The following is a 72,089-nucleotide window of genomic DNA, read 5'->3' as shown; positions in this document are numbered from 1 at the left end:
TGCCAAGGCTAGGTCTTAAAAGGCAATGCAGCTTTTCATCTCACTCACTAAAATACTCTCTCTGGAAGCGTTCAGCCACCATGTAGGCAATCTGGTTGCCTTAAGGTTGACACATTGAGAGTTTTCCAACCTAGTGCATGTAGAGGGACCACATGAAAAGGCCCTGAGATACAGAAAAGGGAGAAAGCCCAGCCATCCTCAGTTGTGCCAGCCCTCCACTGATCCAGCTCCAGCCTCCATCTGAGACCCTAAGCCGAGAGCACCAGGTAAGTCCTTCCTGAATTCCTGACCCACAGAAACTGAGAGAAAGTACATTTTTTTAAAGCTCGAGTGATTTTTTTTTTAATATACAGCAATGGGATAGCTAGAAGAGATAATAATAATAAAACGTATTGGTCTAAGTTGGAGAATACTAGAAAATCAACTCATTATTTTGAAAACTAGCTAATAAAAAAAGCAGAATCAAGCATTTATTTTGTTTTTCTTGTATGAACTATATATCCAGATACCCAAATAGTTTATGATGGGCAGTTTCCCTCTATAGACATATTTCTGCTAAGAGCTGAAAAACAGTGGTCGAATGAGTTAATAGAGTGAATGACCCCCAAATGAATTAATAGATGTAAACATTAAGCTTCCATGGCTGTCAACATCACAAAAGGAGTGAACACAAGACATACATGCCTCCTGATGGAAGAACATACCACCTATGACGTAGTCTTGCCAAGAGACTAAATAAAACATTTAAGGATCAAGCCTCTAGATTTAAAGGAGCTACCAACTGACAGGAAATACAGAGTCTAGAGGAAGACGGGAACCTACATCACAGGGATGCATTCAGCAAAAGCCAGACCTATGGTGTCCAGTACTGTTGCTATGAGTCACATGTGACACTTCGAGCAATTGAGTCCAAATTAAGAAGTGACATAAATGTAAAATACAACACTGGATTTGTGTCCCAAAAAAATAATGTAAAATATCTCAATAATTTTTATATTGATTACATGTTGAAATGATAATATTTTGGACATACTAGATTAAATAAAATATATTATTTAAATATATTTTACCTGTCCCTTTTTACATTTCTTATTGTGGATACTGGAAAATTTAAAGTTACACATGTGGCTCTCATTTTATTTCTATTGGATAAAACTAATTCAGACCACAGGAAACTATATGGCAACCGAATTTCCTCAACAAGTAAGTTGATAGAATAAAAACTATAAAAGAAAAGCAAGATTAAAACAGACTTTAAAAATATATCGGACAGCGTTTCCGTGGTAGTGCAGTGGTTAAGAATCCACCTGCCAATGCAGGGGACACAGGTTTGAGCCCTGGTCTGGGAAGATCCCACATGCCGCGGAGCAACTAAACCCCCGTGCCACAACTACTGAGCCTGCGTGCCTAGAGCCCACGCTCCACAACAAGAGAAGCCACCACAGAGAGAAGCCCGCACGCCTCAGCAAACAGTAGCCCCTGCTCACCGCAACTAGAGAAAGCCCGCGTGCAACACTGAAGACACAACACAGCCACAAATAAAAATAAATTAAATAAATTAAAAAATATATATCTCGACAATTCCAATACATGGACCTTATATGTTTTTTTAATGTTTGTTTTTTTAAATTTTATATTGGAGTATAGTTAATTAACATTGTTGTGTTAGTTTCAGGTATATAGCAAAGTGATTCAGTTATACATATACATGTATTCTTTTTCAAATTATTTTCACATTTAGGTTATTACAGAATATTGAGCAGAGTTCCTTGTGCTATAGAGTAGGTCCTTGTTGGTTATCTATTTTAAATATAGCAGTGTGTATATGTCAATCCCAAACTCCCAATTTATCCCTCCCCACCTCCTTTCCCCTTTGGTAACCATAAATTTGTTTTCTAAGTCTGTGAGTCTGCTTCTGTTTTGTAGATATGTTCACTTGTACCATTTTTTTAGGTTCCTCACGTATGTGATATCATATGATATGTATCTTTCTCTGACTGACTGACTTCACTTAGTATGATAATCTCCAGGTCCATCAATGTTGCTGCAAATTATTTCATTCCTTTTAATGGCTGAGTAATATTCCACTTTATATATATACCACATCTTCTTTACTCATTCATCTGTCAGTGGACATTTAGGTTGCTTCCATGTCTTGACTATTGTGAACAGCGCTGCAGTGAACATAGGGGTACATGTATCCTTTCGAACAATGGTTTTCTCTGGATATGTGCCCAGGAGTGGGATTGCTGGATCATAAGGTAGCTCTATTTTTAGTTTTTTAAGGAACATTCATACTGTTCGCCATAGTGGCTGTACCAATTTACATTCCCACTAACAGTGTAGGAGGGTTCCCTTTTCCCCACACCCTCTCCCACATTTATTGTTTGTAGACTTTTTCTTGATGGCCATTCTGACTGGTGTGAGGTGATATCTCATTGTAGTTTTGATTTGCACTTCTCTAATAATTAGCAATGTTGAGCATCTTTTCATGTGCCTTTTGGCCATCTTATGTCTTTTTTTGAGAAATGTCTATTTAGGTCTTCTGCCCACTTTTTGATTGGGTTGTTTGTTTTTTTGATATTGAGCTGCATGAGCTGTTTGTAATTTTGGAGATTAATCCCTTGGCAGTCACCTCATTTGCATATATTTTCTCCCATTCTGTGGGTTGTCTTCTCATTTTGTTTTGACTTTCCTTTGCTGTGCAAAAGCTTTTGAGTTTAATTAGGTCCCATTTGCTTTTTTTTGTTATTTCCATTACTTTAGGAGACAGATCGAAAAAGATATTGCTGTGATTTATGTCAAAGAGTGTTCTTCCTATGTTTTCCTCTAAGAGTTTTATAGTATCAGGTCTTACAGTTAGGTCTTTAATCCATTTTGGGTTTATTTTTTTGTATGGTGTTAGAGAATATTCTAATTTCGTTCTTTTACATGTCACTGTCCAGTTTTCCCAGCACCATTTATTGAAGAGACTGTCTTTCCTCCATTGTATAGTCTTGCCTCCTTTGTCGTAGATTAATTGACCATAGGTGCATGGGTTTATTTCTGGGCTTTCTATCCTGCTCCACTGATCTATATTTCTGTTTTTGTGCCAGTACTATGCTGTTTTGATGACTGTAGTTTTTTAGTATAGATGTGGACCTTATTTGTGATTCATACAGACAAATTGTAAAATGTCATTTAGGAGACAACTGGAAATTTGAATACTGATTTGATTATATTAAGGAATATATTCAAATAGCCAAGGAATTATTGTTATTCAAAGAATAATATTCCTTGGAATATTCAGGCAATATATTCAAGGAATTGATACATTTTGTTTGATAAATGTACTGTGGTATGTTTTCATAAAGAGTTTTTAATCTCTTAGTGATCCATATTGGAATATTTACACATGAAATCATGTAGCATCTAGAATTTGCTTTGAAATAACATTTAAAATTCAAGCATACCTCATTGTTTTGCCCTGTGCTTTATTGCACTTCACAAAACCTTTTACAAATCAAATGTTCATGACAACCCTGTGTTGTCAAGTGATAATTAGCATTTTTTAGCAATTACGTTTTTTTTAATTAAAGTACATACATTGTTTTTTTAGATATAATGCGTACTTGAGAAACTTCTGTGTAGTGTAAACATAACTTTTATATGTATTAGAAAACCGAAATATTCATGTGACTTGCTTTATTGCAGTTTTTGCTTTATTGCAGTGGTCTGGAATGGAACCTACAGTATCCCTGAGGTATGCCTGTACTAGATTTAACAACTGACTGTCAGTTGACAATTGTTGAAGCTGGGTGATGGGAGCATCAAGTTGCATTATGTCATCCTCTCTATTTTTGTATATGTTTGAATTTCTCAATAATAGAAAAGTTATTAAAAAAGAATGAAAATGCACCAGGCCAAGTCCTTTCACAGAAGAATTCTAACAAGAAATTATTATGTTGTATGAATTTTCTAGAACACTGGAAAATATGCAAAGCTTCTGAACTCATTCTTGGAGATTAGTATAACTCTAATATTAAAAGCAGACAAGGGGGGCTTCCCTCGTGGCACAGTGGTTGAGAGTCCGCCTGCTGAGGCAGGGGACACAGGTTCATGCCCCGGACCGGGAAGATCCCACATGCTGCGGAGCGGCTGGGCCCTTAAGCCATGGCTGGGGAGCCTGCGCATCTGGCGCCTGTTCCCCACAACGGGAGATGCCACAACAGTGAGAGGCCCGCATACCACAAAAAAAAAAAAAAAGAAAAGAAAAAAAAGCAGACAAGGATATAGTATTAAAAAAGAAAAGAAAACTCTAGGCTAATATCATTCCTGAACATACCTGTGAAAGTCCCACGTATAAGAGTAACAAATTGAATATGGAAATATATTAAAGAATAATACAACATGAGCAAGGTAAGGTTTATTCTAGGTAAACAAGGTCAGTCCACTATTGGGTAATCACTCTGTGTAATTTATGGCACTGAAAAATTAAAGGAGAAAATAGTATTTTAGAAAAGTCAATGCTCATTCATGTTTAAAAAACAGATTTATATCAATAGCAATCTAGAACATAAAAATCAGCTTATACTTTTTACCCTAGTTACTTCTGAATTCTATAAATATTCTAGATAACTTATGTGTTCAATACTTGTTTAATTTTAAAAAGTTTAAGTCAGGTACAAACTTTATATGATCAAATGTATGGCATAATTTTCCAGCTCTCCACTTTTATACTTCCAGCAGCACAGCCTTTGTTGCAAGATCAAAAATAATATAAACTTCTTCTAAGTGGGTAAAAACAAATAGGATAAATAAGTGTGAAATGTATACATTTATATCTTCATTGATTTTGAACACATATCCATTTACTAATTGGAATTCAAGGCACCCATGGGGTATTTATTCCCTCCCAATTTATGTAAGTCATCACATTTCAGCAGATTCACACACATCATTAATTAGTTTGAATAATTTCATTGAGAAGAGCCTTGTGAATTCCTAGTAAACGTAATGATTGTGGCACACAGCTTTAAAGTCATTCTTTTTTTTTTTTTTTAATTAATTTTTGGCTACGTTGCATCTTCATTGCTTGCCCGCGGGCTTCTTCTAGTTGCAGCGAGAGGGGGTTACTCTTTGTTGCGGTGCACAGGCTCTAGACACGTGGGCTTCACTAGTTGTGGCATGTGGGCTCCATAGTTGTGGCTCATGGACTCTAGATCGCAGGCTCAGTAGTTGTGGCTCATGGGCTTAGTTGATCCGTGCATGTGGGATCTTCCCCGACCAGGGCTCGAACTCGTGTCCCCTGCATTGGCAGGCGGATTCTTAACCACTGTGCCACCAGGGAAGTCCCTAAAGTCATTCTTAAAAGTTGAATGTTGTTGGCACATGAAGGACTACACTAGAATATCCAGAATGTGGGTGTAGAATAAGGAAAAAGTCATCACCTGAAAGTGAAAACAGAATGTAATCATAATACCAATAGCTGAAGAGACAACTTACAGATGTGTTGTTGGTAGAGTTGGAAATGACCAATCCCTGTGTCAAGAAGACATGGCTCAAATGCCACTAATGTAAAATGAAACTGTTCCTTCTCTCCAACTGCACTGTAGCTTGCCTGTCACGTTGAAATGGTACCTGTGGAATTTGTCACTGTTTTCCAATACTCTCCAAGAGGAGGCTGCTTTGATTCTAGAAGACCAAGAGCTCTAATCTGGATAAAAGTATCCCCAGAATAAAGAAAGCTAATTTCCCAGACTTAGATGACTTAGTGGAGATATCTTTTGAGAGCATCTAACACTCTGTGTCCTATTCTGTATCTGTCAAGCAAATTATTAACACGTAAACTGGTTTTAGAGGGAAACTGCTGTACAGATAACAGGATCCCATTGTTAAGTCAGGTTTATTTCACATGGCAATGTATTAAATTTTCCCTCGAGGAGACCAGTCTATTGTTTGTCGGTTTAGTTAGTGTTTCACAGTCCCCTATAGGTTGATCAGCTTTCAGCAACCTAATGGAACTACTTTTGGACCAGCTCTAGTACCATGGAGATATCCTTAAGCTATTTTTTTTACATAAAGAACATAGTAGCTTCTCTTTTGCCTCTCTCTTCATCTGCAATAGATATTTATTCTCAAAATAAGAAAATATCAGTAGTAAATATCCAACTTACTAATATTTATTTAGTGTTTGGACATTTTCTAAAAATGCATTTTATTTCTTTGCATATGCCAATAAATGAACAACACCAAAAGAAGAAAATTATAGACGATGAAATTTTGCAAGAATTGGAAAGAAATTGTTTCTTTTCAGAAAACGATTTGTCTATTCCCAACAGCTTGATTTGTGTAGACTTGGTCTCAAGTTACCCTGTGACTATAGAAACACAGGATCAGAACTCACTCTGGGGACAGGAAACCAGCACCAGGCAGAATGAAGCTGGGGAAACTGAGATCTACAAAGGCTGGTCTGAAACAAATGGCCAGGAAACCCCAGAAACAAAACTGAAGAACGGAGAGCAACATAACTCTTTCTAATTATGGAAGCATTTGGGGACCAGGTATCCATGTAGGCATCAGGGCACAGGAAGGAGAAATCCGGATAGTAGTCAAAAGTCAGTAGGCGGGCCTTCCCTGGTGGCGCAGTGGTTGGGAGTCCGCCTGCCGATGCAGGGGACACGGGTTTGTGCCCCGGTCTGGGAAGATCCCACATGCCACGGAGCGGCTGGGCCCGTGAGCCATGGCCGCTGAGCCTGCGCGTCCGGAGCCTGTGCTCCGCAGCGGGAGAGGCCACAGCAGTGAGAGGCCCGCGTACCGCAAAAAAACAAACAAAAAAATTCCGTAGGCAAACAGGTCATCTCATAATTGTCTAATAGAAATCTCAAGCTTTAACTGCCTAAATTTAACTCTTATTAATTTGATTCCCCTAAAATTTTTTCTGAAGTTGCCCACAACTCATTTAATGGAACCACCCAGCAGTTAAAGCCAAAGCCTAAGAATCATCATCAATTCCACTCTTCACACAGCCCTCAACAATCTCCTCCTCTCTTGCACACACATCTTACGTCTCAACAAGGCCTGTTAACTCTACTTGCAGATATCTCAGATCTGTCCATTTCTTTCTCTTTCCATTCCTGCGATCTCAGTCCAAGCCACTTCCATTTCTCATGTGGACTACAGTGGTCATTTAGTTGGGTTCCTCACTTACTCTCTTACCCCTTACAGTCTGTTCTGCATACAGCAGCCATCCAATGCAAAGTTGATGAGCAGAGTTGAAATAGCCAATTCAGACCATGGGATCAAAGCCTCACGTTGAGGATGACAAAACAAGACAGAGCGTGGATTCCTGAACCATTCTATCATCTCTGCACTGCTTATTCTCAGAGAAAGAAGTAAACTTAAATATTATTTAGGCCATTGTGTTTGTTTGTTTGTTTCTCTTACAGCCAACTAAGTGTAACTGCATCCTAATACAGATTTTATGTGGAATGATGTGCTCGACAAGGGACATGGATTTAAAGAGGTAACGTCTGTCCAGTGTTTCTCTGCCTTCCATGGAGGACCCTGTAGACAGGGTACTATCAGCCCACAGGGGGCTGCAGCCTGTGTATCCTGGGCCCTAAGAACAGCAGGTAAGCAGTGGTTCAGGGTGGGATGTCAGCAGAGCAAGGCTAAAGTACGGTTTCTGAAGCGATGTGAAAGGACCTTCAGAAGGAGGGAAAACTAGTTCTTGGGTTTCCCCATAAGATTGTTTGCCCCTAGAAGGCAGAGTTTCTATCATATCATTCTCTGTAAGCCCACAAAGATCTTGAGTATAGTAAGTACTCAGGAAATGGAATAAAGGCCTTTCTAAGATGCAGCCATCCCTTTGAGCCCAGGCTGAGCTTGGTCTCCCTCTTTATCAGTGAAAATTATGAATATTTATATTAACTAAATCAATTACAATTCCTATGTTTACTATTCAACCTCTAGGCAAAAGGTATTGCCTTCTTTTGTTTATATACCAGCTAGAATAGTACCACATGGAATGAAATGCTTAATAAATGCTTTGAAATGATAGTGATAACAATTTATTGAACAGAAACTCTTCTTAATTTTTTAAAGTCTAGGCATTAATACATTTAAAGCATCCAGATGGTAACTGAAAACTATTATTGACAATATAAGAGCCAATGCTGTATTAGATTCAGTATAATGAAACAGTGAGCATGTAATGTAAGATTATAAAGTAATGAGAGTAGTTGAATAAATATATATGAGAGTAGGTCATTGTTTAGTGATTACTCCTTAGAAATACTCATGATCACTCTGGAAAAAAGTATAAACATTTTTTGCTAGCCAACACACATTTTTCTGAGCCTGCATAGGGAATAAATGTGGCTTTGCTGGCTTTAAAGTAGCAAAACTGGGGAGGGTGGGGGAAGGATGGGAGGATGGGTGGCAGAAACAGGACTTTAACCTACATATCCTGCTTGGGTTCCTTCTGAGTACTAGGCAGGCCACTAGCGTTCCACTGACGTTAAGACTGCCTTGGGCTGTTGGAAGAAATTATGACGAGAACTTTAGGAATGATGGAACTACCTGGAATGGTGAGATTATTACCCTCTAATAAGGAAGGAGACAGAAGAGGCAAAGTCTAGGTACAGATTCCTCCAGGTAGAGAGAGAATGAATTCACTCTGTGACAGGAGATCCCTGAGGCACCTGGGCTTCTAGCAGGTAGTGATAAGGAGATGATTGTCCTTACCCACACAACAGTCATTTCTTTTTTTTAATTTTATAGGAGTATAGTTGATTTACAATGTGTGTTAGTTTCAGTTGTACAGCAGAGTGATTCAGTTATACATATAATACATATATCCACTCTTTTTGAGGTTCTTTTCCCATATACAGAGTATTGAGTAGAGTTCCCTGCACTATACAGCAGGTCCTTATTAGTTTTCTGTCTTATATATAGTAGTATGTGTATGTTAATCCCAAGCTCCTGATTTATCCCTCCCCCACTCTATGTTTCCCCTTTGGTAACCGTAAGTTTGTTTTCAATATCTATAAGTCTGTTTCTGTTTTGTAAATAAGTTCATTTGTATCATTTTTAAAATTAGATTCCACATATGAAAGATGTCATATTTGTCTTTCTCTGTCTGACTTACTTCACTTAGTATGATAATCTGTAAGTCCATCCGTGTTGCTGGAAATGGCATTATTTTGTTCTTTTTTATAGCTGAGTAATATTACATTGTCTATATGTAACGCATCTTCTTTATCTGCTCCTCTGTTGATGGACATTTAGGTTGTTTCCATGTCTTGGCTATTGTAAATAGTGCTGCTATGAACATTGGGGTGCGTGTGTCTTTTCAAATTATGGTTTTCTCTGGATATATGCCCAGGAGTGTGATTGCTGGATCATATGGTATTGATAGTTCCATTTCTAACCCCCTTCTTCCTTGATGGTGGAGCTTCCCTCCTATTCCAGAAACTGAATATGCCAACATTCTCACCTTTGCATTCTCCCTTGCATCTAGGGCGTGGGCATACATCCAACTCTGGGCAGTAGGGCCCAAGGGAAGTCTGTTGGGGGCTTCTGGGAAAGATTTTTCCATCTAATAAAACGAGAGACGTGCACATGAAACAAAACCGCACTTTCTTTTCTCACTTCTGCATGTTTTTGTGTGAAGTCATACCTGGAGCTGTGGCAATCATCTTGTGACTTGTGTGACAAAGACACTTCTTTAATAACATTGAGGATAACAGAGGAGGAAAAAGAAAGAGCCAGGAATCTCGATATTTTTGAGTTACTGAACCCACCCTTGAAAAACCTACCCCAAGACTTCCTGTTGTAGATGAAATTAAGCCCCTATTCCTTAAGCCACCTTTAATAGCAATAGTGTCACTCCTGGCACCGAAAGTATCCTATCTGAGAAAAGTGAGGGGAGGTCTGTTTACTGAAACAGGGTGGTACCATCCCAACACCCTCTATGTAAGCCCTTGGAAAGTTGTCCCAAGTATCTGAGATGAGAGGACAATGAAAGCCAGAATTCTTTTTAAAGGTGTATTACGAGCTGTAATTACTAGTGGGCCAAGAGCCTTACCCAGCACTACCATTTACAGAAGTCCAAAGCCACTGCATGAGCACAACTGCAGGGCATGTGGCTGCAGAAGGATGACAAGCAGGCTAGAAGAGGCTACCATGCGTCAGAACAAAGAGCGGAGAGAATGACCCCCAATCCAAGAGTGGTCAATGCATTGAAATGAGTGTCTGTGAAACCTTGGGAAGGGAGGAGCTGTAATAATTTGGAAGGGGAAGAGAAGACTGTAAATACTAAACCATTTTGTTTGTTTCCCAAGTTCTTGATTGTCCCACAAGGTTGGTGTGACTTGGAGAAACAAAAGGAAGTCTAGAACAGTGACTTCTTATACGAGCGTCTAATGTATCATAGGTGTGGCTCAGCAGAACAGAACACTTAAAAAGCCTTGTACCTAAGGAGGTGGCGGGGGGAGGGGCAGGAGGTGGATCCAGAGCATAGGTGAGGGAGATTAGCCTGGGCCAGGCCAGAGAGAAGGGCATCTCTTTCCCTGAGCCTGGAGAAAGAAGAAAACGTGTGTAGAGGTTTATATCTGTCAGGATAATCCTAGTTATGCTGTGGTGACAACCTCCAAAATCATCACGGTTGACAACGAGAAAGGTTGATTTCTCACTCACATTACACGTCCAGCGCCCGTTGGCTCTGATTTGGTTCGGTGTCACCCACATTTCAGAATTTAGGCTCATGGCTCAGCCCCCATCTGGAACCCTGCAGTCTTGGTGGCAGAAAGAAAAGAGAGAATGGCAACCATGCCTGAGTTAAAGCTCCTGCAGGGAAGTGTTGCATATCAGCTCAGTCCACATTTCATGGCTAAAGCAATTCCTGTGGTCATGCCTGAGTTTGATAGCATGACGATGTGGAAGAGGGACTTTGAATACGGGTGAACAATGCAAAAGAGAGGGACTTTGAACATGGGCAGATGATATAATCTACCACAAGGTCCATCCTGCTTTTGCTGGTGATAGAAATAGCTCCATTCAGCCAGTAAATATTTACTAAGCCCCTGCTGTGTGCCGTGCACTACACGTGGCTCCGAGAATAGACTTCTAAAAAAGACAGACCACTGCTCTCATAGCTATGGTAGTTTAGGGAGTTCCTATTGATGACCTTGGTTTTTCTTACATAGGGGACTCTATCGTCTGCTAAGAGGGAGACAGTTGTTTGAGGGTAAAGAGTTTGAGGAGGGAGGTAAACATTTCAAAACACCGCTGAGCAACATGGGAAAGACTGCTGAATGGGGGGAATAAAAGGACTGCCAGGCAGCACCACATTGTCCTGCTGTGGATGACAGATTCATGGCTGTGTGATGTTTCCTACTGGTGCTCAGCAGCCGGGATGCTCCAAGGGCAAAAAAGGTAAGGATCTGAGGGCGAGGGCCAGCTAGGAAATAAGGGGGCCACAGATGATGCTGACACTAGAAGGAACAGGGCTAGGTCTAGATAAGGAGGAGAGTGAAGTCGTATGGCCAAATGCTGAGCAACAAAGTTCCAGGAGGAGAGTGAATGAGAAAAGCAGGATATACTGACCAGAGAAAGCAAGGCTGCAATTTAAAGTTTCACAGGTGGAGCAGTTCTTGGTAGAGAAAAAGTCCAGGGTGTGGACGTTGGGTGGAAGGTGGTTGATCTTTATCCAGGCCTTGATTGTTCCTTACAAGTTGTTCCTGTATTTAAGGGTCATATCTATATGCAGTTTTACCTTGATTTTACAGTCCAATGCTGAATATACTGGGAATTATGAATCAGCTACCTGTATTGTTTTATTTCCCCCAACTCCAGATCCCAGTCACTTCATAGCTGCTTTGGAAAGGAACAGAGGACAAGTGTGACATTTCTTTTTGAAGTCTTCATGCTTCTTTGTACGTTACTATGTATATACTAGGTGTTTTTGTATTCCTATTGAACTTAATTGTATTCCTTTTCCTGCTTCCTACTCAATAGCAAGAAACTCCTTTTGACATTGGGCTTCTATAAATGTTCAGCAACTGCAACACAACTATCCTTTCTTGTTTTTTTAAAATTTTTCTTTGAGTATAGTTGATTTACAATGTTCTGTTAGTTTCAGATGTACAGCAAGGTGAATCAGTTATACATATACATATATCTACTCTTTTTTAGATTCTTTTCCCATATAGGTCATTACAGAGTATTGAGTAGAGTTCCCTGTGCTATACAGCAGGTCCTTATTAGTTATCTATTTTATATATAGTAGTGTGTATACGTCAATCCCAATGTCCCAATTTATCCCTCCTTTGCCCCCTGGTCATCATAAGTTTGTTTTCTACATCTGTGACTCTATTTCTGTTTTCTAAATAAGTTCATTTGTACCATTTTTTTTGGTTCCACATATAAGCAATATCATATGCTGTTTGTCTTTCTCTGTCTGACTTCACTCAATATGACAATCTCTAGGTCCATCCATGCTGCTGCAAATGGCATTATTTCATTATTTTTTACAGCTGAGTAGTGTTCCATTGTATACATGAAACACATCTTCTTTATCCACTCCCCTGTCCATGGACATTTAGGTTGCTTCCATGTCTTGGGTATTGTAAGTAGTGCTGCAATGAACATTGGGGTGTCTGTATCTTTTCAAATTATGATATATGCCCAGGAGTGGGACTGCTGGATCATATGGTAGTTCTACACTTAGTTTTTTGAGGAACCTCCTTACTGTTCTCCATAGTGATTGTACCAATTTACGTTCCCACCAACAGTGTAGGAGGGTTCCCTTTTCTCCACACCCTCTCCAGCATTTACTGTTGATTTTTTTTTTTTGATGATGGCCATTCTGACAGGTGTAACATGATACCTCATTGTAGTTTTGATTTGCATTTCTCTAGTAATTAGTGATATCGAGCATCTTTCCATGTGCTTTTTGGTCATCTGTATGTCTTCTTTGGAGAACTTTCTATTTAGATCCTTCACCCATTTTTTGATTGGGTTGTTTGGCTTTTTTTAATATTGAGCTGCATGAGCTATTTGAATATTTTGGAGATTAATCCCTTGTGTATCGCTTCATTTGAAAATATTTTCTCCCATTCTGTGGGTTGTCTTTTCATTTTGTTTATGGTTTCCTTTGCTGTGCAAAAGTTTTCAAGTTTAATTAGGTGCCATTTGTTTACTTTTTTATTTTCATTACTCTAGGAGGTGGATCAAAAAAGATCTGGCTGCGATTTATGTCAGAGACTGTTCTGCCTATGTTTTCGTGTAAGAGTCTTATAGTATCAGGTCTTACATTTAGGTCTTTAATCCATTTTGAGTTTATTTTTGTGTATGGTGTTAGAGAATTTTCTAATTTCATTCTTTTACATGTAGCTGTCCAGTTTTCCCAGCACCACTTATTGAAGAGACTGTCTTTTCTCCATTGTATATTCTTGCCTCCTTCATCATAGATTTGTTGACCACAGGTGCATGGGTTTATCTCTGGACTTTCTTTCTTCTTCCATTGATCTATATTTCTGTTTTTGTGCCAGTACCATACTGTTTTGATTACTATAGCTTTGTATCAGTAGTATAGTCTGAAGTCAGGGAGCCTGATTCCTCCAGCTCTGTTTTTCTTTCTGAAGATTGCTTTGGCTATTTGGGGTCTTTTGTGTTTCCATACAAATTGTAAGATTTTTTTGTTCTAACAACTATCCTTTCTCTAAGGAGAGCAAAATGGTGCTCATTTCCAAATCGTGTAAAGTAATATGGGAACATGGAAATAGAAACATAAGAAAACAGAATGGGAAAAGAGGGGGAAAATATTTTAAATGATTTCAAGAAAACCAGTCTTTAGTTTTCTTGAGATATAATATATACACAATTCACCAATTTTAAGCATAGACTTCAATTAATTCTGACATATGTGAACAGTTGTGTAATCACTATCACACATATCATTTCCTTTACCCCCAAAAGTTTCCTCATGCCCCTTTGCATTCAGTCAGCTTCCCTTAGCCTCAGCCTCTGACAATCACTTTCTTTCACACTAGTTTTGCCTTTCTAGAATTTTATATACATGAGATCATACAGTATGTAGCCTTTCCTGTTTAGCTTCTTCAAGGAAACCAGTCTTCTGTTGAAGATATGAAAGCAGCTGACAGGTTAGGAAAGGCAAGGAAAATAACAAAGTTCACCAGTCCAAGTGCCCATCAACTTTGGCTTCATCCTAAGTAATGATTCCCAAGAAGAAAATTGAGTTTTGTGTGCTAGTTATATTTTTCTAAAACTCATTAAAAATAAATACATAGTGCTTCCCTGGTGGCGCAGTGGTTGAGAGTCCGCCTGCCAGTGCAGGGGACACAGGTTCGTACCCTGGTCTGGGAAGATCCCACATGCCGTGGAGCAGCTAGGCCCGTGAGCCATGGCCGCTGAGCCTGAGCGTCCGGAGCCTGTGCTCCACAACGGGAGAGGCCACAGCAGTGAGAGGCCGCAAAAAAATAAAATAAAGTAAATACATAATAATTGAAATAAAAACGCATATCTGTGTACCACTGATATGTACCACATACTACCATCAGTGATAAAAACTCTCAGGAAAACGCTGCATGAAAATATCTTGACAGTCTTTTACAGTCCTAACAGTCTCATTCTCTCAGTCATTGATTGTGGCCATTGAGTCTAAAAGTGGCCATCAGCAAAATTTATAAGTAATTATGACATCCAAATCCCCACTCATAGCATCATAACACGTACACATTTTCCTTACTTTGCCCAGGAAAATAGTTGGTTAGAAGAGTGTAGCACAGTCAGACCACAAGACTATAGAAAGTGTACCAGAACATTTTGTAATGGAAGGTCTATGAACAATCCATGTATGTGTGCTAATTCTTCCTGTATGTGGGTCACATTTACTCTATCATTTCTATACTTTTAGACTAAGACTCAGCAGTTTTCTGTGCGTCTCTATGTGATTGTAGAGGACCCAGCAAACTGAGTCAGGGGTGGGCAGCGCTGATAATCAGATTCACAAAGACCCATGTCTTTCTGTAGATGAGACCTTTTCCTTACAAAATTAGAACTCTGGGGTGTCCCCAAAGGGCCATGGAAGTTTGAATAAGAAAAAGCTTTAAGTTTAATTTTAAAATTCCTCTTTTACATTTGTCTTCGTGACAGCTTTTGCTCCCTGGTTAGGCTAGAGAAAGTTATGTAGGGTAATGGATAGGACCATTGTCAGGTGTTCCGGGCGGGTGAGTCCCACACCTACTTCTCCAGTGTTATTACTGAGGTGAACTAAGGTTTGATTAGAATATCCGAGGCAACTTTGAAATACAAAAGTGTACCAAAGGCTGTCTGGAAGGGTGTGTGGAAACAGGATGGTGCAGGAAAACCCACTTTGATCAAATGTATGAGTCACAGGCCTTTCATAGCTCTCTGAGGAAGATAGACAAGGAGCTGGATGCCCAATTCACCAAGCTTGACGGGTTGTTTGGTAGGAGTGGCAGATTAATCCAGGACTTTGAACAAAGTGAGGGGGCCCATTTGAGTCTTTGTTTTCGTCATTATTTGTCATGTTGCGGGGACCTATGAGAAACAGTTTCTCAGATCTTTTATATGCTACTAGATAAACATACTAAATGCTAGCTGTTAAATTGTCCTTCAGGGGAGGCCATTTCAAAATGAAACCTTGACTTTGTATTTGGTGATAATTTCATAGTTGTAAATCCTGACTAACTCAAAATTGTTCCTGCTTAACCGTGTAGTTACATATAGAGTGTGTCTAATTCTACCTTAGACAAATGGTCATTTTCTATTGGTAACATGACTTCATTTTCCTCTCTGGAGACTGCTGTGAGGGTTTAAGTTGCTAATATGGGTGCAGGCTTTATGAGTTTCTGCGTTTAACAAGCAATGCCAGTGTAATATTAACATTTTTACTTGCACTGATATTAAGGCTTTTCACTTTAAAATTGTAACTTCAGCTCAAAGAATGCAGTTCAAATTTTATTTTGCTTTTTTAAAAAAATGCTACCATAAACAAAGCCCTCTTTGTAATCAGAATTCTTTTTTTTTCCTGCATAAGGTGCATAGAACAATAGTCAGTTATATACATACATGGATTCCAGGAAGCTAAGCGAAAAGCATTTATCATTTAAGTAAAGTAGGTTATAGAAATTTTAAATGAATGAAGGAAAAAAAGCTCCAAATTAAGAGGAGCAAAAAGGATTATTTTTCTTTGAATGGCACTGCTTAAACTAATATAACAGAATCTCCCCTAATAAAATTTTTTATATTTTAATTATTTAAATAGTTTTAAAAGTAATTTCCCCTAGTAAACACACGTAAGGTCAACCAAAAAAGCCTCTTTTGTCTTAAACCTTGTTGTTGAAAATAATTCTAAATGCATTAGCATTTTTCACTACCTTGGTGAGTGCCTAGGGATATCTCACTACTTCTGTGATCTTTGCTTGTACTGCATCTACCTATAGATGGAGGCATTTGTCAGGAATCTGTACTGACTCTGTGACATTGTCTGGACTGAAGTTGCTTTTAATTGAAGCGGTGTCCGTTTTCGGGCAATGAAACTCTCAATTCACAGCCTCCACCCCGACCCCCCACCCCCATAAAATGAGACTTTCACTAATTTGAATGACAATCTGTAAAGTTCCCGTACTGGTTTTCATTAAATCGCTTTTTCCCAGCTACTTGTATCTTGTAAAACCTAAATCTTAAAAAAAAAAAAAAAAAAAGCAGCTATTGATCATGGGGACAAAGGGAATCTTAGTTTTACGCAAAAAGGCAACCACGTATGAGAACTGCGCAAATAGATGGTCCGCATTTGGCTGAAGTCATCCGACGTCGTTTCACTCGCTTTTTTATTTCCAGGTTGCCAACCCGTTTCCCAAGATTGAGCGATTACAACGATGACAAAAGTCAGTCTCACACCCTGTCAAAGACTTGGCTCGTTGCCGTTTACTTCTCGGCAATATTAGATTCAACTAGGTCTTGTCCTTTGATTATCTGTGAGGATTGAATTCAACCCCCGACTTTGGGCGCAGTCTATTTTCTCGGGGAAAGTCTAAACATCCTCAAAGGATCAAGAGCTCAGCCATAGAGCCGGAGGAAAGCGGAGTCGATGCTTCAGATTAAAGGGGACCCCCAGACCTATTCCTCACCGCCGCTCTTCAGATTTTAAAGCGAGGGTTAGGAGGACCAGGAGGGACACGAGGGATGGAGGCAAAAGGCTCGATCCTTAATCCGAGCCAGAGACAAAGGTGAGTACGTGCGCGAGGGGGACGGAGAGACGGGCAGAGGGAGGCTCCTTGGCCCCTAGCCGGGTGGCGTGACTTCAAGAGGACTCAGAAAACGGGCCAGGACTGGGTAGGATAGGAAGGTGCCAGCGGGGCGGGCGAACCGGCTAATCGCAGAGGTGGCGAGGCTGGGAACGCCCCCTCCCGGCCCCGCCCCACTGCGCCGGGCAGGGAAACGAAAGCCAAGCCGGCGCCCGGGTCAAGGGCCGGGGCGGCCTCGCAGCCTCAGGCTTCCCGGGATGGGCGTCTCCGAGGAGGGAGCGTGCCTCACGTCCTACCCGCCCCGCCCCCTGCGCGCTGCGCACGCGCGGCCGCGCCCCGCCCCTCGCGTCCCCGCCAGGGCGATGGGGCGGGGGCGGGGAGTCGGGGTGAGGAGGCCGCCGGAGTCCCTAGACTGCGAGCGCGCGCGCCGCCTCCCCCGCCGCGTCACGGCTCCCAGGCCTGCCCTCCTCTGGTCCCTCCTCCCGGCTCCGTTTTCCCCTCCTCTCACCCTCCCTCTCCGACAGAGCGGTGACTTAAGCAACGGAGCGCGGTGAAGCCCATTTTTCTCCTTCCTCGCAGCCGCACCGGGCAGCCCGCGGCGCGCGGCCCCTACACTCCGGCCCGAGATGAATGCTGCGGCAGAAGCCGAGTTCAACATCCTCCTGGCCACCGACTCGTACAAGGTAGAAGCTCGGGGCGGGGGCAGGTGACGGAGGAAGAGAGGGCGCGTCGGGGACCAGCGCGAGGCTGCGGGGCAGGGTCGGCCGGGCTGGGGTCGTGGCGCGAGGCGGCCCCGAGGGAAGGCGCGGTAGCGGTGGCGGCGGCGGCGACTAGGGGCAGGTGAGGCTGGCGCCGCAGTGGGGAGGAGGCGGATGGAGGAGGGATGGAGGGATAGACGGTAGGAGGCGGGGCCTGGGGGTGCGTGGTTGGGGGGGGCGCGGCGAGGGGCTGAGGCGGGCCCGAGCTGGTGCCGCGCGCCTGCTGCCCGGGGCTCGGGGCGGCTCATATCGGCTCAGCGGGCCGGCGGCCGGGGTGGCTGGGGCGTCACCGACCGAGCTCACGCCTTCCGCAGGAGCACGGCCTTTTGGCCCCGGGCCGGGCTGAGCGAGGGTTCGCCCGAGGAGCGGGTCAGTTAGGTAACGGCCCCTGGGGTTCCACGGTGGAAAGACTGAGCCGGGTTTGAGAAGTGGGGTTTCCCCCGCGGAGCTGAGTCGAGCGCGCTCACGCCTTAGCCGGCAGGTACGCCCCTTCCCGAGGAACGGGTGGGCGAAGTTCTAGTAGGGGTGCCAGAGCAGCCAGCCACGTTCCTGTGCCTGTGGCCCGGCTGGATCCCCCGTCCCATTCCACTGGGCTCCGCTTCATACTCCCTTGCTCCTGGTGATCACTCACGCTCCGTACCTCTTCTTGGAAAGGCCGATCTGCCCATATTCCGTTAGGACCACTGTGAGGTTTCTGTGAAAAGGAAAGTGAAACACGAGGTGTTAAAGGAACTGTAGTTAACCTTGGAGAACTTGTTGAGAGAGAAGCGACACAACATTCTCTTACTATGGCTATTGGACGCTTGCATGTATAGCTGACCCGTTAATTTTATTTGAAACTCACACACATTAGTAAAGGGAAGAGTGATTAAAGAGAAATCCGGCAAATATCCTTTCCTCTAGTTTCCAAATTATATGAAATAAACTGGATTATACTTTGCTAACAAGCTTTGTTAGCCAGGACACCTAGAAGATGACATGTCAGACCGGAAACTCCACTTTCGCAGAATAAATTTTCGTTTTTACTTGAGCAGCATGGTAGTTTGGAATGTAGTGATTAAAGCATAATGTTTTCAGATTTTGGGTTTTGTTGTGGTTTTTGTTGCTTTTTGTTTTTTCTTAAATATTCCAATAAAGCATTTTGGAGAATCCCATTTTACTTAAGTTCTCTGTTGAACTTTCCTTCCCAGCTGGTTTAAGATTCTACTTATGATAATTTAGGTGGGTTATTATTTAAAGTAGAACCAAGTTTCTTTAACAAGTGGTCTTTTAAATGGAATTTTAAAGTGGAAATCTACACAACTGCAAGGATATCATAGCGCTATCAAGGGTATTTTTACTTGTGCTCCTCTTGTGGTCTCTTAGTTCAATTATAGTGTTTTGAGTATTTTTAATAGTGATTTTAGAATGGTCTCATGCATAGTTTTCTAGAACTTTATCCTTAACTAAATCTTTAAAATAATTTTCAGATTTTTTAATGTAGTAACTTATTTTATTGAAAATGGGAAATGTAAACGGAGGTTGATTGGTCCAACTTTTAAAAAAAACAAAACAGACGTTTAAAGTATATATTCAGGGCTTCCCTGGTGGCACAGTGGTTAAGAATCCGCCTGCCAATGCAGGGGACATGGGTTTGAGCCCTGGTCCGGGAAGATCCCACGTGCAGCGGAGCAACTAATCCCATGGGCCACAACTACTGGGTCTGCACTCTAGAGCCCACGAGCCATAGCGGCTGAAGCCCGTGCGCCTGGAGCCCATGCTCTGCAGCAAGAGAAGCCACCGCAATAAGAAGCCCGCGCACCGCAACGAAGGCCCAACACAGCCAAAAATAAATAAATACAATAAATAAATTTAAATAAATAGATATTCATTTCTGTAATCTCATACTTTATTATACATAATGATGAACTAAGGAAGTAGGTAAATGTGGTTGTTTCTTCTGTTTTTATCCCGGGTTCTTGTTATAAATGAAAAGGACACTTAAGTGTTAACCATTTATATTTTCAAAATGGTTTAAACATTACAAAACAGTGTGCAAGCTTCTTTCGTTTGTAGTTCCTCTAGCCATTATATATAAGGAATGTAAATTGCTTTAACATCAATTTCCTGGGATGAAAGGTAAGAGTAGTTACCTTAAAGTTTTCTAATCTGCTAGCGAGGCATACTTAACAACACTATCAGAATTTGCATCTATTTAATAAAGTTTATTCCTGTACATTTTCAGGTCAGACTGGTGTATTTTATCCCATTTCGAATATAAAACCTTTTAAGAAGATTATCACCTTCGTAAGATATTTCATTTCCCTCCCTTCCCCACAAAAAACCCTCAAGAGGATTCAGTCAGGATGCTATGTTTTATACCAGTGGTTTACAGCAGTACAGTAAAATACGTAGTGAACTGCACACTCACAGTTTAGTCCTTTAAGTTTCATTTTCCTTACACTTTTAGTGGTCCTTATAGCCTCTTTAGCATTTTCAGCTTTTAATCTTCTTGGATGACGAGGAGACAGAAATGGTAATCTTGAGTCTAGAAGTAGTGAAATTACACTTTTATTAGGAAATTACATGAGAATGTTACATGCATATCCTTATCAGTACTTGCATACTGTTGGCCAGTTAAAGTAGGGAGCTAACAGCTTTAGATGTATTGGTGGAAGAGAGCAGGATATTGTTGATTTATTTTTTCTAGAACTGAAGCAAGGATAATTGGCTGTCTAGGCACTAGAGAAAGGTGTTTTGCAAGTAGATGGGATAGTGTCCAAGCGCATGACAACATGTGGGAATTTTGTTTTCACTTGTATCCTTTCCAGAGGGATCAGGACAATTTGGGCCAAAGGAGAGGCATTTAAGGTACATACTCATTTCTGTAATCTCATACTTTATTATACATATTGATGAACTAAGGAAATAGGTGAATGTGGTTGTTTCTTCTATTTTTATCCTGGGTTCTTGTTACAAATGAAAAGGACACTTAATCTTAAGTGTTAACCATTTATGTTTTCAAAATGGTTTAAAGTAAAATTATCTACTGTGTTATATTTACATTGTGCTAAGCCCGCTAGAGAAAGGTGCGTTTGGGCTGGCCTTAGCCATTGCAGTGCTTAAAAAGCATTTGGAACGTTTTTTTGTGAAAGAGACAGGTCGTTTTTTTCAGTTATTTCTGGGACAGCCATTGATCAGTTTCTGAATAACCGGATCATTAAAAGATTCATTTCTGTTCTATTCTTCCTTCCCCTTCTATGTAGATAATGTTTGTAACAAACTACAGCAGAGAATCATTTTAACATTTCCGAACATTTTACCTGTTAGCAGATTAAAATGGATGATGTTGTCAATTGAGCCCTAGTTGGAAAAAATAATGTATAGCACAAGAAAGTAATCCCTAAGCAATTTACAGTTTAAACCACATCACATGTTAGTTATGAAATGTGCTGTCCAGTGTGGGTTGCTTCTCAAAAGGTCATTTAAAAATGGTTATCTAGAACTCAGCACATTTTCATGCATTAATTTAATAAATATTGGAGACCTACTACATATTATAAAATACGAAAGATGTCCCTTACAATCTAAGATGGGTGAAAGTTGATTTTAGAAAAGTTATAAGAGGCTGTATAATTCATGTATGATGATTAAGCACCCAAGTTAGCTTTTTTTAAAAAAGAGCTTGCTTCCTCATTAGTAGTGGAATAACAAATCTTAATTTGGGGCTTTTTGGAGGAAAAGATTTGGGGATAGATGAGAATCTTATGGGCAAGTTAGTCCTGCCTTGGACTTTTAGCTACGCAATGTCTTCCTCTGAGCTGTTCCTATTTTTCATAGTTGCTTCTCTTTCACAGCTTCTGAACAGGCACTTAAGTATGGTCACAGCAGCAGCCTAAGCCTTGTGAGACACGTGGTCCTGCTGCAGTTTGTATGTCAGAGAGTACCTGTTCATTCTTAGGATAGAGTTTTTCCAGTAAGTTTTATATTATAAATTATAGGAAAAACCCAGGCAACAGAAATAAAATCCTGCATGTAAATCATGAACATACCTCCTAGGAAGGTTGGATTAGGTCAGTAATGATTGTAGAGTATCTTGCAAAACAAAAATACCAGAAACTGGTATCCTTTTTGTCAGTTTATGAAATCTCTCTTAAAGGTGCGGCAAAAAAAGGTACAAGTTGCCAGGAACTCTGCCCGATTTAAGGGAAGAGGCAGCATAATGACAATGGCTGGTTTTACAATTTATCACCTTCACCAAAATAATGTAATCCAAAAATCCTTAAGTTGTATTTTGAAGTTATTACCTCAAAAGCCAAATAGCAATGAATTATTTTCTGGGGCAGCAGAAGTCCAGGGCTTGACAAATCTTGAATAATATTGAAAAGAAGAAAGAATCAGTTACGATTTTTGCTGTTTCTGGCACATCACCTTTGAAGAGGCAGAGAGTCTTAGCCAATGTAAGTGCCTCTTATGAGTGCCCTTAGATATTACGTAGGTAACATAGCTTAGTTTGTGACTTTGAGTCTGTGATTCCACGTGCTCTTCCGTACACATGGTGCTGTTAAAATGTTGGCTTGTGATTATTTCTTAGTGATTAACTGTAAAAGGTGGTTAGTAGTAGTTGCCTTTGGTCGTCTGATCCCATTGTGGGAGGAAAGCTCTTGGAAATATATCACGTCACCCATATGGGAAATCTAGAGAAGCTCAAGAGAAAATTATACTTCGCTGTCACAGAAAGATTCTATGCAACTTAAATATTTCTCATACCTCTCTTGAACTGTTATACAGGGATATCTGGGATTGCAGTTTTTAGAAGCTTATTTTTTCAAGAAGTAAATCAACCACATAACTAACTGCGAAACTAAGTTTTATTAGAAGAGCTACATTTTCCTGTGTGCCTCTGTTCTTTACCACACATATATTTAAGTACTGGCAGTGCTCTGTTAGTTGCAGGAAGGCTATGCCACTTGAGGAAACATTTTGGGGGGTAATGTTTGGTTTTTTTTCTCTTCATCTTATAAGTAATTTTAAATTTATTGTACAACTATTTTCTCTAGTGATGTAAGTCAAAGCAATGCTGAAAACAACATGATTTAAGGGCTCCCTTTTGGCAGGTCACTTTAATTTTGAATATTATGAAACTTTTTGTTAGTGTTTACTTAACATATTTAAAACTAAGCTCTTGATTTCCCTACCCAGTCCTTCCATGGCTTTCCCCATCTCAGTAAATGGCACCATTATTCACTCAGTTGCTCAAGCCAAAAATCTAGGAGACATCCTTAATTCCTTCCCCTCTTTATTTCCAAACCTAATCTATCAGCCTACTTCTCCAAAGATACTGAGCCAGTCTCTCACCTAACCTAGTCTTTGGCAGTAGCCTCTTAATGCTCTGTGTCCACTCTGGTCACCCCATAATCCATTCTCCATCTCTGCCAAGCTGATCCTTGTCAGATGTGAATCAGATCATATTCACTCCAGCTTAAAGCATGCTAATGGCTTCCCACGGCACTTCAGGTAAAATTCAGGCTCCTTGGTAGCCTGTGAGCCTTACGTGATCTTGTCTGTGCATCTCTCTCTCTCTGACCTTACCATGTGCCTCCTCCCCATTCTCTAAGCACCAACCACAGTGGTCTTCATTCTATTCCGTCCCTGAAGTCAAGATATTTCCTATTTCCTTGTCATTAAATCTTGTTCACATGTTACTATCTCAGAGAAGTCTTCTTGGCCTCCTCTTTAGTCTCCCAGGCCCCTTCTAGTCCATCATTTTCTTTTAATTTTTCATAGCATCCATCTAGCTCAAATTATTTTGTTTATGATCTCTCAGCCCTCACTAGCCCTATGGGAGGAAGGACTAGTCGGTCTGTTTTACTTCCCCATCCTCAGCATCTGAAGCAGGGCCTGATACACAGTTGGTACAGACTATATATTTGTGAATGCAGGAGCTATTTATAAAATAACAATTTATTGATTTGTATTTCTGCTATATCATCTCATTTTCTGGTGAAAGTTCCAGGGGACTCAGGGTGATAAGTTTAGCAGAAAGTAAAATGAAGAGGACAGTAAACCTAGCAAAACTAAAATTATCTATTGGCTATATTCTTAGAAAATATTTACTGAGAAGCTCTGTTTAAATTTTTTTCCCATTAAAACAATGTGTATATGCCAATATAAATAGATTTGAATAATACTATTTTATTCCTCTTTAAACATATTGGGTGTGAGTAGGTGGTTGATAGTAAATTATGTTTCATAGTTAATTGACGGAGAGTTTGCCTTACCTGACTTAGATTCTTTAGCTAGATTCTGAAACAGTTTTCTTAAGTTTCTCCAAAGAAGATTTTAGAAGTCATACTTCATTTCTAATTAAGCCTAGACAGTTTTGTCTTTTTAATAACGTTTGTTTTCAGAGAGGCATTCTGAATATTTATGCAAGGGTTTTAAGTACCATAATTAAAGAATACAACTGAAGCTTTAAAATTATAAATATATTTAATTATTGTCCTGAACAGGAACTGTATTTGTATGATGGAAATTTTTCAATATACTTTTAGACCAAGATGGAGTTAAATGGCTTAGGGACAGTTTCCATTCAGCTTTTGGCTGCTTGGTCTACTCAGAAGATGAAAATAATTCATTTGCCTTCTCATATTTTTAAATCTGATACAGGAAAAGTAAATTTATAAAGATGCACCATTAAGTATCTGAACTGTAAAGAAGGTCAGACGTAACTGTTGAGACACAGCTATGAATCTGACTTTATTCAAATTTTACTTCATCGTGGTTGACTTTTCTTCCACCTCACTGCTTATTCCCACTAAGGGAATTGGAGTTATTTAGATTGTAAACTGGACATTTTCGTTTTTATATACATCTTGGGTACATTTTCAAGTGGTGATATCTTTTTCTAATCAGTTTCTGAAGTAGTTAAAGTAGTAGTCATTTATTACTATGGTATCGTTCATATGTATACATGTTTTTGCATTTTAGTGAATCGGCTAGTGGACTTAAGTGCTCTGGATTCTGTATTAGCTATTTCACTTAGCTACTTCTTAAATCTTAAACTTACACTGGTATCAGTCCCTGGGTTCTGACTTTTAAAAAACTGACATATACTTGTAGGTTTTGATGAGGCCTCCGTATACCTTGTAGTATATAGATATGTGTACCTGATCAAAACAGAAAGTTCCAGCTCTCTTACCTGACTTAGGCAATCAAACCACATATTAACATAAAGATTCACCTCCAAGATTACCTATGAGCTGCATCAGGGTGCTATTTTTATAGAGTTGCAACTTGCTTCTATTAGAAAGGAAACATATTTTAAAAACTTGTGACTTTTTTTCTCTCTCTCTGTATTCGTTTTAGAATTTTTGTGCAAAGCCACAAAGTTTCTTTAGGTTAAGACCAAGTTTTACTAGGATTGAGATTGTGCAGCCAAACAAGGAACACATTAGTTTTCCTAAACTTGAGATCAGAGCTAAACAGAAAAAATGGTTTATGTTCACAGTGGTCATCCATGAAACTTGGTCTGCAAAGATTTATTCCACCATTACCCTGACTCACCACCCTATCCTTAAGCTTTAAGGCATTATTATTCCTCTTCTTTCAAATGGGAAAATACACACTATTCTTCCAGTTATTCTTTATTGGTAAAATGTTGTAACCGTATTAAAATATAATAAAATTCAAATTATAATGAACACTTTTTTTTTCTCTTAAAACAAAAATAGAAAAATTTTCAACAGTGGCTCTTACCCAGATTCATGGAAAAGAAAGTTGTGATAATGCCTCTTCGTATCTTTAAATTCATAGAGATTTGATGTTGCATTGGATAGGCATTTATTTTGCAATTCAGAGGTAATTTGAGAAAAAGAAAGATTACAAAACAGGATATTTTTTCCACTGCTGCTGCTATTGCTTTCATCCAGGTTTTCACAGTGTCATTATGAAGACTAGAAGGGGTCATTTTCAGTACCTCACTATACAGATGAAGCAGAGTCGTGAGAAGTCGTTGACTATTGACTTGTCAAGAGTTCCACACTTAAATAGTAACAGTACCAAATTCTGCTTTCAGTTCATTCTTTTATATCATGTGTTTGTCCCCCAGGCAGCTGCTTTTCTTTCCCGAATGAAGGCTGTTCCCCAAGAGTAAATGAGATCTTTCTTGGTATTTTTTTTCCAAGTGTCCAGTTTAGAGGCCTTGTACTTCCTTCAGTTCAGTCCGTTTGTTTATAAAATTTAATACTCTCCTGCGGTTTTGAATTTAAGATACTGAACTATTAAAAGTATCTTAATAAGCATGATACTTACTTTTTATTCCTTATAGCCAGGAGAAGAAGCTGATCAATAGCAAATAAGTATAGTTTCTCTGGTTTTAAATAATTTCAAGCTCTTTTTATCATAATTTACATTCTATTCTTCTGGTATTTTCTAATTCAGGTATTTTCTCTTTCATATAGGTTACTCACTATAAACAGTACCCACCCAATACAAGCAAAGTTTATTCCTACTTTGAATGCCGTGAAAAGAAGACAGAAAACTCCAAAATAAGGAAGGTGAAATATGAGGAAACAGTATTTTATGGGTTGCAGTACATTCTTAATAAGTACTTAAAAGGTATTGTTTTTCCTAATATGTTTAAAACACTGCTTTTATATACCTCATCATAGTTTCCCTCTTATATTGTTGTATTCTTTTAAGTACCTTTTTGAATAGTCTAATTTTGATTTTTTTTTTTTAATTTATTTTTGGCTGCATCAGGTCTTCATTGCTGCACGCGGGCTTTCTCTAGTCGTGGCGAGTGGGGGCTACTCTTTGTTGTGGTGCACGGGCTTCTCATTGCGGTGACTTCTCTTGTTGTGGAGCACGGGCTCTAGGCACACGGGCTTCAGTAGTTGTGGCTCACGGGCTCTAGAGCACGGGCTCAGTAGTTGTGGCGCGCGGGCTTCGTTGCTCCGCGGCATGTGGGATCTTCCTGGTCCAGGGCTTGAACCCGTGTCCCCTGCCTTGGCAGGCGGGTTCTTAACCACTGCGCCACCAGGGAAATCCTAGTTTGATATTTATTTAATTACCCTAACTATTTTAGGGGTTGTTTTGGAATTTTTAGAAATTTGTTAATTTGAAAGCATTAAATTTTATAATTTGACGTATGTGCTTGATGTTCTAAATATGACAAAGATTTTCTGAAACTAGTAAGATTGGGAATAAATTTAGAAAAGTGAATAATTTTCTGAGGCTAATCTGGTTTGTTAATAGACTTTAGTCATTAATTCAAAATAAAGGATTTGTTACTGACCTGGGAACTCATTTTGAATTGTGGTAGCAATTATAATTAGAATATGTTTTGCTAGTCAGTTTTACCTTAAAGGCCTATTTTTCAAAACTACCTGTAACGGTGGATTTAGTCTCAAATGCATTTTTTTTTTAAGTTTTTGGCCACACCCCACGGCATGTGGGATCTTAGTTCCCAGACCAGGGATCAAACCCTTGCGTCCTGCATTGGAAGGCAGAGTCTTAACCACTGGACCACTAGAGAAGTCCCTCAAATGCATTTTAAAGAAGAAAAAAATCCCTGAAATAATTTCTGTGCTTTCTTATTTGAAAGTCCATTTCTAGTCTTATTTTGTAATGGTATTTGGGGGGGGAGGAAACAATGCCCAAGTTTTTTATACATTTTGGAAAATTTCATTTCTAACCTTTTCACATAAAAGTAATCTCAGAATTGAATACAGAATAACTTGAGTTTTATGCAGATAATGACGTTTTTCTATAACCTTGGCAATTTTAAGATCAGATAGTTCAGATATGTTATACTATTGAAAACCTACTTGGATATCCAAAGCACTTCATTGCAACAAGATTACCCAAGGTATTTTAAATGAGTTTACTAGCGATCTTATTTAGAGAAAGTTACCAAAGACTAATGTCACACTTCAATTTTCTACAGCTTAAAAACTTTATAAAATGTTATTAATTACAGCTAAAATATATTGTGTGTTATAGGCCAGCATTATTCTAAGTGCTTTAATTCAGATGTCTTAACTCATTTCGTCCTCACAACCACTCTAAAAGTAGGTACTGTACTATTATCTTCATTTTACAGATAAAGTTAGCTAAAAGTATATTTGGGGGGCAAAAACTTAGGCATTGTAAAAATTATTGGATTATCAGCCCCAAAGACATCCTTTATGAATAAAGTGAGCAGATTCACCTGGAAAGCCAACTATCAAAAGCTTACTCTCAAATCTGAAGACTGTATAAATTAATAGAGATTTTTTTTTAAATCTCCCAAGTTAATTTATTACTGTGATTTTTTTAAAATACTATACATGTAATAATCTCTTCTATTGCAAATTTGCTTTTCAAATAAGAAATTAACATTTATGCTTAGAGCGAGTGGTTAGAAGTGCAAATTCCTTTTCTGACTCTGCAGTTGACTCTGGGTGAATCATTTAACCTCAGTTCTTGTTTTTTTAATCCACAGAATGGGCGAAGTAGCTAGAGACATTAATCCTAACAACTCAGCAACTCACAGCATGCCTTTAGAAATGTAAACAGGAGATGTTTATTTTTTTTAGGTAAAGTAGTGACCAAAGAGAAGATCCAGGAAGCCAAAGAGGTGTACAAAGAGCATTTCCAAGACGATGTCTTTAATGAAAAGGGATGGAACTACATTCTTGAGGTAAAAAATGGTTTCATGTTTCGACCTATGTATTTTGGTTTTGCTTTTAGTTCAGAATTTCTTGCCATGGAATTTGAATAGAAGATTAGACTGTACACAACACAGGTATTCAAACCTTGGACAACACAGGTTTGAATTGCATGGGTCCATGTACATGTGGAGTTTTTTCAGTAGTAGATACTGCAGTACTACACAATCTGCAGTTGGTTGAATCCGCAGAGGCAAAATGACAGATGCAGAGGAACCACAGTTACAGAGGGCTGACCATAAGTTATACATGGATTTTTGACTGTGCAGAGGAGGGTGGGTGCCTCTAACACAAGCATTGTACTAGGGTCAACTGTAATTATAACTCTTTTCTGTCTGTGACCCTATAAATATGATGGCTATTTAGACATTCTTGTGAAAAGTTAATGTTTAATTTTTTTTTTCCTGGTAACACATCATTAGTATCTAAAATCTATAGCATATCTAAGTAATTTGTTGTAATATGTATTATAATTTAAATAACATTTTTCAGAAAGGTAATTTAATCCTTTCTTTGAAAATACATTATAATTAAGAAAGAGCATGATTATTTGGCAACTTGAAAATTTAAGCCTATTTTCTGGACTGTACATGATCTAAGAAAATAGATGCTGTGAGTCTGTCACTATGCAATACTTCTAGGACATTTCCCTTACTGAATAGTTAGAAGAATGGTTTGGTGCAAATCTATGAAGTTAATTTTCATTCTTTATTGTACTGTAATATTCCTACCTAACATGTTTGGATTCCTTGCTTAAACTTTTGGGCATCCAAAGACATGGGAATTGAGTCATAAGTGTTGAATGTCCCCTGGTGGTTTTCTCTGTTACAGAGATAGGTTGGGAATGGGATCTATTGGCATCTTGCTATGTTAAGTGTTCATTATCTTTAAAATGAATGTCTTTTTCATTGTAAACTATCAAACACAAAGTAATTAGAAATACTTTAACTTTCCTGCCTGTATCGTAATATTGAATTTTACTGTTTGGTAATTACTGGTCTTTGAAGAAGTTGAGTAAGCACGCTGCTAGTTTTCCCATATCTTGAGTAAGGTCAGTAAAATATGTTGGCTAACATATTTTGATTATGTTGGCTAACTCATTTGGTTGACACTTAACCCATTTGGTTTGTTGTGAGGATTATAGTTATAGGTAAGTTAAGTGCTGTGCTTAGTAATAGAATTCTCAGTGGTCAGGGTGGTAAGCCTTTTTATTTTATATTCAGAGAATCTTAGGGATTCATAGATTCCCTAGAGATAATCTTGTGTAACCCCTTTTACAAGCATGGAGTCTGAGACCTTGCGATTCTAAATGACTTGCCCACAGTTTCCTACCTGCTTTTGCATCCAAGCTAGGATTTTAAGGCATTATTCTTTCTGCTCTAACATGATTTTTTTTTAATCTAGTTACCTTGTCCCAAATCACATAAATAAACCTTACTAGCCAAAAGTTAGCCACAGCTTTTAACTTGAAAAAGGGGGAGGCATAATTAAATATCTAGTAACATACCATGTAGCCACTATATCCTCAGCCTAATTTGGGAGAGAATTGTTGCACTTGGATATTGACTGCCAAAGCTCTAGAAAGTATACTTATGATTGGTCTGTCTACTACCAAAATTGTATCAGGTCTACTACCAGTATAGAGAAAACCTATTTAAGATTCCTCTACTGGCAAGGAGTGCTCTCTTTTTCTTTTTTCTTTGTTCATTTTGTTGTGCTCTCTAATAGCAGTCCATTATTTTATCTTTCAGTCTTTAGCCTTTCTTTTATGAAAATGACCTACTTAGAAGAAAGATAGTCCTCTTAGAATATGTTAGAATAAACTCTTTTTTTTGGAAAGAATAGGAAAACAACTTTTTTGTTTCGAAATCAGTTTGAAATTCTCTTCAAATGACAAATTTTCTTAGCAGAAGTACTTTTATAGCGTAAAATTTAAAAATTAATGCTAGTACTAAACTGTTAATCATTTTAGCTAATTTTATTTCAGGAGGATAAGGATATTCTGACCAGATTACTAGCAATATAATAAGATCTGCAATTGCAATTTCTATGACAGTAAGTTTAGCTTCTGTAAAATATAAAGAACCTTATTTAAACAGGTAATGGCATACCACCTGTTGAATTAATAATTTCATTATTGTCTCTTACCAGAAATATGATGGGCATCTTCCAATAGAAGTAAAAGCTGTTCCTGAGGGCTCTGTCATTCCCAGAGGAAATGTTCTCTTCACAGTGGAAAACACAGATCCAGAGTGTTACTGGCTTACAAATTGGATTGAGGTGAATTGTTTTGTTTTGTTTTGCTTTTCACTTTTACTTAACATTAATTGTAGATGTAAAAACCATTCAACTGGGATTCTAGTTTAAAAAATGCTACCAATAAAGTTATGTAACCTCCTAAAATTTACTAAACCTTTCCAGGCCTCAATTTCCTCACCTATAAAATGACAGTTGGACTAAATAATCTTTAAGTTTCCTTCCAGTAAAATCTAGTCTTCTGAGATCTTAAAATCAAATTGTAAAAAATTATTGCTGTTAAAGCTCAGTTGGCCTCCATCTTATTTGTTGCAATCCTAAACATATACCATCATAGGGAAAGATTACAAAAACAGCACAGGTGTATTTTTAGTAACTTAAGACATTTTATGGCTGTTCTGTTCCAGTTAGATTAAAAGAATTTTGTTCAGCTTCTTAGTAACTGTTTTCTTTATTCTTACCTAATCAGTTTAGGGCCTAGACTCTACCACCTGGTATTTCTCATTTAAATATATTCAAGATTCACTGATGGTTTTAATTTCTAATCTCAAAAGGAGAGTACATTGTAGGCTGTGAGTTTATATTACAGGGCTTTGTTTGCTTTCCTGGTATCTGAACTTAAGCAATCATGTTTTCACACCCTCATCGCTTTGATATTAATAATCTAATTAGATTATCAATAGCTTAGATTTTTATCTATAAGAAGAAATATCCTAGGAAGTAACCGTAGAATAATGTCACCCCACTATCTGAGAGGTGTTTACTTAGTGCTTGGTACTTTTTGTCTTACTAATGTATTGGTTAAACTAATTTGTTCTATTATAAAATAATACATTTGAGGTTCATTTATAAAGACTGGAAAAAGTTTAGAAAAAGTAAGAGGTCAGGAATATTTTTGAAATACATTTTTGCTAAGTCGACAGGAAATTTAAAACTTTCTTTTTAGACTCTGGGTGGGCCATCAATTTATAATAGCCTAACAGGCTCTGAAACAGTGAACAATTAACTAAAGTAAAGATTTAAAATAGTTTACTGCTATGTCTTAAAACTTTGAATTAACTCATGAACTCAGAGTAAAAGGAAACATATTATTAACAGTTCTCATGCTATTTTACTGGCAGATGTTTTATTTTGAGGAGAAGGCATTATAAAGAGTAGAAGAGCTCTGAACCGCATCATCTAGTGTATCCTTTATGCTCAGTGCCAAAAGGTCCCAAACAGATAAATCTTATTTTGAAAATCATCATTTGTGAATCACCTTGCTTCACTTTTTTTTCTTTTTAGTTTTCTGATTGAGGATTTAGTCAATAAGTACTCTTCCCCTGTGTTGAATTGGAGTTTCATAAAGCAGATGTTCAGCAGAGAACTAGTTCCAAGTCTGCCTTGCTTTTCATGTATGTTTTACTTTATCCTCTTAAGAAAGTGAAAAACACTAGCCTTAAAAAAAGTTTTTTTTTAACTACCTGTTTTAATAATCGTTATTTTGGTGTATTTCACTATAAAAAAACCGTAAAGTAAAAAAGTTTATATACGGCCATCTTAGCAGCAGTTTGTTAGCAAATATAAAAATATTTTTAGTTTAAAAATTATTAAACATAAAATCCAATATGAGACTGTTAGATTTTGAAGAAAAAAAATTCCCTGTTTTCATTTGCTTATTGAGTTTACCTCCTATTCTAATGTATATTATTTAAATAATTTCATTCCTTGGTAGGTATTTTTATCTAAGGCACAAAAACGTATGTTCTGAAACAATTCCTTTGTGATAGATCCTATGTTTTATAAAAAATTGTGTGTAATCTAAATACCGAGTCTCCAGAAGCCGCTTTCTCAGAGTCACTTTGCCTCTTTCATGGGTTTCTGTGTGGGGTTAGAGGAGGTTCAACTTCCTCTTATCCATCTCCAGCCCAAGTTTACCACCTCATAAATGGAATCTGTTACCAAATCCAACAAACTTGTTATTTAAAAACTTGAGATTTTCTTCAGGAAATCCTTGATTTAAAACATTTTAAATAACAGTACTAAGTAGTATTCCTTCCAGTTCCCTTTGCCAGTATGTGTAAAGTGTGTGTGTGTGTGTGTGTGGTGTTTTTTTGTGGGTTTTTTTGGCCACACTGCGCAGCTTGTTGCATCTTAGTTCCTTGACCAGGGATTGAACCCGGGCAGTGAAAGCGCTGAGTCCTAATCATTGGACCGCCAGGGAATTCCTGGTGCAAAGTTATTAATAACATTCTTTGATTCACTGTACACTGAATTTTAAAATCCACTAAAATTATTGAATTGCTTTATCAATTTCAGTATCAGTGCTAGAAGAAACCTTAGCCCTCAAATCAGATTTCAAAACATGTTTAAGAGAGCCTAAGTGTTCTTCAGAGGTGTCTCAGACTTGTGAGGGGCTGAAGAATGAACATATTGGGCTAAACTTAACCATTTCTTCCAACCAAAAAAACAAAACAATACCTTTTTGCTGTTAAAAAGAAGACTTTAAAAGTATTACATTGATCAAATGCCCTCATTTCACAGATGAGGAAATTGAGCCCTGAGAGGTGAACGGGCTAGATAACAGTGTAGGTCCAGTTCCCTTTCGACTATACCACACCATTTCTTGTTCTTTAAGATTCCTTATCCTGGACAGTAACGTTATAATGAACACTTCTTAAATAAAACTTGCAGGTTCATTTACTTTAGTCTTAGTTTTCAGCTAAAAATTTTATCTTGATTTGTGTGGGCAAATTGCTGTTTTGCAGAAGTTTCCAACAAGGCCACTTTGTTAGACCTTGAATTAACCCAAACTAACTTGCCTTTTTTTCCCTTGCTTACACCTACAGTGATCTTTTTTAAAGGGGAGTGATTTTATTAAGAGTATAATTTAAGCTGATTTTGTTGGACTATGAAAAGGAAATGGTGATGTGAAGGATCACTGTGTCTCATAGTTATTTCTCTCCTTCCCTGGCATTTTTCGAGGGGTAAGGTCAATCTTCTACCTTTATAACTCAACTAGAGTTTTTCACATTATGTTTTCTATCTTTCTCATACTCCTAGATAATATCAGTCTAAGTTAAATTAAAAATGTGAGAGTTGATTGAATTAACTTCAGCAAATGAGTATTGATTACAGTTATATACCCAAAAAATGCTGGGCACAGAAATTAGAGTAAGTTATGTCTTACTTAAGGGCCTTTGGAGGAGGAGCAATTTATTCTCAACTGACCACTAATATAAGTAGGAATGCTGCATTGGTAGCAAAAATAGGGAATTCTGTCTAAGATATCATGAAGTGGAAAATAAGCTTTTAATAAGGGACAGGAAAAGGTGAGGTATTCTTAGAATGGCAAGTAGCCCAAGGGAGACTATAGCATAAAAGTGGAAAATACCATAAGGGATAAGTCTTTAGATGGTAAACAAGGCAAGTTTGTAAAAGCCCTCAAATTTCAACACGAATTGGCCATCTTCCTCTGTGGACAATAGATAGCCATTAAAGGATTTTAAGGAATGGCAAAACCTGAATAAAACTCTTAACTTTGGAAGGATAACCAGTGCAGTATAAAGAGTAAGTCAGAGAAGCTAAAGATTAGAAGCAGGATAATCATGGGCACTGGCAGTGGAATCACTGCAATTACGAAAGAATAATTTCAGGAGCGGAATGCTTAGACAGAGGTGATTTGTCATAGAGTTCAAGTTAGGAGTTGCGTCAGTTTTCTACTGTTATGTAACAAACTACCCCAAAATAAAACAACTGCTATTTCTCATGATTCTGTGGTTGACTGGATGGTTCTCTGCTGGTCTTGCTTGGACTCATGAGTCTGCGTTCAGCTGAGGGTTCAGCTCGGATAAAACAGTCTGAAATGGCCTCACTCCCATGTCTGGGCCTCAGCTCAGGTAACTGGGACTGCTGGACCTCTTTTCATGACTTAGGCTTCTTTATAACACAGCAGTCTTGAGGTTCTAAGAAAATGAGAGTAGAAGCTATAAAACCTCTTGAAACAGAAGCTTGGAAGTCATAAATATGGCCTCTGCTACATTCTGTTGGTCAAAGGCAAATCAAAAGGACAGCTCGGAATCAAGGGATGAAGAGATAGATTCCATCTCTTGATGGGAGGAGCTGCAAAGAATTTGGAGCCATAGTTAATCAATCATAGGAATCCAATGCTGCAGTTTTTCTTAGGTGACTGAGTTGGGAAGTCCAAGGTTAAATAATCTGTTTGTTTGTTTTTACTTATTTTATTTATTCGTCACTTAGCTGGTATTCAGCAAAAGATTGTTTTGTAAAACTTAATTAAGGAAGTAAATAGCTTTTTGAGTGAGCACAGATGTTGTTGTCATCTTAGCAGCTCTTTCTAAAACAAATTTGAAGCTGCTTGTAATAGCAGACTATCTGGTTTACAAAATAAAAGATAGAAAATTATGATCCTAGAATGGAGGAGTGAATTCCTAAGCTATAATCATTTGTATAGTTGCTGTGATTAAGCATCAGACTTTCTTTGGAGTTTCCTGGCAGCCAAGGAAAAAAGGGAAAGCAAGGGACAGTTCTTAGCAGAAAGTAGGAACCCAGCAATTCTTTCATTTCCTCACTTGGGAACCTGTGTAATAGGAACTGAGTTACAAAGTAGACAGCGACCTCACAAGTTTATAGCATATGCAGAAATGTTTCATGTGACTCTCTTATAATGACTTTTGATAAAAGTCAAGGACATAAAGCATAGCTCAATGAATAGAATTGTCTAGTGCTACACAAAAATACCTCAAGTACATAACCTACCAGTAGTCCTGTTAGATCCAAGGAAAAATTAGATCCAGTACTACCTAGAGGAGTAAATAAATAACTTATTTAGATGTAGACTATTTAAGATGTAGTCCAAGGACCAGTGCTGGTGCATGAACAGATGCAGGTCCACATTAAATACAGAAATCAAGGATAAGCGTTTAGAAACTTTGATGGCAATTGCCTCAACATGCAAGTGTGAGTATATTTTATAAAACTATTGGTCCACAATAGATTGAAAATAAAAAAATACATTGGTCCTTCATCACAGATAGTCTTTCTAAATATTATTTGCTTCTTTGGAGCTTTGGATGGAAAATAGGTAATTTGACATTCTTTACTGTTGAGGACCGAGTTTGTTTATCCTCTGTGTTGCGGATTTGAGAGCTGAGCTCGGCACTGTATCTGAAATGCATGTGGTAGGCGTCCTGCCATACAGTTGAAATGTCCAATTGGTATTTCTAGTAGTATGGAAGTCCAGGACATACCTCCAGAGAAAGCTAGGATTTTCCTCAGAAAGAACCCAATTTTTTATGTATTAATGTTTGTGGTTGATTTTATTACTACAGACTATTCTTGTTCAGTCCTGGTATCCAATCACAGTGGCCACAAATTCTAGAGAGCAGAAGAAAATATTGGCCAAATATTTGTTAGAAACGTCTGGTAACTTAGATGGTCTGGAGTACAAGTTACATGATTTTGGCTACAGAGGAGTCTCTTCCCAAGAGGTAAGAAACGGAAGTGAACTTCAATTAATAAAATGTGGATGGTCAGTTAGGTTATGGTTACCACTGTAAAGTTTTTGGGAAGTTACTGGGGTTGATCTTGCTTCTAAGTAGGCCACATTTTGAAATTCCAGAGATTCAGTCAGAGATATACAATAAATACCTAAGATGTGTTAGCCTATTTTAGAAATACCTGAAATACAGCCTTCAGTAAACATCCTTGTCCTTTACGTATTGGATGGATGGATGGACAGATGGATAAACAGATAAAATAAATATTAGCAGATGTCAGATAATGCTACAGGGAAGCCAAGGCAGAGTAAGGGAAAAGGAGGTGATGGGAAGTGGGGGTGGATCGCTATTAAATAGGTCTCTTTGAGGAGGTAACAGTTGAATCCTTAAATATTTAGGAAAAACTGGATCTTTGTCATAAGAAACTATTATCTCTGATAATAGTTAAATATCTCTTTAAGAATAACTGAAGACAATAATTGCTTTGGGGGCTATGCTCTATACCTCAAGTATGGGTCTTTTCTTTTTCTTTTTTTGGATTTTGGTTTATGGTTTATTTTGCAGACTGCTGGCATAGGAGCATCTGCTCATTTGGTTAACTTCAAAGGAACAGATACAGTAGCAGGAATTGCTTTAATTAAAAAATACTATGGAACGAAAGATCCTGTTCCAGGCTATTCTGTTCCAGCGGCAGAACACAGGTAAAATTCTGTTTTCATCCTCCTATTATCTAACCTTGGTTTTCTATAACTAAATTTTTTCATTCTGGTAACTCAGTGATGTTTTGTTTAACTACAGAGCCAGGTAGTACAGTAAATCTTCATGAATTTAAGCAATACTAATTCAGTATTCATACTCTGTATAAAGACTGGTCTCGGGGAGGTAGAAAACTTGTAACTGTCCTAATAGAAACAATTTAGGAGCTTGTTTCCAACTCATATATATTGCTCTGTAGGTTTTAAGCATTTTTTTAGCTTCTCTATTGCCGTGTGCAGATAGGTTGTATTCATTAAGTCTAGAAGCCCTCACTGTGAAACCTGGTCACTGTTTTCCCTTTCCCTGCTTTCTACATGACTTCACTTATCTTTGTTCTGGAAGTTATCTTCTGAACCCAGTACCCTCAATTATAGATGAGCAAGTTAGCCCCCTTTTTTTTTTTGCGGTACGCGGGCCTCTCACTGCTGTGGCCTCTCCCGTTGCAGAGCACAGGCTCCGGACGCACAGGCTCAGCGGCCATGGCTCACGGGCCCAGCCGCTCCGCGGCATGTGGGATCTTCCCGGACCGGGGCACGAACCTGTGTCCCCTGCATCAGCAGGCGGACTCTCAACCACCACGGAAGCCTGCAAGTTAGCCCTTTTGTTGAAAGGAAGAGTGTTAGAGTCTTCTTACGCTTCCTTATCTGATTTTACTAAAGCATCTCAAGTTAAACTAGAAGACAATTATGATCTAGGCTATAGCTGCTCTGATCCTAGAGTTAATTTTATTGCAAGTTAGTGGAGTTTTCAAAATGTACGCCAAACCTTATTTCTGGTTCTTATAACAAAAATTATTTAATGTAATTCGGGGCAGTTTATTAAATTCTACTCATACTTGAATATTGCAGGGTGTTAAAACCAGCAGTGAATAAAGCTGAGCTTTGATCTCAGGCAGTCTCCTGGGTGCTACAAGGGATAGAAAGATATAAAGAATTAATCCTATCTTTTGGATTAAAAATAGTACACTAGCAGCGTTCTGCTCTGTTAAGTGCTTTTAAAGAGGTACAATTAAAGTGCTCTAGCAGTGCAAAGGAAGGAGAAGTAGGGTCATGTTCCACTGATAGGGTTGGATTAAGAAAGGTTTTATAGAGATGGTATGCAAATCTTGACTTCTTGAATGACTGGTAAAATTTAATGGCAGACATTAGGAGATTATTCATTCTCTAAGTATTTATTACATGCCGACCATGTGTTAAGCATTGTCCTGAAAGAGCAAGAATGAAAGAGGCAAATATGGATGTGTTTGTTTAGGGAATAAGAGCTGAAATGTATTTTGTAGGGACATTTTGTAGGGAATGTAGGGTAGAGTGGAAAGACAGGTTAGTAAACACCCTCAAATTTATTTTGATATTGAAATGTTAACTATTTGCTCATCATGCTAGATTATTCTAATTCCATTTTCAAATGGGAGTGGGCATTGAAGTTTTTGAGCAAAGAAGTGATGTCATCAGAGAAATACTGTCGAAAGAGTAATAGCGGGCTATCTTATGAATTGAAAAATAGAAATGAAAAGTTAGGAGGATTTATAGGAAGCTGTTGCAATAATTTTGACAGATGATGAGGTTCAGATCCAAGTGGCTAAATAAATGGAAAGAAGGCGATAAACATGAGCATTGGCTAGGGAGATGAAATTGCTGGAACGTGATGATTTGAATTGGGGCTCAGTAGAGGGTACATTCAGCTAACATATATTAGCATTGCTTTATTAGTAGGCACATGAATACTTTCACATGTAAGTTTCATGACTGGTGAAACTGGGAAAATAAGAGTGACATTAACAGACCAGGATTTTAGGGTTGCAGTATTTTTATTTTTGGTCTTAGATAAAACTTCTTGTAGTACCCATATATTAGACTCTTCATTGATGCTTTTGTTTCAAAGTAATAACATCATGAGTATGATACTATACATCTGAGAATAAAGGTGATATCTTCTTTAGGGCTTTATGTTAAAACAGGTTGAAAATCTGTTGTATTTTTATAGTCTTGTAATATTTACTACATCTGCAAATTTGACTCTTTAATGTGTCAGATGTTCTTAAATAGACAAGTCGTTTAAACAACAGCAAAGTATAGTGAAAAGAACTGTAGACTTAAAGTTGGGAAATCTGAGTGACCTTACAGCTGACATACTGGGTGGCCTTGGGCAAGTCATTTATCTCTCTGTTCTTCAGTTCCTCCATCCAGGAGGAGCTAAAATTTTACATCTCCTACATCAGAAGGTCATTGAGGGAAAATGAATTAACATCCAAGATAACTTTAAAATAAGAAAACACTAAAATTTAGAACATTGCCATTGTTATAAATATTTTCTTAAAGAATATATGAATCTGGACTTGAAAATATTCAATTATATAACTCTTCCTCAAACTTTGGAAAGGTATCAAATTAAATTAAGTAGAATTCATTGAACAAATATTTATGATCTCCATATACCAAATATTATACTAGATGTTATTATGATTAGATTATGTGGAGGGTGCTGTGGGGAATGTCTGTGGAACGATGAGATGAAGAAACTCATTTTCCTCCCTAACAAAATGGATCTGTATTCCAGAAAAAAAAAAAACCTGGGCTAAGGTACAGATTTTGGAAACTCTCACTACAAAGGTATTTTTTAAAAGCTTTGAGTGTTTTTCACATAGGGAGGTGTAGAGAGAGACCAGTGCCCCAGGTCACATTGAGAAAGGAGAGCATCTAGGGGAAACTGAAGAGGACCCACAGAAGTATGGGGAAAAAAATCAAAGCATGGGATATGTCATTGAAGTCATTGGGAAAGAAAGCTTCAGGAAAGTTCACATGCCAAAGAGAAAGCAAGTAAGATAAAGGCTAAAAATGAACCATTAAGTTTGCTAGACGTGATACACACAAATAGCAGAGTTAGTTGACTGTATTGATACAATGCTAGTAAAAAATAAGTGCATAAACAGTGACCTCTTAACTCTTAAGAGTTTGTTCTTACATTGCAAAGCTCTCCAGTGTTGGTACTCTTTGAGCTTAATTCTCTCCCTTATAAAGGGGACCATAGCAATTCTTGATATGAAGAAGGGGCTTCTCTTTATCCATGTCTTAATTTTCCCTTTAGCCTGCAGATACTTGCATTAAGTGGAGAGTTGGCATCATAGCTACTTTGTTCACTGTAAAATGAGTTTTATATAAATACGCTCTCTCTCCATTTCAGATGAGAGTAGTTCTGGGTAGCTAAGTCTTTACACCCCTGAAATGTGCATGCTCTGCCATCCCCAGCATAAGAAAAGTTGTTTACTTCAGTCCTTTAGAAAAAAATAAGAATAAAACAACAATTTCAAAAATAAATTAGTATGACTTTTCAAACAGTGTTGAGATAATCTTATATCTGCATGGGGTTAAATGAATGGGTTGTTTTACTTTCCATCATTTTACTTCGGAAAATGGGGTAGAGGCAAAGACTAGCAAATTAGGGAGAAAGAAAAATTACTTGGCATGAGAAAATGGTAACAATTCTAAAATTCATTATGAAGTTTTCTTTAAGAATTAAAAAAAAATTTTTATGTTATATACTGGTTAACCAGCAAGTACTTAGGGTACATGTCATTAATCTGTCCAAAAAGAACCACCATTATTGAGGACAGTGTAAAAATCACTATAATAATAATTGCCTAATAGAAACTCACACGCTTTATTTCCCATCTTAATTATGTTTTGCTGAAACTAAATATTATAATTCTTATTCCCGGAGCATATATTAAGTACTAGTGGATAATCTGTAAGTGAAATAAATGACTACCTGTTACTGGCCAACTGAAGATATAACAGGTAAAGAGTTAGTTTACTGTATCTATGCATGGTATAGTATAAATAATTGCCTAAGTAATTGCTTTTAAGTGTAAGATTTTGAAATGTAAGAAAGATAAAATGTGTCCCTTCTATTATTGGTATATGGTTTTGAAAATGCACGGAAGGGAGCCAAATGCTTGCATGGCCTAGCAGAATAATGGGAGTATGTGTTCATTCCTTCTAACATCTCAGTGTAACGTAGAAAGTGTCTGCAGCAGGTACTTTTTAGCTCACTCATTTTAAATGGGTAGGTTCAGGAGGTAGGTTCAGGAATACTAAAAAAGAAAATAATGTAGTTTATAGTTGGTTGAACATGACTTAAGAGTTTAAATAACTATTGGAGAGGAATGAGATTACTTATAGTCTTAAAAATTGGCCAAGGAGTGGTTTGGCTCAGATACTCAGTTAACCTTTTGATGTGCATTTATTAAACTAAATCACTCACCTTCTCTGCAGTGTTGAAGGTGTAGTATAGTAAACATGAGGTATGATTCAGGAACATATAATGTGTCTGCCTAAGTAAATCTGTATTTTCATTTTGTTTTCTAGTACCATAACAGCTTGGGGGAAGGACCATGAAAAAGATGCTTTTGAACATATAGTAACACAATTTTCATCAGTGCCTGTATCTGTGGTCAGCGATAGCTATGACATTTATAATGCGTGTGAGAAAATCTGGGGTGAAGATCTAAGACATTTAATAGTATCAAGAAGTACAGAGGCACCACTAATAATCAGACCTGATTCTGGAAATCCTCTTGACACTGTATTAAAGGTAAATTTTAATACGTAAGTTGACTATTAAAGTGCCTATAGACCAGCTGCATCGACACTACTTTTAATTTCATTTATACACACACCATTTCAGAACTCTCTGGACTAGTCCCCTTATTTTAGAGTTGCAACCCAGAGAGTAATAGATTTGCCCAAGGTCACGCATTAATAACAGAGAAAGGATATCCAGAGTTATGGATTATTTATATACTGTCAAAGAAACAGTTAAGTACTGTTGAATAGATACTTTCTTTTCTTTTTACCTTCAAAATTAATTAATGGTGTTAACATTTTAACCAGTCCTGTGGTTTGGTTACCAAGTTTGTGGCTTCTTTCTTTTTCCTTTATCATTGCTGTACCTTTGAAGGTTTTAGTGCAAAAGAAATACGTGCAATGTAATGTGGAATAAAAATAATTTGGAAATCGTTTTCAAGTAGGGATTCTTTACAGACACTGTTGATTCTCAGTGTAGCCTTGTTGCATTTCTCTTTAGTGTTTAGGACTTGGTTTACCTTCTTTGAAAAGCACTAATAAGAGCAGGTTATTGATGCTTACTACTAGAAAAATATAGTGCTGTGTGTGCTTTGCTTTAGCTATGTCATTATTTAATCTCTGAAAATCCTATGATCAATATTACAATCTCTTTTTTATAGACAAAGAGACCAGCTTAGAGAGGTTAAAATAAACTTGCTCAAGGTCACATGACATGTAAAATAAGCCAAGTTCCAACGTAGGTCTTCGTAGCTATCACCTTCCCTCTTTACCACACTGTTTGCCAGCTGATGATTAGGTGGTGAATTACCCCTTAAGAAAGTGGGGTGTAGAATCAAGGAGGTCTTTTCCTATCCTGTTAATAGGCCATCTGAAGGTCTGATCTTAGCCCTGAAATATGAACAGATTTGGTTTTAGCAAACTGAACAGGTTGCATGTTTTTCCTGTTACCTAATAAAAATATCCAAACCTCGTTTCAGGAATCAACAGAGTTATCAGTGTGGAATGTTTTCATTGTTAGAACAGTTTATTTAGGAAAAGGGAGTGATTGTTGGGTAGATCTTTGGAATCTCTGACCAAGCGTTCTGAGAAATTTTCAGTCAGTGTTGAGGTATTTCAGCTGCTCCCAAACTTGCAGTAGTTAATGAATAAGTGGGACAACTTGGCATATTAAGCAATTTGGTTTTAAAAATGGGTGTCATTGTTAAGTGAGAAGCACCTCAGAGAAACTATGGGTTTTATCTGCTTCATTTCCAGCTTTATCTGCGTATCATGATTTCTTTGAACTTTGTAATTCAGATGGATTCGTGTCAGACAAATTAAATTATTGGGCACAAGCAGAAAAATCCAAATCAAAAGTATAATCATGTTTTTTAAATGATGTTTTATATACCTTTGAAAAATATTATATTTACCACTGTAAGCTCCTAATGTTAAAGGGTTTTTTTTTTTCCTGAATCTAATTTGAAAAATGTGAGGGAGGGAAAACTACTTGTGTTCTGAGCCACTTTACAGTATAAGTTGACTTGGTAGAAAATTGCATGCCTGTTTCTAACATAATCAAAAGGAATTGAGACAAAATTTTAGAAGGCTTATACATAGTATTGTAAAATTTAATTTAATTTTTATGTTCTCGACCTTGCTTTGCTAACAATCTTGGTTTTTTTTTAAACTTTGGAAAGCTTTAGCACTTTTTTTTCAGTATTAGTTATTTTGTGTTTGGCTGTGTATTTTTCCATACAGGTTTTGGATATTTTAGGTAAGAAGTTCCCTGTTACTGAGAACTCAAAGGGCTACAAGTTGCTGCCACCTTATCTTAGAGTTATTCAAGGGGATGGAGTGGATATTAATACCTTACAAGAGGTACGGATTTTATATTAACAGTTTCAATAAAGCAATCCTTATAATTAAACTCCTTTTTATTAGTTTGATAAAGAACACATTAATAATTTAAGTACAGCTGTGATTCTTTTAATAAGCGTTTAAGATGGTTTATGTCTTTTCTGTTAATTGCTTAAAATTTAAAATATAGAAGTATATTTAAAATATATTAACTTAAAATACAGAAGTAGCGGCCAAACCATACTGCCAGTCCTCATTGGCCGCCCTGGATGATGAGCCCAAAGAAGTGTCACTAGGAAACAAGAAAATGCCAGTCAAGGAATATTTTTGTATATACAACAAAAAGTCTTGACACTGTACAAACAGGTCTCCGTTTTAATAGAATGGAGCTTCATGTTACTCTAACAGTGTGAAACTTGAATGATATTCATCTGTGCTTTTTCAAAAATTATTGAATGGTTTGTCACCTCTTCTAAATTTAACATTGTTACCACTATTAGCCAAATAGCGTACGTTTTATGCTATCTTAAAACTTTTTCCTCTTTTGTTTCTCGGATAAGCTTCTAAGGAACTCAGTTTTTATGGAGTATTTTGGGTATTAAAGACTATCAGCGATACCACGCTGTAGACTGTCAGCTACTATAAAGCACTGAAATTCTAATGTATATAGTTTCACATGGAATTTTCTGCTTGAAAGAGTTCAGTGTGGTTAGATTAAGGGTCAGTACCCAAATTATAAATAGTTTGTTTTCCAAAGATTCATTTAGAAGTAAGAACTATTGGGACCTCCCCAGCAGTCCAGTGCTTACGACTCCATGCTTCCACTGCAGGGGCCAAGGGTTCCACCCCTGGTCGGGGACATTGCACATGCCGCACAGGGTGGCCAAAAACAAATAAAAATTAAATAAATAAAAGTAAGAACTATTGCATATCACTATCAGTACTTCTGTGGCGATATGCATTTAGAGTTTGAAAATGATGTCTGGAATAGATGTCTTGCAATAACAGAAATGAGGTTTCTTCTACCAACTCCCCCAAACTGCCTTGCCTAAGAAAAGTGGAAACTTCCCCAGCTCTTCTAAGGCTTTGATGTGAAAAGGAAGGAAGAAACAGAAGAAAAATCTGCAGCAAGGAAGAGGACCTGAGCATAGAAATCTCAGCTGGCATGTTTAATTGCAGTTGTCCTGTCGCTCAGCTGAATTGAAGGTTTCTGACCTTGGTATCAGTTAAGAACTAGTACGCATACCTCCATTGTAGCGGGTACCCTCACACATACTTATCCCCCTTTCGGATGAAGAAATGTGGGCAGGGTACCGTATATCAGAATACGCATTAGCCCAGTGCGCTTCCCGTTGCTTATACCTACCCTTACTTGTTCTTAGGGGCAGCTCTTTAAGTTCGGTTGTTCCATCAGGTATTTGAACTTCCCTTTAAAAAACTGAAGCTCTTTGGCTTTCCTTTTTTCCTTTTTGTTTTCTTTTTGTTTTCTAAATAAACTTTGAAAATGTGTATGCATTTTTAAAGTTGAGAATCAGTTCAGAACTTGAACTTTTTTTTTTTTTAAACTCCATGATCAAGAAGTTAAATATTGAGACAGATATTCTCTGGCATTGGTGAAACCTTAAACAGAATGGTCAGAGAATGAATAGTTGGTATTAATGCGGATGCGCTCATTACCTAAAGGGGGTAGTACCTGCTACCTGCTTTCTTCATACTGGAGGTGGGTCAAAGTAAGTCTTTAGAAGCAAGAAAAGGAAATTCATATAGCATTTTTGCTATGTCTAGTCAGATTTCCTTCTGATTTGTATGTGCAAATATTTTTAAACAGTAATTTTTACTCTCATTCCATAATTTCTTGTAACATTAATAGAAAAATTCACTTAAACTTTAAATTGTCTAAATTTCACAACTTTTGGCAAAGCTATATGGGAAGAATATCTTATTGGTCCTAAAATACAGAGATATGACATTAGGTGATACTGTTCTTTGTGATTTACTCCTTCTTGTGCTTCTGAGGCTTACCTAAAATCAGGTGACAGTTCTGAAACTATTTTCTCTGTATATTTTACCCAAATCTCCTTACCCGCCATCTTTATCTGTTTCCATTTCTTCTCCCCCATTTTTTTGTTCTGCTCCTTGTATTTCTTCAGTATCGAAATGCACTTTTTAGAACATGCCTTAATTTTGTGTTGTCTTATAAGGTTTTTATTATTATTTTAGTTATACTTAGTTTACAGTTAGTTCAGTGAAAAATAAATCTGAATTCAGGGCCCGTGAGTACTTTTGGGTTCAGGTATAGTAATAAAAGACATGAGACTGGGTTTATGTACAACCTAAGGAATCACTTTAAAATAAATTGTATATGTTTCCATCTTGACTCCTGACATATACCAGGAGAATTAGATGGCTGAGATTTTTTTTAAGTGTGGGCTTGTTAAAAGATGAAGGTCCTTGGAGTTTATCTATTTGTGTCTTGCAAGGTTGAAAATAAGGATAGATAAAAGGTCAGTTTGAGACTTTTGGTATTGGGAGGAATATGGCAAATTTATATTAATGATTCACTTAAAACTATTAAACTTGCTTACGATTTTCTGATCACTTCTGAAAGTTCTGTTTAAATAAAATGAAACGGGACTTTCCAGTTACTTCCTTTTGACTATTCTTATGAAATTAAAAATGGTTATTAAATTTTATTTGCCACCGTCTACCATAAAAGTGATGGAATATGTTAAATAAGAAGACAGATGCTAGGTAAATAAGTCCTGCTTAGGAAAAAGAAATACAAATGATATTGATAATAATGTAGATTAATAAATTAATGTAACTTTTAAATTATGTGTCCCTTGAAAGAACTATTCTAGTTGCTGGAACTCTCTGTTCATATAGGTCTCTCTTTCTGGCTTTTAGATGATCATTCTCCCAAAAATGATCCAATGATAAATCTTAACACCCAGTCAGTTCATAATTTTGCTTACGGCACTGGAGTACCAGCCAGAGTAAGAGGACTGCCAGTGTCTCAACTGTTACGCAGGAGAGGGTGTTTTATACTGTTTTACCACCAATATCCGTTGACTTTTAAATGCCCCATTACATATGACATGTGATAACATGTATTGAGATTTATTAGTGATGAGGAGTGTCATTTCTAGAATCTAGTAATTTGGGGCAAACATCCAGGCCCCATTGCTTGCGCTACTGACATCTGGGCAGTAACTGCAAGAGGTAGATGAGAGTTTACTCAAGTAACCTTAGGTATTTATAGCTATTATTTTTCTCCCTTTCATTTCCTCCATTCCCCCAACCTAAACCACAATCACTGTGACTACAACACAAATTCAGGAACTTTAAATGAAATCCCCTCCTTCTACACTTATCCCTTGGGCTGCCCTTTTTTGTGGTTGGTGGGTCTTTTAAAAGAAAAGAGTGGAATGTAACTTTGTGTAGACCTTATTCTTATCTCATTATTTACTGTGTTATAAAACAGCTTTGGATGGTGTATTCATCAATATGGCTCATGGATAATTAGCTCCTTCCTCTTCCAAATTACTTGGCTTAAATTTATTTATTTATATCTTATTTTTAATCTAGATTGTGGAAGGCATGAAGCAAAAAAAATGGAGCATAGAAAATGTTTCCTTTGGTTCTGGTGGAGCTTTGCTGCAGAAGTTAACAAGAGATCTCCTGAATTGTTCCTTTAAATGTAGTTATGTTGTAACCAATGGCCTTGGGGTATGTCATTGAACTTTTACTCTTGTGTTGTTAATATTTATGTATGTATGTTGAATGTACTTATTGAACACAATAGTCCAAGGATAATATGGTCTTGAACTGTTACTGTATTGTCAGGTACCCCTGACCTTGAGGCAGAAACAAAGAAGGAAAAGAGACAGGGGCTGATAACTTGACTTCAGAAAAAAATGGAGATTTGGGAAAATGAGAGATTATTTAAGAGAGATGATGCAGGTCAATTCATTTCCACTACTTCAGTATATACCTTTGAATCAAAAAGTTGACCATATTTGAACGAGAATGTCAGCTAACCTAGCCATCACGTATGTAAACACCGTCAAAGAATGTTTTAGGAAGGTGAACTATGACGTGTGAGTTGTGTTACTAGAATCATGTTCTGGTAGCCTTAAAACAAGGGAACCCAAGCTGCAAGCAGCTGAACAACAGTCTCCCTAGCTCTTCATAAGCTCTTGAGAGTCTGTGTATTAAAGGGTGTGTGTAGGGGATCCTAAGAACACAGGGGTTGGTTCCCTACCTTAGTTCACCACCAGCTTTCTTTGGCGAGTTCTGGGATTGCCTCTTCTGCTTCTCTTCTTATAGCCATCTCCAGCTGCTTCTTCCTTTCTGATCCTGAAACATTGTGCTCTAGGTCTCTAGGTTCTCTAGGTCTTCTTTGCTTCTGAGAGTAACAAGGTAATAGAATAAAAAGTAACAAAAGGGAAAAGGTTATGAAATAGGAAAGGCTTTATCGTAGTAAACTGCTCGTTCCCTTGCCACAGATTATATAATTGAGTTGACATAGATTGATTTTTCAGTAACACACATGTGCTGTACTTAGATCAGTTTAAGGGCAAGGCATAATACAAAAGGAGATACCTTAAGGGTCACATTGTTAACCTCAAAGACTTACTACAGATGGAGTATTAGTATTCTACACTGGTAAGAAAGGATATCCAAGATTTGGACTTTGTTCATACCTTCTTCATCACAGAGGACTCTGTCCTCCAAAACAGGCTAGAGTCTTCTCTCTAAAAGCCAGGTGTGGATTAGTTTAATTAATTATACGTACAAAGTGCCTTAAAATTTATATAAATTAGGTACACACTTTTTTTTTTAATGGGGGTTGAGTGAACATTTCTGATGATCAGTCTTGTATTTCTCCAACTTTCTTAATTTGGATTCCAGATTAATGTCTTCAAGGACCCGGTTGCTGATCCCAACAAAAGGTCCAAAAAGGGCCGATTATCTTTGCATAGGACACCAGCAGGGAATTTTGTTACACTTGAGGAAGGAAAAGGAGACCTTGAAGAATATGGTCATGTATGTATCTATGCTGATTTGGGTTTTTTTTTTTTTTGGTTTGGTTTGGTTTTTAAACAGTAGTAGGTTGACTCTTCAAATTAAGAAAGGAAGCTTTTATATTTTATTTAAAGTGTTTACAGTTGCTGACCTAGCCTTCCAAAATACGATGAAAAACAAGAAATGGCTAGATAGTAAATATGAGACTTTTACATACATTGGGTGAAATATTTTGTAACATTCCAAAAAAAATTATGGTTTTCTACATAGTGATCAGCAGGGAGTGATTGATGAGCTTCAGTGAGTTTGCATATATTTGATCTTACTCTCATTGCCAATTAGCAGTGAATCGTTTCTGAATGGGAATAGTTAAGAATACTTAAAGGATGTTCTTCTTAGACTGCTCATAGCTATTTATGTTATAGTAAAACTTTGGTAATTTTATTAGATAAAAGAAGGGCTATCCAAATTCTAAAATGTTGTTAAAGACAATTCCCTTTTTCAAAACAATAGAATCTAGTTCAGATGGTTTTCTTTAGTCTCATTTGATTCTCCCAGCAGCTCTAAGGCAAGTTACGTTATCTTAGTAGTGTAAGATGTGAAAACAGTGAGACTTGATTCAGATTATATAACTAATAAATGGTGAAACCTAGACTTAACCAAGTTTTCTGATTTTAGTCAACCAAACTAGAAACATGTATAGTATGCTAAAGTAGTCTCTATGCTCGTTAACATACAAAAGTACACTTATATTCCTGAACTCAATAGTTTAAGCCACCAGATTGAAAAAGAAAATACTCTTTTTTAGAGGAAAATTACTCATGAATATTCATATTCTCAGAGGAGGGTTTACACTAAACATAAATACACTAACTTATTACTTTAGATGTTTTTAACTTTTGATCCTTTATACCACATCACATATTTTGCTTATGTTACTTTTATTATATTCTTTTAAGATTTTGAGCCAGAATTAATACAATATGATTTTTCTGTTTAATGAAAAATATGTATAAGTCCCTAAAACTTTTAGAATTAGATTCCTTTATATAGCCTGTTACGCAGTTCTTTGCATAGCCTTCACTTAACTCTTGTACTGCCAAGACTTTAAGAGTATGTGAATGATACTCGAGAACATTTGAGTCACTAATCAATTTATGATCATCTAGACCTTTTGATTTAATAGGAACCACCTTTCCTCAATAGATTAAAGTTAAATTTATAAAGAAAATGTCACAGCAAGAGCAGTGTGATTTGAAGCAACACAAGGACAGATAAGATTGTTTCAAGATGGTGGAGTGGGAAGACCCTGAGCTCACCTCCTCTCACGGGCACACCAAAATTACAGCTATTTACAGAGCAAATACTGACGAGGAAGACCAGAATCTACCAGAAAAGATCTGCAACTAAAGCTATAAGGAAGGAACTATGACGAGGCAGGTGAGAGGGGCAGAGTCACAGTATAGTCAAGACCCACACCTGCAAGTGGGCAACCCATCAACAGGAGAAGAATATAATTTCAGAGGTTCTTCCAAAGAAGTGAGGGGTCTGAGCTCCACCTCAGCCTCTCCAGCCTGGGGCAGGTCCTGCACCAGGAAGATAAGCCAGCAGGGCTTATTTCGGGACACCCAGGGGGCTGTGGGAAATAGAGACTCTACTCTTAAAGGGCACACACAAACTTACACATGCTTTGAGACGCAGGGCAGAAGCAGTAGTCTGAAAGGAGCCTGAGTCAGACCCAGTAGCTGACCTTGGAGACACCTTGGGCCCCTCAGCTAGCTGCTCTTGGATTCAGCCCCACTCACTAGCAAGCCAACACAAGCTTCAGGACACCCTGGACCCCACAGCCAGCTGTTAGCAACTGGCCCTTCCTACCAGCAGTCTGACACCAGCCCTCAGGACTTGGCTCTGCTCAGCAGTGGGCTGACACTAGCCCCGGGACCCCCCCACCCAGGGTTCCACAGCTAGCAGCCTTATAACTCAGCCCCACCAACCAGCCGCGAGCAGTCTACACACAAGGCCTGGCAACCAGCGAGACTGTGGAAGCTGTAGTCAGTCTTCCACAACAGAAGGACCCAAGCAACCCACATAGGAGGAGCCCTAGAGCAGCATATAGCTCTGGTGACCAGAAGGGATTCACTGCTGGGACACAGAGGAGTTCTACAAAAGGCAACTTCTCAAAGGTCAGAAAACATAACCAGCCTACCACGTACAAGAGTTCAAGATAATGATCTTAAAAATGATCAAAGAACTCATGAAAAGACTGGCTAACCAGAGTGAGAGTTTAGAAGTTTGTAACAAAACGTCAGAAAATATAAAGAACCAGAGATTAAGAATACAATAACTGAAATTAAAAATACACTAGAAGGAATCAACGGATGAAATGATACAGAGGAATGGATCAGTGAACTGGAAGACAAAGTAATGGAAATCACTTAAGCTAAAGAGAATAAAGAATAAAAAAAAAAATGAGAACAGTTTAAGACACCTCTAGTACGACATCAAGCAACTAACATTTGCATTGTAGTAGTCTCAGAAGGAAGAGAGAAAGGGGCAGAGAACATATTTGAAGACACGGTAGCTGAAAACTTCCCTAACCTGGGAAGGGGAAGCACAGAGAGCCCCAAAAGGATCAAATCCAAAGAGGACCACACCAAGAAACACTGTAATTAGATTGTTAAAAGCAGCAAGGGAAAAGCAACAACTTACAAGGGAACTCTAATAAGGCTGTATAATCTGACTTTTCAGCAGCAAGTCTGCTGGCCAGAGGGATGGTACAATATATTTAAAGTGATGACAGGGTGAAACCTACAACCCAGAATACTCTCTACCTGGCAAGGTTTTCATTCAGATTTGAAGATATCAAAAGTTTTACAGACAACCAAAAGCTAAACGTTCAGCATCACCAAGCCAGCTTTATAAGAAATGTTAATAGGAGTAAACATGATAATTACAAAAGGAAATACCTCATCAGTAAAGGCAGTTATATAGTAAAGGTAGCAAATCAAGCATATACTAAGGAAGTTTAAAAGACAAACAGTAAAATCACCTATAAGTAGTTCAGGGATACACAAAACAAAAAAGATATAAAATGTGTCAAAAGCAGTAATGAGCCTAAATGTAAGACATGATACCGTGAAACTCCTAGAAGAGAACATAGGCGAAGCACTCTGACACAAATCATAGTAGTATTTTCTTAGTCTCCCAAGGCAAAAGAAATAAAAGCAAAAATAAACAAATGGGGCCTAATTAAAAGTTTTGGCACAGCAAAGGAAACCGTCAATGAAACAAAAAGACAGCCTACGTTGATGGGAAAAATATTTACAAATGATATGACCAGCAAGGGGTTAATATCCAAAATATCCAAAAAGCTAATGTAACGTAATATCAAGAAAACCAATCCGATCTAAAAATGGGCAGAAGGACTGAACAGACGTTTTTCCACAGAAGACATCCAGATGGCTAACAGGCACATGAAAAGATGCTCAGCATTGCTAATTATTAGAGAAATGCACATCAAAACCACAATGAGGTTTCACCTCACACCTGTCAGAATAAATGGCCATCATCAAAAAGTCTACAAATAACAAATGCCGGAGAGGGTGTGGAGAAAAGAGAACCCTCTTACCTTGTTGGTGGGAGTGTAAATTGATACAGCCACTAGGGAGGACAGTATGGAGATTCCTCAAAAAACTAAAAATAGAGTTGCCATACGACCCAGCAATGCCGCTCATGGGTATATATTCAAAGAAAATGAAAACATTAATTTGAAACCTATATACACCCCAATGTTCACAGCAGCATTCTTTACAATAGCCAAGATACAGAAGCAACCTAAGTGTCCATCAACAGATGAATGGATAAAGAAAATGTAGCACATATATACAATGGAATATTACTCAGCCATTTAAAAAAAAAGGAAATTTTGCCATATGCAACAACATGGATGGACCTGGAGGGTATTATGCTATGTGAAATAAGTCAGACAGAGAAAGACAAATACTGTATGTTATTACTTGTGTGTGGAATCTAAAAAATAAATGAATATAACAAAACAGAAACAGTCTTACAGATACAGACAACAAATTAGTGTTTACCAGTGGGGAGAGGGAAGCGAGGAGGGGCAGGGTAGGGGAGTAAGAGGTACAAACTACTGTGTATAAAATAAATAAGCTACATGGGCTTCCCTGGTGGCGCAGTGGTTGAGAGTCCACCTGCGGAGGCAGGGGACACGGGTTCGTGCCGTGGTCCGGGAGGATCCCACATGCCGCGGAGCGGCTGGGCCCGTGAGCCATGGCCGCTGAGCCTACGCATCCAGAGCCTGTGTTCCGCGACGGGAGAGACCACAACAGTGAGAGGCCCACGTACCGCAAAAAAAAAAAGAAAAAAAGAAAACTACACATACTGTATATCACAGGGAATATAGCGAATATTTTATAATAACTTTAAGTGGATTATAATCTAAAAATAATAAATCATTATGTTGTACACCTGAAACTAATATTGTAAATCAACTATACCTCAATAAAAAAATTTTAAATAAAAAATAAAACTTAGGATAAAAAGGAAACAACATAATGACAAAAATGTTAGATAACATTGTATGCTCCTCACCTTCCGATGAGATGGAAAACTTCGGCATAGTAGATTACTTCTGTGGATTTTTCAGGAGAAACTAGAGGCAGATAATTCCTTAGTGAGACAGGGATGGCTTTACCAGACTCGAAAGGGAATTCAGTCCTAATTCTCTTAACTTGTCTTTGTTTTATCCTTGTGTGGATCAAATGGATTACACGTATCAGTGACTTCCGGAATATACACAGAGTTTTTAAAATCAGTGGCTGTGCATTAGTCAAGAAATCAATTTATGTTTCTCTTCTGGGTTTGGTTGCTTGTTTTCAGTGTTGGCTTTGTTTGCTTGCTTGCTTCTTTAAGGCCAAAACTCGTGATTAGAAAGTTTAATAAATTCCAAATTGAGAAGTTTAATCGGTGTTGAGTCTTGGCTAGGAACGAGGGAAGGTCTGGCAGGCTTTCCTTGCTGATCTGTCAGTCATGCTTATCCGTGACAGCCATAGTTCTTCTGGGCAACCAAAGCAGTAAGCATCTTCCACCTGAAAAAAAAAGAGATGGGTCAACTAGGTTTTTTCATTTTTCCTTTAAGGAGAACTGTTTTAAGAATGTACTACTCAGATCATTCCTTTCCATAAAAGTTAAATACCTCTACATCCCATTTTAGATCATGCCTGCTCTCCCAGCATTCTTTGTGAATAAAATCATTTCATAATTTGAACACTATCAACATCTCTGTGTATTTGACTAACCTCATTCATCAAAGCATCACTTAAGAATTTTGCTTGATAGTCTAATATCATTAAACTTTAATATTGTTATATTTGTGCAGGATCTTCTCCATACTGTCTTCAAGAATGGGAAGGTGACAAAAAGCTATTCATTTGATGAAGTAAGAAAAAATGCACAGCTGAATATCGAACTGGAAGCAACACCTCATTAAGCTTTGTTTTATGACTGGGTATGTGTGTGCGTGCCTGCGTGTGCGTGTGTGTGTGTTTACGTGCATGCACACACGTATACACCTGTGTGTGTGAGTATGTAATACATAATGTTTATTGTACAGATGTGTGGGGGTTCTTTGTGTTTTATGATACATTACAGCCACATTATTTGTTGGTTTATGGACATACTGCCCTTTTCATTTTTTCTTTTTTCCAGTGTTTAGGTGATCTCAAATTAGGAAATGCTCTTAACCATGTAAAAGATAATTGCTAAAGTAAGCTTTTTAGGGCCCTTTGCCAATAGATAGTAATTCAATCTGGTATTGATCTTTTCACAAACAGAACCAAGAAACTTTTATATATAACTGAAGATCACATAAAACAGATTTGCATAAAATTATCATGATTGCTTTATGTTTATATTTAACTTGTATTTTTGTACAAACAAGATTGTGTAAGATATATTTAAAGTTTCAGTGATTTAACAGTCTTTCCAACTTTTCATGATTTTTATGAGCACAGACTTTCAAGAAAATACTTGAAAATAAATTACATTGCCTTTTGTCCATTAATCAGCAAATAAAACATGGCCTTAACAAAGCTGTTTGTTTTACTGTACAATTTGAAAATTATGTCAGGACATACCCAATAGAATTACTAAACCTCACTGCCCCTTGTAGAATATGTATTAATCATTCTACATTAAAGAAAATAATGGTTCTTACTGGAATGTCTAGGCACTGTACAGTGATTATACACGTTGGTCATTGTATTGTACCAGTGAAATGCCAAATTTGAAAGGCCTGTACTGCAATTTTATATGTCAGATATTGCCTGTGGCTCTAATATGCACCTCAAGATTTTAAGGAGATTTTTAGAGAGAATTTCTGCTTACACTCTAGAATATATACATAAATGTAAAATATTGACAGAAATGGAAGCAGTGTATTTTAAAGTAATTACACTTCTGAATTTATTTTTCCTATTCTATAGTTGATATGACTTAAATGAATTACTGGAATGGGTAGTAAGTGTACTTATTTTTAATGTTTTGATTCTGTTATATTTTTCATTTTTTTCAAAAATTAAATTGGATATTCAATTTTATGGACATCATTTATTAATTTTAAACTGAATCCCTCAATAAATAATGCTCAGGCAAGTTCTTAAATGAAGATAAATTATCCCAAATGAAAAGCATGATGACATGAGTTTGAATAATCTGAACCAGAAGTGGAAAGTTGGCTAAATTCGGTGTTCAACATCAACGTGTTCTAGAGTGATTAAACTGCTAGATTCTGAGTCAGTCATCACATTGGACTAGAGACCAGGATTTTTTAGATGTCCTTTCTGTTCTACGGCAGAGATTGGCCAGCTGTGGCCTGCAGGCCAAATTCGGACTACTCTTTCTGTAAATACATATTGTCTATGGCTGCTTTCTCACAAGAACAGCAGAACTTGAGTCATTGCAGTAGTGACCCTGTGACCCACAAAGCCTGAAATGTTTATTGTCTGGCCCTTTACAGAAAAGTGTGTCAACCCTGTTGTAAGAAAAGGAGTGTGCCTTGAGACAGAGTTTTTCGCTCTTTTGTCTTTTCTCATTTAAGAATCTGATATTAGAAGAGTATTTAGAAAAGCTTTAACAACATGACATTAAAAGTGAAATCTTAAAAATGGAAAAGCCATAAATCATTTGGCCTAAACAGTTACATGAGAAAATATTTTATCACTAGAGTAATCTAATTAGAAGCGAGTTATCTTTATTAAACATCTTTTATAAGCATTATTATTAAGAAGAATATGGGATTTTGCAGATGATTCTAAACACCTGTCTAATGAGAACAGTAGGCATCATTCACACTTCTAGTAAGAGTTTTCATCCTGTAATCCCTGGTAGAAAATAATTTTAAGCTGATTTATTATTTTTAAAATCTAAGTAAAGAGTAGGAGTATTAAGAACACACCTTGCTTCACAAAACATGCAAAGGGGCTTATAGAGAAGAAAAAGAAACTATTACCAATAACAACTTTGATAACCACCCATAATTTTGATTTTGCTGAAACACTGCAATTATACTGCAGATAACAGTCTTTATACACTGTGAATTTCAGCCGTTTCAGAGTATCTAGAGGAGTTTTATTTTAAAACTTTCAGTGAATGCTAAAATCTGTACATTTGTACATGGCCATAGATTGGGGGATGGAACGATTAACTCTGTTAGCTCTTAGCCACTTGGAATTGATTAATCCTGAATCTCCATCACGTAAGCACTTAGTATTTGGCCATCCCCATTCTGAGTAGAAACTGGGTGACATAGATATCAAATAGAACTCTGTTGTGTCACCCTTAAATTAGCCTGACTCTTGCAGACAAAAGCAAATGGCATGTGTGGGTTTGCTCAAGTCATTAGATTTGCAGTTTACAATAGTCAGTCCCCCTCAGTTCATAATATCCTGAAGTATTATTTGTATTTTAAATAGGAGATAGGAGTTCTGCGTTAAGACTCTTTATTTGTACTCTATACTTAAAGTAAAATGGTTTTAATGATTATCCCTTATTTCCTTTCTTGAAATAAATTGTTATGAAAAACATTTTATAATGAAATCCATCTTGGAAAACTAGAAAGAGAAAAATGGCAAGGTAATTATTGTTCTGTTTGCCATAATTTAGAATACAAACTTAAACAAGTATTTTGTAGTTTTACATTCCTTTTTAACCCATCTAATGGAGAATGTCAGCTTTTCTCCCAAGTTGTATGTTAAATCAATCTAATATGTATTCAACATCAAAGATAAACATGTAATAAACATGGAAATAAAGTTTAGCTCTATTAGTGAAATGTTAAATTTGACTGTGTGCTTCAAATAATGGCATTTACAGAGTTACCTTTTTTAGGTATTCTTCCAGTTCAAAGAATTAGAGAATGAAAGAGGGAGAAACATCTAGGATGCCTTACTTTCTGCCTTGTGCACTCTATGGCAGTGCCTTTTACTAAGGACACTGGAGGAAGATCAGATTTGGGGGCAAAGAGCACAATTCCTCAGGTAAGATTTGAGATGCCTTTGAGACATTTAAATGTGGATTTTAGGTAGCTGGAGATACTGATTTGGATATGAATGTGATGTATAGATGGTCATTGGAGACTCAAGAGAGGATGCTTCTCTAGGCAGAGTATAGAGTATGGCATGGCAAACCACAGGCTATAGGCCAAATCCAACCCACCATCTGTTTTTGTAAATAAAGTTTTATTGGAACAGAGCCACGTCGATTAGTTAAACTATTGTTCATGGCTGCTTTCACGTCACAGTGGCAGAGTTGAGTGGTTGTGACAGACCTTATGGCCTGCAAAGCCTAGAATAATTTATTATATGGCCCTTTAAAGAAAAAAAAAAAAGTGCTGATCTCTGCTATAAAGAAGAGAGGGCCCAGGGCAACACCACAGGCACTCTCAAAAGTTTTAAGTGGCAGGTAAGCAGGCAAAGGAGACTGACAAGCAGTAGCTAAAGAAATGAAAGGAAAACCAGGAGGAGGAAAGTCATGGAAGCCCAGGGAAGGGCTTTTTTTTTTTTGCACAGGTGTTGAATACTGCTGAGAAATCAAGTAGAGTGAGGGATTTGAAAGCATCTATTGGATTTGACCTCCTGGAAATAACTGGCAGCTTAGAGACATGCCCTTCCAGGTAGTAGAGGAGGTAGATGTCAGAAAGAAGCTACCCTTGCACAGCTCCCAAATGTTGGAAGTGTGAAGGAGGAGAGAATGAGGCAACAGTGTGTCTCCCTTTCCCTTTTTAGGTACTGTTTTATCTCTGAGAAGGACCCAGGAAAAAGGGAGAAGTGGAAGACCAGAGAGTCTAAGGAATCAGCATGGTACTGGGTTCCAAAGAAGGTGGAGGAGGATGGGGTCCAAAGGATTGGCTTCCGATGGACAGAGTGCTTTTAACCTAGAAGAAAGGAGAGGCTAGTGCGTATGCAGGCTTTGGTTTTCTCTGAAATTTGAGACCAGGGCAGATGGTTGAAAATCCAAGTTTTAAAACAGTTATTGTGGAGAGTAAAGTGCCCAGAGGTGTTGGGTCCTTCACACCATTCTGTAGTTCCCCAACTAGTTGGTGATCGAGAACGACACTGAAAATTTGCCTCTTGTGGTTTTATTTCTGTTGCCCTCCCTCGTAACACCCTGATGCCTAGGTACAGACGCGCAGAAAATAGAGATAACTTGGAGTTTTGCCAGATAAGTCTGACGAGAACAAAGGACAATAGCTGAATAATTATTAAAATTGAGTTGTTGAAAAAGGGTCCTACGGTACTTAAACTGAATAGGTAAGGACGTGAAGGCAACACACAGTGTTGGGAAGACAGTAGACAGCCCAATGGGCAGTCTGACGACAGCTCTGATCTACTGGGAGTTGTTGAGCAAGCAGCTTGGGAAGGAGAGAAAATGCTAGCCTGAGACCAGGATGCTTGGATTAGTGATATGAGAAGAGCAAGTTCGCGGTGTAGTACGATCCAAGGCGTGACCTTGCAGTGGCTACATGAAGTTAAGGAAGATCACTGGAGACAAAACAAGATCACAAAGCCTAAAAAGACAAGTGGGTTGGACGGGTGGACATTAAGATCATCCAGAGTCGTAGTGGAGAGGAAAACTAAGTCAGGTGGCAGTGTGTTCAGTGAATGAAGGGAAGGGAGCAGGGGGCAGCAACAAGGAGGGGTGTGAGCCTCAAAGGGATCAGGCAGTGGAGACCGCTGACGCAGGCAAGCCCGCAAGAGGAGGAGCTCTGCCTCCTGGAAGGGTCCAAACATGCGTGGATGAGTAACAAACTGATGAAAAAGTGCTCTGTGTATTGCCAAAGGCTTGATGTCCTTTACCAGGTGCTTAAGCACTATTTGTTGAGTTAATGAATAGACGGAAGGAAGGAATGATCTCGGTTTAAAGTTTCTCGGTTTTGCCAGCTTGCTGCAGCATCCCCTTTCAACTGACATAGGCCCCAGTGTTCCAGCCTTTAAATACATTTTTGAATTTTTGTTTTTAATGTTTTTAAGAGTCACATTTTCTTTTTTAAAGAAACCAGCCAAAGCATTCTGCGCCAGTTAAAATCGGTCACCGCTTATTCAGGTTATTCCCACCTCAAATTAGTTTATTTTATTCAAAAGTTTCTCTAATTATTATTTATTCCCCCCAGAGACAACTCTATCTTAATTGGTTCACAGTTCTTCATTCCATTAAAACTTATTTATTTGTTATTCCAGCAAAGAGAAATATATTCTTGAATGGAATTTTAGACTCACTCAAATTACCAACTTCACCAAAATTTTTTTTAACTAACATGAAAATGGGTCCTTGGTAATCAAGAATTTTGCCTGCGTGCTCTCACGTGGGCTGACTGACCCCTCACCTTATTGGTATATACAGGACTCTTGGTGACTTAGTTGGTATATTCACAAGGGATCTTTTTACCACTTTTCAGGGCTCGTACTGTTCTCTTGGCGAGTAGAATAAGCTGTCAATTGACTTTTCTACCAGTTTATAGCATAATCTTTGCAGAAAAATACAATTTTGGTTTACATTGATATACGTTCATCCCAAAGAAGCATCTTTCTTTGGTTGCCAGCAAAATACTATTAAAAATATAGTTATCCTGACTTACTTTATTTTCTTATCTAATTATTATAATTGCCTACTGAGCTGTTACTTCTTTGAGGTAAACTAGGGAAGACGTTCTGCAGTTTTTATTAAGATGGATGGATCAGCTGTTGGGCTCAGGAGCCCTCCTGATGGATTGACTACGAATTTAGTTCTTTTTAGCTCTTCCTAAGTAGCCTGAACTCTGAGCCTGGGAAAAAACAACTCTTAGTCTTCATCCTCTCCCTGTCTAGTCCTTCCTCCTCAGCCAACAAACGTGTTCCTGTTTCTCCAGTCCTTAAAAAAAAAAAAGTCACTCCCTTGATAGCACCAGTTCAGTCGCCCTTCTCCCTTTCATATCCAAACTCTGTGTACACTTCCTCTCCATTCACTGCCTCACTTGCTGTTCATCTCCCATCTGGTTCTCATCCCTCATTAAACAAAAGAGACGCCTCTTGATTGTCAAACGAATATGTTTAGTTCTTATCTCACCGGAGGCTCTCCCCTGCATTTGCCACTGTTAGTAATTCAGTCCTTGAAACTGCTTCATCTTGTGCTGGAACAGTTCGGGTGCCTTCTCTCTCTGGGGCTCTTCTTCACACACTCACCTTTTCCATTTTGGCGAGTCCTACTTATCTCCTTATTTATCTCGGCTGATCTCAGCCACTCATGCTCTCAGCAATCACCTGTTTCTTCAAGCCTCCACGCATTTCTCTCTCTAGCCCAGACTTTTCTACCTGTGATGCATTTCCACCCAGATACCTGCTCACATACGACAAGGCCAAACTTATATTCCTCCTGATTCTCTACCTCATTTGGGGGTTCAGCCAACCGCCCGAGCGAGAGTTCCCTCTCCATTACCCTACACATGTCCTCAATTACACATTCCTATTGATTTACCTACTAAATAACGTCTTCTCTCCCACTCCCACTTTAGGCGCACAGATCTCTTCCTGAAACAATACAAAACATATCTAACTAGATTTGACATCCTTAGCCGCCTCCCCCTGCTGCTGTGTACTACCAAAAAAGTGTTCCAACAAAATCGAATCATTTCAGTCCCCTGCTTAAAGCACTTGGTGTTGTCTTTAGCCCACGATAATGCCCAGAATCCAACCTAACCCACAAAACCCTCCCTGATCTGGCCTCTGCCACACACGCAGCCTCATGTCTTGCCCTCTGTTTTCTGTGCCAGCATCACCTACTTGTTCTGCCTACACACACTCCCACACGTGCACACACGTCACACCATTTCCCCACTCCTCTCCTTGCTTATGCCGCATTTGACCAACTCATTTTAGTTGTTAGGTGGTAACACCCCCAAGAATCATGCAACAACTCACTCATCTGCCATCCCCACCCCACATGCCCTTCCTCTGGCCTCCATAGGTACTGAGTGTATTTCTAAAACAGCGCTTACAATCCATGGTTCTGGGTCCTGCATGAGGCAATATAGAATGGTGTTTTATTCATCTATATCTCCTGCATTCAGTACATTTAAATGTTTGTTGAATAAATGTCATTAAGATGAACACTTTTCCACAGTGTTTTAGTACCCTTTGTAGTACCCTGAACACTTTAATAAGTGTTGAAAAACAAACAAACAAAAAACGAGTAGAACGTTTTACTAAGTTGTGTTTTTAAACACGGATAACTTTTTCAAAGCATGTTCACATATTACTGTCTTTTTGGAAAACCCTTAGAGTAAATTCATGAAGTGTTTGTTTCATCAAAATATAGGTTTGAAAACTAACATACAAAGAGGATAAATTATTTGCCTAAGAATTCCTTGTATGTACTTAAGTAGTTCATAACTTTCCTTGGACCTTAGACCTCTGAGTCTGTGCTTACAGCTGTGGGCCTTCTTCAGAGAAAAACTCTTATTTGCAAATAAAACATTTTGCATATAACTTAAGGGGGTTGCTACACAGACTCCACCATGAGAACTCCTAGTTACGGGCAGACGTCGGAGATGTTGCGGGTTCACTTCTAGACCACCTCAAAAAAAGCAGACGTCACAACAAAGCGAGTCTGGCTCGCTTTTGGCTTTCCCAGTGCCTATAAAAGTTATGTTCAGACTATACTGCAGTCAGTTAAGTGTGCAGTAGTATGTCTAAAAAGACAATGTACGTACCTTAATTTAAAAATATTTTATTGCCAAATTCTAACCATCATCTGACCATGCAGGGTTGCCACAAACCTTCAATTTGTAAAAAAAACAAGCACAGTAAAATAATGATGTATGCCTGTAATTGCAGAGCAGAGATTAAGGGTGCTCTCTACCAAATGCCCTTCCCTCTTTATTTGAACGTCTTCTGGTGCTCTTAGAAATTTTAAGGTTTTAATCACCTTAAATTGTTTTTGTAACAAGGCAAAGTAAGTAAATGGGATTTCAATTCAACTCGCAAGGGGTTCTGCAGACTTCATTGATGCAGATTCCAAAATTGGTGGCTATTTTAAATGTCTCTTTTACAGATGGAGAAACAGAATCTTCTCTGTAAACCAAGCAACACCAAACTTTTGACAAAAGCTTTCTCTGTATTTTTATAACTAGACGATTCTGTTTCCAGAAATGTAAACAGACTAGGTAATTCTGACTGCCTTCCACTAAAAGCCAACAAAAACTAATGGGTAACTTTTTTTTTTTTGTATTGAACTAACAAACATCAGCAAGAAATGACTAGGTCAAAATCCACGTGAAAATGGGATGTGGAATAGAGAAGCAAGTACGGAAGGTACCTTTGTCCCGGGGCATCTACCAAACCTGAGGAGTATGAGCTTCAGTTTCCAGGGCCTGACGGGACATGTGAACAGAAATCAAAGACCCTTTATAAAGCAGGTCCTGCAAAGGGCTACTTCTGGATGACGGTGAACCAGGAGTAAACCTTTACCCCAACACCACTAGGGCACTGTAAGAAAAGTTGCTTTAGCTCTGGGCAGACCGAGTTAAGAAAAACCTCTGACAAACTGTCACTGCAAGCTAGCCCTTGCACCTAGTTGCAACCCAAATTCACACCCTGTACGTGTTACAAAAGCCTCAAGCTGTAAATTTAGATTAAACTGGACTGGGGGAATTCCCTAAACACTGGCCAGAATGCAGATCCTCTGAAAGGATACTGTTTCATCCTAAGCCTCAGAGGACTCCCAAAATAATATTCTAAGGAAAATGAGCAACTCAAAAAGTAATCACACAAGGAAACAGGACACCATGAATGAGAGTGACCAAAAAAATCCAAAAGTTTCAGATACGGAAATTATGAGACATTATAAAATATGCATAATATTTTTGTTAATGAAATAGCTTGACGCTACACGGAATAGGAAATCTTTTTAATAACAGATTTGAAAAAGGGATTAATGGAATTTGTATAAATAAAAAATACAGAAACTGAGATTATCAGATTAGATAGCCGTAGAGGGAACCAAAGGGAAGACAGGTCAGAAGGAATTATTCCGAACGCAACACAAAACAAATGGACGAAATCAAGGAGAAGGTGAGCAACGTGGGAGAGGGGAAGGGCCTAACGTATGTCTAATCAGAGCTCTAGAAGAAGAAGAAAGAAAATGGGGTAGAAGCTATATTTCAAGATCTGAGGGTTCAGGGTTTACCTGAACTGATGAAAAGCAACAAGTGAAAGATAAAGAAGCTCAGTGAATCCCAAGCGAGATACATTTTAAAAAGCCACACCCAGACATGTTATAGTGAAAGTGCAAATCAACAATAGTACACAGAGTGTCTTAAGGGCAGCCAGAGAAAAAGAGATTGTGGGAATTCCCTGGCAGTCCAGTGGTCAGGACTCTGTGCTCTCGTTGCTGAGGGCCCAGGTTCGATCCCTGGCCAGGGAGCTAAGATGCCACAGGCTGCAGTGGAAGCCAGGAGACAATGCGATGACCTAAGAGGAAATAATTACCAATGTAGAACCCTACTCCCATGAAATACAATTTTCAAGAATGAAGATACATTTTCAGATCACCAAACTCAAAGGTTGTCCCTAGCATACCTTCACTAAAGAAAATTCTAGGAGATGGATGAAGAGCAATAGAAGTAGTAAATATATATGGGGCGACTAAACAAAATTGACTGTATGAAACAACGATGGTGTCTTATGGATTTAAATTAAATATTTAAAATCTATAGGCATAGCATAACTCAGGAGCAAGGTAAATGGAATTGAGTGTTCTACGGCACTTGAATCGTCAGAAGGTGGTTAAACTTACTGATCAATTTTAGACTTTGGTTAAGTATGTATATTGAATTAGTAGGAATAGGAACAAAGTATGTTACTTTCAAACCAACAGGAAAAGATCAAAATTTTTCAAAAGGTGGCCAAAAGTGAGAGAAAAGGTAACAAAAACAAGAGGGACAAAAACAGCAAAAGAATAATAATAGGATGCATGCTACATACATTCAATATATATAACATATGTCAATAGTACATAAACATATCCTACACAAACACACAGTTAATGGGGTTTTTTAATCCAACTATTTGCTGCTTACAAGAGACATGTCTAAAGTATAAGATGCCAAAAGGATGAAAATTTTTTTTAATTAAACAGTTTACTGAAAATAATTGCTGTTATTTACCTTTAAATCAGAGAACTTGTTTGCTTGGGATTTCTGAACAAGGCGGGCTGAAACTACACATTACATCACTGGGCTCCCAAGCCGTGCCAACCAAGCGTGGCACAAGGAAGAGAGCCTCCCTGCTCTGGCTCAGAGCTGTATTTACCAAGCTTTGGGGATAATATGTACCTCTGGCAAAGAGCTGTCTCCCCTCAGATTATGCTGATGCCCGGGAAGCCACATTTAGGGATGTCAGTGGACGCTCTACTACAGGAAAAGATGCATCTGAGAAATAGTGCCTCCTGTTTATTTTTGTCCTGAACCCTTTAGCTTCCAATGTTTATATTTTTCAACTCTACTGTCTGTATCTTTGAGCAGTGTTTACATGCATTCCCCTTTGCATCAGTAGGTGCAGTAGGAGAGGGTAGGGTAAGAATTACCTGTGGGGCTTTTCTGAAACATACACTTACTCCTGAACATCTGATACGTTCCTGGATATGACAGTTACAAGCGTCTGTGTAGTTTGTTTCTTGTTTTGTTTTTGTTTGTTTCTAATTTTTTTTTTTAGGAGTATAATTGGTTTACAATGTTGTGTTCGTTTCTGCTGTACATGAAGTGAATCAGCTATAAGTATACCTATATCCCCTCCCTTTTGGACCTCCCTCCCACCCCACCCCCATCGCATCCATCTAGGTCGCCAGAGAGCACCAAACTGAGCTCCCTGTGCTGTACAGCAGGTCTGTGTAGTTTGGATAAACCACCAGAGAATTCATAAACACCCATCATCTCTGGTTGAGACTCACTGCTCTATATAAACCACTACACAAATATTGATGCAGAACTATAAGCGCTTTACAAACACCAGCAGTGTCCTTTCTGCTTAGAGAACAAGGCACTGTGAAAGATGGCCAAGAATGGTTCAGTGAGGTTTATACAACTTGACACCACCCTAGCCTGCCTGAGGAAGCAAAGGTCACAGCATTTTTCCTACAGGGAGGAAAGAGGACAATGACTTCAAACCATCTCCATCTAGTAACAGCAAAACATGTCCTTTCGCAAGTGAAATAAAAGCAAAAATAAACAAATGGGACCTAATCAAACTTAGAAGCCTTTGCACAGCAATGGAGACCATAAACGAAACAACAAGACAACCTACAGAATGGGAGAAAATATTTGCAAATGATGCGACTGAAAAGGGCTTAATTTCCAAAATATACAAACAGCTCATACAGCTCAATAGCAGAAAACAAACAAACCAATTTAAAAATGGGCAGAAGACCGTAATTGACATTTCTCCAAAGAAGACATACAGGTGGCCAGTAGGCACATGAAAAGATGCTCAACATCACTAATTATCGCAGGAATGCAAATCAAATCCACAATGAGGTATCACCTCACATCAGCCAGAATGGTCTACAAATCATCTGTCAATACAGTGGTCATCAGAAAGTCTGCAAATAATAAGTGCTGGAGGGGGTGTAGAGAAAAGGGAACCCTCCTACAGTGTTGGTGGGAATGTAAATTGGTGCAGCCACTGTGGAGAACAGTATGGAGGTTCCTTAAAAAACTAAAACTACAGCTACCATATGATCCAAAAATCCCACTCCTGGGCATATATTCACAGAGAACTCTAATTTGAAAAGATACATGCACCCCAATGTTCATAACAGTACTATTTAAAATAGCCAAGACATGGAAGCAACCTAAATGTCTGTCAACAGATGAATGGACAAAAATGTAATGCACGCACACCCATATACACACACAGACACAATGGGCTATTACTCAGCCAGAATAAAACACTGAAAATGCCATTGGCAGCAACATGGATGGACCTAGAGATGATCATACTAAATGAAGTAAGTCAGAGAAAGACAAATATATGATATCACTTATATGTGGAATCTAAAACATGGTACAAATGAACTTATTTACAAAAGAGAAATAGAGACATAGAAAACAAACTTGTTACCAAAGGGGAAAGGGGGTGGGGGAGGGATGAATTAGGAGCTTGGGATTAGCAGACGCCAACTACTATATATAAAATAGGTAAACAAGATCCTGCCATAGAGCACAGGGAACTATATTCAGTACCTTGTAATAAACTATAATGGAAAAGAATCTGAAAAAGAGTAGATGACATATATAAAACAGAATCACTTTGCTGTGCACCTGAAACTAACACAACATTGTAAATCAACTATGCTTCAATTTTTTTTTAACGTTCTTTCCTCTCCTCTTCACATAGGATAACCTGGAAAAAATTAACCTCTAAAGAGGTTTCTAACAAGAATTTCCATGTACAAAAGAGATCTAGGTCTATACTCTGCTATCTGTGTTCTCCACAAGGGGCAAGTATTGCTGTTGTTACCAAGAAATGACAAAAAGTATTTCTGATCAACAGAATTACAAATGCTGGCCTCATCAGCCAGGACAGCGAGGTGCCCAGCACTCCTCTGGAATTGAGTTTTTCCAACTGCTGGAGGTAGGTGAGGAGAGCTTTCTGCCATTGGGAGTCACTAGCCCATTGAAAAACACAGGATCCCAAAACTCACAAGCAACTTAATTTAGCATTGTGTACGTATGTGTACGTATGTGTACGTGTGTGTGTGTGTGTATGTATACGCACAGAGAGGGAGAAATACCTCATTCCCTGTCAGCTAGTTTTGAAACTAGGAACAGAGAACAAAGTAATATGTGTGCCGCAAACAGTTAAAAAGCTATTTCAGTGCCATGTTATATCCAGGGACACATTAACTCTTAATAGGCAAAAAATATAACTCATTGGAATAAATAAATAACTACTTTGGCAGGCCCTTATCTGTTTCCCCACTAGATGCTATGCTCTGTGCTGGCAGGCACAATGCCTGACCTTTTAGCCGCGCATGCATGTCTCAGGGCTAAATTGGGGCCTGACCCCCGGAAGACATTCACCAGGTACCTGCTGAGCGAATGGCGCTTCATAATCCTACAGCACTCACTTCTTCCTCCCTCCATCCCTCACGGTCCAGCCACATCTCACCCCTCCACCTGCCTCTCCTACTCCATGCCCCCAGGTCCTCGTTACCTGGAGCCAAATACTCATGCTTTTTAAGGCAAAAAGGTCAGTGGGAATGGGTCAACCATTCAAGGAGCCCTCATTCATCTGCATCTTGTGGGGAATTCCAGACTAGAATTTCCAGCTGCTTTATGCAAAAAACGGTCAAATGAGATCGTTCCCCAACAGACCCCCAGATTACTACAAGTGGTACAAAGATCTCCGCAGGAATTCACTGGTCAGAAGGCCTGAAATCCCAGGGTAGTCAGAACTCCCTAAATAAAATCTCTGATCCTCCACACCATAATTTTTGCCTGTTTGTTTTTTTCTTTTTGACAACAACCTTCAGTAAGAAACACATTTCATACTGCAACTCCGTCACGCACATATACGTATGTTACTGAAACCCTTACTTGGTGCAGTGCCCTCTGATACAGCCAAATGTGCTGTTTGGTTATATCCTACTCTACTGGGTTTCTTTAATGCTGGTTCTAGCCCACAGAATTGGGATCTTGAACCACTAATGGTCATGACCTGCAGTTGAAAACCACTGGCCTAAATGGACCCAGTACAGCATCACCCACCCTGGTCTTGTATGCACAAGATCATAGCTCTCCAGGAAGCCCCACATCATGTGGGCTCCTAAGCCAAACTTAGGGGCTCCAACTATAACCAGATGAGCTTCAGGAATGTGGTGAGTAAACAGACTTTCTCACTGTGCCATTTCCTAGGTGAAGAAAGAAAGGAAAACTTACGCTCGCTAACTCTATGTTATGCTAGGTACTCTATGTTACGCTAGGTACTTTGCGTGAATGGCCTTCCTTAACCCCCTCAGCAGCTCTCTGTGGTAGTCATCATCCCCACTTTGGAGGTGAAACAACTGACGAAAACAAAGAGAAAGTAACCAGCTAGTAAGGAACAGAGTGAGACTTCCAGCCAGGGCTGTGCGACTCCACAAGCCACCATGCTCACCCTACTGACTGCACTACATCAGCCACGACGAAGAGTCCTTCCTTCTTTCCCTCACCCCTGTGCCTGTCCACGTGCAGCATCTCACTCCAGATCTGGCCTGCTATCATTCCTCCAGGAAGGCCCCTCCAAGAGCCACTCTCCGCCAAACTCTAGACGTACAACTGGCACGTTATTTTTCCACGAGGTTCTGCAGTGCTTGGTCAAGTGTGTGCAGTATGGGTGTGTGTGAATGCGTGCGTGTCTATCGCTCTTCAGCTGCCAGAATCACACACCGGCTTTCCATCAAGCAGCGCCTGCAGGTCTCAGGGCTGTATGTCAGTCTCTATTACTTCTCTTCGGGTGCCTCATCTGACCCAGCTACTTGAGAATGACTAGCTAGGGCATTTCCATCTGTTTTTACTTCCTTCTGACTCTGACCTAGGCTGTTCACTGAGGAGCTGGGAAGGGCTGTATCAACCTCATCAAAACAACTTCTCAGGCAGCTGACTGCCTGCAGATTTGGGACAAGGGGTGAAAAATAAGAAATCATGTGCAGAGCTTTCCAAGTGGGGAAAGAAAGAGCAGGCGATCCAGAAGGTCCACCAGCAATCCAGACAGCTACCTCAGCCAGCTCGGGCTGTGGGTGAAAAGAGGGCAAAGAACATAAAGAGGGAGGTGAGGGCACCCTAACAAATCCGCAACCAACCAACCCCTAAGAGCAAAACCATGAACAGAGCCAGAGGTGGGCTCTCCACCCTGACCTCTTCCTTAAGCTCTCAAAGGTTTTCCAGTGTATGTGGTACCGTGGGAAACTGGGAGCAACCTGTGTAGACTATGCACTTGGAGATCCTGCACTCACACCCCGGTAAAGCGGGCTGAGCCTATTAGACACAGGACAGATCCCTTTGATCGGAATATGTCCTTCCTCAGACTGGAATACTCAAAGCAATCTAACTGCCCAGGTGCCAATTCAGCACATATCCTGATCCAATCTCATTCTTGAAAACTTTTCTAAATCGACTGGTTTAAGAATATGCAGAGAGAATATAGATATACAGAGATATATGGAATATATAGAATATTCAAAGAGATTATACTTAACACTTTCACTCTAAGAGACCCACATTAGGAGTGATAATTAGTACTTTGCAGAAAAACTGTCTTTCAGTTCTTCTATTTGTATGAATTTACACATTTGCTTAAAGAAGCTCTAGCCCGAAAGAACAAATCAGGTCTTTCCAAATAATTTGAACTAGTATTTCTGTTTTGATTTAAGTAGACTAAAAAGAACTAGTTTCTCAGCCTATCTCTGTTTTTCAGAGTAATGTGAGAAAGATAGCATTCTATAGCATAGTCGATGACTTCTTTTTTGTTTCCACAGCTTATCACATATCTGAAGATTTATATGTCTGTGTTCAGAGCTATCTCCTTTTCAAAAGTTTTTGACACTTAAATAACCCATATATCTATAAGCACATTTCTTAATGAGAATAGTAGCATCTATTCCAAACAAATTTTTAGCATAATCAATGAGCTGCTTCCTATGATAGAATATCAGAATTGAGAAGGAATTCATTTTCACCCCATTCTAAATGAAACCCAAATTTCATTGTTTGTAATATATTTCATTACACCTGAAAATAACAATGTTTAATATCATCAAATATCTATCTAGTCAGTGTGCAAATTTCCTCAATCGTCTTATAATTCTTAAAAGTCTGTTGGAGGGAATTCCTTGGTGGTCCAGTGGTTAGGACTCTGCGCATCCACTGCAGGGGGCCTGGGTTCAAATTCTGGTCAGGGAACTAAGATCTCGCAAGCCACATAGCACAGGGGAGGAAAAAAAAAACAAAACAGTCTATTGAAAGCACATATGGAACATTCTTCAGGATAAATCCCATGCTAGGCCACAAAATAAGTCTTGATAAATTTAAGAATACTGAAATAGTGTCAAGCATCTTTTCTGACCACAATGGTATGAAACTAGAAATCAATTACAAGAACAAAAGTAGAAAATTCACAAATATGTGGAGATTAAACAACATGCTACTGAACAAAGAAGAAATCAAAAGAGAAACCAAAAAATATTGTGAGACAAATGAAATTGAAATATAACATATCAAAACTTATAGGATGCAGCAAAAGCAGTTCTAAGAAGGAAGTTCATAGTGATAAATGCCTACATTAAGAAATGAGAAAGATTTCAAATAAACAAAAAGAGAAAGAGAGACAATCGAAAAGAGTGATGAAACTAGGAGTTGGTTTTTGGAAAAGATAAACAAAATAGACACACCTGTAGCCAAACTCACCAAGAAAAGAGAGAGGACTCATATAAATATCGGAAAGGAAAGAGGAGACATTACAACTGATAACCACAGGAATACAAAGGATCATAAGAGACTACTACAAACAATTATATGCCAACAAATTGGATAACTTAGAAGAAATGGATGAATTCCTAAAAACATACAACCTACCAAAACTGAATCAGGAAGAAATAGAAATTCTGAACCAACTAATTACTAGCAAGAAGATTGATTTGGTGATCAAAAACCTCCCAACAAAAGAAGTCCAGGACCAGATGGCTTTACTGGTGAATTCTGCAAACATTTAAAGACAAATTAATACCAAACCTTCTCAAACTCTACCAAAAAATAGAGGGGGAGGGAACAATTCCAAACTCATTTTATGAGACCAGTATTACCTTGATACCAAAACCAGACAAGGATACTACAAGAAAAGAAAAGTATAGGCCAATATCCCTGATGAACACAGATGTAAAAATCCTCAACAAAGTATTAGCAAATGAAACTCAACAATACATTAAAAAGATCATACACCATGATCAAGTGGGATTTATTCCAGGGATGCAAGGATGGTTCAACATCTGCAAATTAATCAATGTGATACACTGCATTAACAAAATGAAAGATGAAAATCATATGATCATCTCAATAGATGCAGAAAAAGCATTCAACAACATCCTTTCATGATAAAAACTCTCATCAAAGTTGGTATAGAAGGAACATATCTCAACATAATAAAGGCCATATATGACAAATCCATAGCTAGTATTATACACAATGGGAAAAAACTTAAAAGCTCTTCTGCTGTGATCAGGAACAAAATAAGGATGCCCACGCACCACTTTTACTCAGCATGGTACTGGAAATCCTAGCCAGGGCAATTAGGCAAGAAATAAAAGGCAACCAAATCAGAAAGGAAGCAGTAAAACTGTCACTATTTGCAGATGACATGATATTTTATATAGAAAACCCTAAAGACTCCATCAAATAAACTGTTAAAAATAATAAATTCATTAGAGTTGCAAGATACAAAAGTCAATATACAAAAATCAGTATGTTTCTTTACACTAATAATGAACTATCAGAAAGGGAAAATAAGAAAACAATCCATTTACAATTGCATCACAAAGAATAAAATACCTAGCAATAAATTTAGCCAAGGAGGTGAAAAATCTATACTCTGAAAACTGTAAGACATTGATGAAAGAAATTGAGGAAGACACAAATAAATGGAAAGAACATCTGTGCTCATGGACTGGAAGAATTTGTATTATTAAAATAGTCATACTACCCAGTGATCTATAGATTCAATGCAATTCCTATCAAAATTCCAATGGCATTTTTTCATAGAAATAGAACAAATAACCCTAAAATTCAGATGGAACCTTGAAAGACTCTGAGTAGCCAAAGCAA

General features: G+C 38.2%; 1 protein-coding gene across 1 annotated transcript; it reads left to right on the top strand.

Annotated features, from left to right (window-relative positions):
- Positions 1–17,591: 17,591 nt before the first annotated feature.
- NAMPT (nicotinamide phosphoribosyltransferase) lies at positions 17,592–57,045 on the top strand. Its single transcript, XM_024760867.1, has 11 exons — positions 17,592–17,959; positions 26,476–26,632; positions 28,594–28,697; positions 30,877–31,005; positions 36,312–36,470; positions 37,044–37,180; positions 41,600–41,825; positions 43,559–43,678; positions 47,246–47,386; positions 48,572–48,706; positions 54,087–57,045. The coding sequence occupies exons 1-11, from the start codon at positions 17,903–17,905 to the stop codon at positions 54,195–54,197; spliced, it is 1,476 nt and encodes a 491-aa protein (XP_024616635.1). The 5' UTR covers positions 17,592–17,902; the 3' UTR covers positions 54,198–57,045.
- The last annotated feature ends 15,044 nt before the right edge of the window (positions 57,046–72,089 follow it).

Source organism: Neophocaena asiaeorientalis, unplaced genomic scaffold (genome assembly GCF_003031525.2).
Source record: "Neophocaena asiaeorientalis asiaeorientalis breed wild unplaced genomic scaffold, Neophocaena_asiaeorientalis_V1.1 scaffold508, whole genome shotgun sequence".
Lineage (NCBI taxonomy): Eukaryota > Metazoa > Chordata > Mammalia > Artiodactyla > Phocoenidae > Neophocaena > Neophocaena asiaeorientalis.
This window is presented reverse-complemented; position numbering and strand designations above follow the sequence as displayed.

What these genes read in the sequence shown, in the direction of transcription:
- NAMPT (XM_024760867.1), top strand. Translation starts at nt 17,903, where the DNA reads ATGAATGCTGCGGCAGAAGCCGAGTTCAACATCCTCCTGGCCACCGAC. An exon ending in GATGGAACTACATTCTTGAG is followed by an intron (nt 28,698 to 30,876) that starts GTAAAAAATGGT and finishes GTCTCTTACCAG; the next exon opens with AAATATGATGGGCATCTTCC. An exon ending in TTGTAACCAATGGCCTTGGG is followed by an intron (nt 47,387 to 48,571) that starts GTATGTCATTGA and finishes TTTGGATTCCAG; the next exon opens with ATTAATGTCTTCAAGGACCC.